The sequence below is a fragment of the Eumetopias jubatus genome, unplaced genomic scaffold (genome assembly GCF_037043125.1).
Source record: "Eumetopias jubatus isolate StellerSeaLion01/CBP00866 unplaced genomic scaffold, mEumJub1_p1.0 scaffold_60, whole genome shotgun sequence".
Classification (NCBI taxonomy): Eukaryota; Metazoa; Chordata; class Mammalia; order Carnivora; family Otariidae; genus Eumetopias; species Eumetopias jubatus.
The window spans coordinates 1,073,356-1,144,908 of record NW_028274866.1 but is presented as its reverse complement, the minus strand read 5'-3'; the positions used below and the strand labels follow the sequence as shown (position 1 = coordinate 1,144,908).

The following is a 71,553-nucleotide window of genomic DNA, read 5'->3' as shown; positions in this document are numbered from 1 at the left end:
GCAGAAATCGAGTCGGACGCTTAGCCGACTGAGCCACCCAGGCACCCCTCACAGTTAGATCTTTAAACCATTTTGAGTTTATTTTTGTCAGTGCTATAAGAAAGTGGTCCAATTTCGTTCATGTGCATGCAGCTGTCCAGTTTTCCAAGCACCATTTGTTGAAGAGAACGTCTTTTCCTCATTGGGTATTCCTACCTCCTTTGTCATAGATGAATTGACCGTAATTTCGTGGGTTTTTTCCTGAGCACTCTGTTCTGTTCTATTGATCTACGTGTCTATTCTTATATCAGTCCCATACAGTTTTGATCACTACATCTTTGTAGTATATCTTAAAATCTGGGATTGTGATAGCTCCAGGTTTGTTCTTCTTTTTCAAGATTGCTTTGGCTCCTCGGAGTCTTATTGTATAGTTCCATAAGATTTTAGGATTATTTGTTCAGTTATGTGAGAAGTGCAATGCTATTTTGACAGGGATTGCATTAAATCTGTAGGTTGTTTGGGGGTAGTATGGACATTTTAACAATACTGGTTCTCCCACTCCATGAGCATGGAATAGCTTTCCATTTGTTTGTGTCATCTTCAATTCCTTTCATCAGTGTTTTATAGTTTTCAGAGTACGAGTCTTTCACCTCCTCGGCTAAGTTTATCCCTAGGTATTCTATTCTTTCTGGTGCAATCGTAAATGGGATTGTCTTCTTAATTTCTCTTTCTGCTACTTCATCATTAGTCTATAGAAATGCAAGAGATTTCTGCATATTAATTTTATATACTATGACTTTACTGAATTCCTTTATCCGTTTTAGTTTTTTGGTGGAGGCTTTATGATGTGGAGGTATGTTCCCTCTCAACCCTTGTGGAGGGTTTTTATTGTGACCGAATGCTGTAGTTTGTCAAATGCTTTTCCTGCATCTATGAAAATGATCATATGGTTTTTATCCTTTCTCTTGCTAATGTGATGTACCGTATTGATTGATTTATGAATAGTGAATCATCCTTGCACCCTGGGAATAAATCCACCAAAAGCAAGATTGAACTACTGGGACTACACCAAGATAAAACGCTTTTGCATAGCGAAGGAAACCATCAACAAAACAAAAAGACAACCTACAAATGGAGAGAAGGTATTTGCCACTGATGTGTCCAATAAGGAGTTACTACTCAAAATGTAAAAAGAAGTTATACAACTCAACACCAAAATAATAAATAATCCAGTTTTTACGAATGGGCAGATGACATGAATAGACATATTTGCAGAGAAGATATACAGATGGCCAAGAGACAAATGAAAAGATGTTCAACATCACTCAGCATCAGGGAAATGCCAATCAAAACAAAGAGGTATCGCCTCACACCTGTCAGAATGTCTAAAAGCAAAAACACAAGGAATAACAAGTGTTGGCGAGGATGTAGACAAAAAGGAAACTTTGCGCGCCCTGGGTGGGATTGCTAGCCGGGGCGGCTGCCGTGGAAAACAGTAAGAAGGTTAATCAAGGGAGGTAGTCACGTGCCAGTGGCCTCACGAGAAGGCCCTGTGGGGGGCGGGGGGGGGGATGGTGCCTGCTGGCTAGGGAGCCCAAGTGACGTCAAGCACCGAGAGGCGGAGCTTCCCGAACTAGGCTCCACCTCCTCAAGGTCGGCTGGATCCGGAAATCTCCGCCACCACAGCGAGCCCGCGTTGGCGGGAAGCAGCCCCGTGTGGGGCTGTCTGCGCAGGCGCCGTGGGCACTCCCAGCTGCCTTGGGCGCGAAGGGGCGGAGCTTCGCGAAGGCTCTCAGAGTCGGAGCCCTTAGCTGAGAGTGCGGGCGGCTTTGTGGCGGGCTCTGGGGAGCCGGGCGCGGTGGCTATGCAGGCCCCAGACGGCGGCGACGACGGCGGCGGCGGCGGCGGCGGCGGCGGCGGCGGCGAGGCCGGTGCGGCGGGCGGAGCGGGCGGAGCCGGGGGCCAGGACCGCCAGCCTAGCCCCGGAGCTCCTGGTTGCCAGGGGCGCTCCGGCAGCCCTGAGGGCGATGGTGGCCCCGGCGGCGGCGGCGGCGGCGAGAGAGCAGAGGACGAGGAGGCCGGTGATCCTCCTCAGGCCCGGCAGGCACCGCAGGCCCTGTGGCCTGGTGCGGATGCGGCGCCTGTAGCTGTGGCAGCGGCAGGCCGACTGCTGGAGTTGTATCCTTTCCACGGAGCGTCCCTGGGCGGGGGCCGTGGTGGGGTGGCCCGGGAGCGCGGTGGCAGCGGGGGCGAGGGGGCCGGTGGGAGGCGGGGCGGGGGGGGGGGTTGCCCAGGGGGCAGCAGGGGCGGGGCGGTCGGTGCGCAAGGGCCTGCAGGGTACGGGGGGTGGGGGGGTGGGGGAGGAGGCGGCTCGGGGTGCTCGGAGGGGGCACGAGGGAGCGCGGGCGTCCTGGGGTAGAAGCGGGCCTCCGAGGGCTAAGGAGGCCTCGGGCACCGGGAGATTGAGGAGCGGATGGCGCCTTAACCGTGTCTCCTCCAGCACGCTCACCGTGCCTTTCCGGTCGCCCCTGGAGGCAGAGATGGCCCGCAGGTCCCTGGCCCCATACGCCGAACGCCACCGAGGGGTGGTTCAGAAGGAGCTTACAGTGAACGGCAGCACCCTGGTCGTGTCAGTTCTAGCAGAGTAGGCGGTGGGGAGGGGTGGGGGGCGGGGGCGGCAGGTGCTGGGGTCGCGTCTCTGTCTTCGAGTGCCGTCGTGGAGGCACTGACGCGTTTAGTGTGTGTATGAGGAGGGGGCTGGTGCTCTGCACCTCCACCGCAGTTCTCACCCGTAACCTCGTTTTCCTTTTTGCTCACTTTCAGTAGATGGACTGCTGAAGACCCCGTCTTCTTCCGAGCTTCGATCAACTCGTTCCTCGACCAGCTTTCCCTGGGGCTCTGGGTCCCCTCCTCCTGGAAGCCTAGGCCCAGGAAAGGGAGCTGAGGCCTAGTCTTGTGCCCCCTACTAGGCAAGGCACAGGGAGTTGGTACTTGGAGTCAATTGCCACTTTGTTACCAGGGTTTACTTTTTGGCCCGTAGGGGCCCTTGGGCCACTTGATTTCTTTCCCTGTTGCTAGAGGAGCGGGCGCTTCAAATGTTTGTTACTGCAGAAAATAAAAGTGAGCTACCATTTCTGTGTCTGAGTTTCTTTTCAGCTACTGTGCCTCCAGATTTTCTTGCCTTTTTTCTTTCTCGCGTTGGAAGGGAGGTTCTGGGAGACAGATTCCAATAGCACAAGGCTCTTGAAGACAACTTAGGGAAAGGAAAATCGAGTCCCACATTCAGCACGAAAACCTGCCAACATTTTGGAGTATCTCCTTGGTTGTATTTACTCGTTAAACGTATACCAACATATCATGTGTAAGTTTTCAAGTTTGCCATTAACTTTTTTCCTGGGTATTTTGTTTTTGGGGTTTTTTTTCCCATTAAACCTACTAGCTTTTCCAATCTCTAAAACCTCTTCAAAAAATGTTACTGAATAGATACATAAAATGCATGAGGTAATGTTGAACAGTTAAATCGTTCCCAGTTTTTCCCCAGTTATGGGTAGTGATTCAGTGGAATTCTTGGGCATAAGTCTTTTTTTTTTTTTTTTTTTTTTGATTTTATGTATTCATTTGTCAGACAGCCAGAGAGGGAACACAAGCAGGGGGAGTGGGAGAGGGAGGAGCAGGCTCCCTGCTGAGCGGGGAGCCTGACGGGGGCTCGATCCCAGGACCCCGGGATCACGACCTGACGTGAGCCGAAGGCAGACGCTTCGCCGACTGAGCCACCCAGGCGCCCCGGGGCGTAAGTCTTTGCATGAATGGTCATTTCCTTAAGGTCGATTCCAAGAGGTAGAATTACCGAGTTTTTACTTTTCGTGTTCTTCGGCTTCTCAACCTGCAGTACACAATCGCTCTCCAGAAAATACGCCCTCCCTCCAGAATTCTCGTCTCCCCACGTCACCACTACGGTGGCTTGCTGCCAGAATAAAAACTTACTTTGAACGAGGGAAATAAACACAGAAACCGCCCAATAGGAATTTGGTGGCTTACTGGCCTTGTTTCAGATGAGCAAAGTAGCGCGGCAACAACTGGCTAGGTGTTTGCCTGGTGGGGGCGGGGGGGGCGGTGTTGGTTGGCTAGCTCTCTGTAAATGCTTGTGTCTTGGAACCTCGTTAAACTACTAGTAACATGTAGGTTCCATTGGACTTTCTACCCACATGTTCATGGGATATCCGCAAGCAAAAGCAGTTTTAGATCTTCCTTTACAGTCGGCATGCCTTTTACTGGAAAATAAGTATGTGATGGCGTGATTACTCTCCTCATGGGGTTGTATTTCCATGCCTCTTTGCATGCCTCGTAATTTTAGATTGGATGCCAGGCGTTGTGTATTTGACCTTTGGTGCGGTGTCTTTTTTTTCCTTTTTATTCCGAAACATAAGCTTTGTTCTGGCATGCTGTTATTTGGAAACAGATTGGTTCTTTGGAGTCTTGCTTTTAAGAATTAGTGGGACCGGGGGCGCCTGGGTGGCTCAGCCGGTTACGCGTCCGACTCTTGGTTTCGGCTCAGGTCAGGATCTCGGGGTCCTGGGATTGAGCCCCGCATTGGGCTCCATGATCAGTGGGGAGTCGGCTTGAGGATTCTCTCTCTCTCTGTCTCTCTCTCCGTCTGCCCCTCCCCCCCTCAAATGAATAAATAAATCTTAAGGGGGGGGGAGAAGAAAAGAATTCGCGGGACCAGAGCAGCTATTGGTGTAGAATCTGTTTTTTTCCGCACTACCGAGGCAAGACCTTTCTGAGTACCCTACCTGATGCCTCCCGAATTGTGAGGTTTCCCACTGTGGCTACTAGTCCCTGCCTTGGGTAAGCGCCGGGCATAGTTACCTTTCATCCTTGCGAGTGGCCCTTTCCCCGGCCTCAGCTAGTTTCCTCACACGCTTGTGCTGACCAGGGGTCTGCTGCTTACTCCAGTGGGACCCTCTGCGGATATGCAGCATTCTGTCCCTCTGCGGCCCTCTGGTCTCTGGTCCTCTGCCCTGCCAGCTCCATCTCCTGCGCTCTCCCCGTCCTGCCTCCTCAAGTCAGGGCTTCCGCTGGGCTGCATTTGGAGACACTCTCTCCAGACAGTTGTCTGCGGCAATTCAGGGTTCATCTCGTGTCTTTTCCTTCGCCCAGGGTCATCGCCCTTGATTACCTGATAGAACTTTTGTGTCCTGTATTTCATGTGTGTTTCTTGGGGGCTGTTTCAAGTTTTTTTACTTCCTACGCCTCTGCCTTTGCAGAACTTGAAGAGCTCTGATGTGGGCTGAGAGGGGAGAAATGATGCTCAGCGTGATGGTGGCGGTCATGATGGTGATGACGATGGAATTAATGAAAATGATGGAGAACCTCACCTGACTAGATGCGGCAGCTGTAGCGCCTACAGCGAGGATCTGTTTCTCTCTTTCCGTCTGTGTCTCTCTGACTTTCTCTCATTCTCTCCCTCCTTTTTTTTCCTTTCATTCCCTTCTTTCTTTCTTTCACCATTTTTAGACATTCCTTATCGATGGAGAGATGAAAACTTAGCTCCCGTACTCCACTCCTTGCTACACTTCGTTTTTTTTTTTGTTTTTTTTTTTTTTAAGATTTTATTTATTTGACAGAGAGAGACACAGCGAGAGAGGGAACACAAGCACGGGGAGCAGGAGAGGGAGAAGCAGGCTTCCCGTGGAGCAGGGAGCCCGACATGGGGCTCGATCCCAGGACCCCAGGATCACGACCCGAGCCGAAGGCAGACACCCAACGACTGAGCCACCCAGGCGCCCCTACACTTCTTCACCTTACGCTCTCAAAATGGTTCTATTACCTTCTACTCATTTTGGTTGTCTTTTTTTTAAACATTTTATTTATTTGGGAGAGAGAGGGAGAGAGCGCACAAGGGAAGGCGTGGGGCGGGGGAGGGGTAGAGGGACAAGTAGACTCCGGGCTGAGCGCAGAGCTCCATGCGGGCCTCGATCCCCAGACCCCAGGATCATGACCTGAACCGAAGGCAGACGCTTCACGCTTCACCGACTGAGCCACCCAGGCGCCCCCTCATTCTACTCATTTTAGGTATTTTGCCCCCTGAGGTTAAAAATCACCTTGGTGACAATGGTAAATTTACAAACCATTTCCCTAAATGTCTTCTGTCTTTACAAACCATTTCCCTAAATGTCTTCTCTCTTCTTTCTGTCTAGACTGGTTTCTCTCTAGGCTGGCTGACTGACTGCACAGCTGTCATCCTGGACATCTCCTCACCTTTTCCTGGGCTGCAATTCCTACCCTGGAACATAATATGTCTTTCTCCTTTTACTGTGTCTTACCGTTTTACCCCTTTAGATCCTGTTTGTTTAAGTCAGATTGATTGAGGCATAATTTATATACTACAGAGTTCACCCCTTTCAGGTGTATGTTTGTCCCATTTTTGTTGCTGAGTAGTATGCATCCATCGACGGATATTTTTGTTGTTTTGAGGTTTTATGCATTATTAATAAAGTAAAGAACATAGAAAACATGGCAATTGATACTAGCAACTCATTGGTAGAGAAAGTACTGATGCCCAACATTACCGATAACAAAATGAAGTGTGTGTGTGTGTGTGTGTGTGTGTGTGTCTGTGTGTCTGTGTGTGTGTGTGTATACATTCACTTGATGAAGTTTAAAACACTGACAGTCTCCAATGTCAATGTTTGGTTAGGGTTAGTTGCAAGCAGTCTCTTACACGCTCTCAGTTGGAGTGTTTGTAAAACGTATTCAGAAACTTACTTGACATTATTTGTTAAAATTAAAGATGTGAATATACCTTGACCCAACTTTGGGCATCTAGCATAGAGAAACTCTTGCACATGTGACAAGGCAATATGGAGCGTGATATTAATCCTAGCATCATTTGTCATAGTGAAAAATTGGAAAGAGGGCAAATGCACATTAACCGAGAAAGGTTCAGTAAGTCAAGGTACAAGTGTCCTGGTGGAACATCACGCAGCAGTTAAAGAGCAAAGGAGATACCTGGGTACTAACATAGAAAGAGATTAAGACAAGCCGAGGAGGGGCGCCTGGGTGGCTCGGTCATTAGGCGTCTTGCCTTCGGCTCAGGTCATGATCCCAGGGTCCTGGGACCGAGCCCCGCGTAGGGCTCCCTGCTCCGCGGGAAGCCTGCTTCTCCCTCTCCAGCTTCCCCCCTGCTTGTGTTCCCTCTCTCGCTGTGTCTCATGACACATTCCTTTTTCTGTAATATGCTCCCACCATGTGAACATGTGGGGAAACGCATAGCAACGGCCCGCAACAAGCCACCTCCACTCCAAGAATGTTCACCGCTAACAATCACATTATGGAAAGAAACGTTCACCTTTTAAATTTCAGACTTGCATGTTATTTAAATATATCCCTCGAGTACATGTTACATCAGAAAGAAATGTTTTCGGGGCGCCTGGGTGGCTCAGTCGGTTAAGTGTCCAACTCTTGATTTCGGCTCAGGTCATGATCTCCGGGTCCTGGGATCGAGCCCCGCGCTGAGCTCCGCGCTCAGCCCAGGGTCTGCTTGTCCCTCTCCCTCCCCCCCCTCCTCCTCCTTCTCTCTCTCTGTGTCTCTCTCTCAAAGAGGTGAATAAAATCTCAAAAAGTAAAGGAAAAGTATTTTCCTTCTGCACAATAGTCCTGTGTCCTATTAAGTTAAGGAATAATCTTTCCCAGACTCATTCTTTTAAAATACTGGGGAAAGACTTTGAGTTTGATGAAATATCTGTCACCACCGTAGAGGACATCCGTTGGTTTTGTCACCCAGCATCCATTCCCCTTCTCCCGGTACCAGTATCCTTATTTTACCCCTAGAAGACCCCCATTTTCCTTCCCCTCAGCCGTTATGATTCTGGGAGAATTGACTTCACTTCTGATTCCAGGGGTGGGCGTGTGGCTCAGGCCTGGCCCGTCAGAGCGCTGCTTTCCTATGGCCATGGTGACCCCATCCAAGGCAGTGACACTTTGGGGCCTGCGGGGGGGTGGGGGGGTGGCGGGAGAGGGGGCAGGCTGACACTGGACAGAGCGGAAGTAGGAGCAGGGAGGCACATCTGAGAGAACCAAATCCTGGATCCAGCCATGCCTGAAGATAGGAACGTTCAGTTACACACATCAGAAATTCTCCCTTTGGCTTAAGCCGTCGTCAATACTTTCTATTGTGTTTCTTTGTTTCTTTCTTCGCTCGCAGTAGAAAAGGCTTGACCATTATTGAATTGAGGAATCATAGTTTTACTTCTTATTTAACCTGAGAATGTGGCTCTCCTTTAACAGAGAAACGGGCCTATTTTATTTTACTAAGGCATTGGCTCTTTGCTGATAAGTCATCGAGCCATATTATGGTAGAAAAGGAGACAAATGAGTCTTCTGTAAGCATCCAGAGTGGGAGGGGAAGCACAGCAAAGGGCAGCTGGAGGAAAGGGCCAAGAAGAAGGGGCACTGGGACCCACCCTTTCCAGATAGGGCTCCCAAGACTGGCCCAGAATTGTGGGGCTGGATCATCAAGAGACCAGAACATAGTCTGAGCCTCCCTCCCTCACCCAGCAAAGCCCAGAGTTAGTCCACCGCCTTGGCCCCACAGCGGGACTGCTGAAGCTGCTGGGTGGCGCTAACACCCAAGTCAGGGCACAAAACCCCTCTATCCCAAACCAAGCAGGGAGCCCGACACGGGGCTGAATCCCAGGACCCTAGGATCATGACCTGAGCCAAAGGCAGTTGCTTAATTGACTGAGCCACCTAGGCACCCCACTCTTGGGATTTTTTTTTTTTTTTAAGGAGAAGAAATACTGGGCTTAAAAGTAGCACTGGGAGGGAGGAAAGGTCACTGACTCTACCTCCTAACCCTGAGATATATAAGGTGTGAGAAGAAAAGATAGTCTAGCTTGGAGAGAGCTGCAAGAAAGTAGCATCCTCAGGTATGGATCCAAGTCTCCTTTAAGGCAGAGAGTAGAGGGAATGTTTTGAGAAGACATTGATTATAAATTATGAGTTCCTGCGGGCCCAGTGAAAGTTGGAGTCTGAAGGGAGAGCTTTGGGCGAGGCAGCTGGGTTGAAGGAAAGGACATTCAGACTCTGGTGCTTTGAGATGAGGCTTTCATTCCAGACCCACTAAGGGTTGTAAAAATCAAGAAAAATTGTGAGGTTTTCCAAGTGCCATTTTAGGATCCATTAAGTTTATAATGTAGTTTTTTTCCTTCCATCAATTCATATGATTATTTGCATTAGTAGATGTCATAATATCAATCATTCTTATATTCCTATTTGATGCCTTATCCCTCCAATGTACTTCTAGACTGCATTTGCATGTATTGAAGATATTTGCCTCATTATTCTTTTGTGCATATTCTTGTTGTTGCCAGGTTTTGATTTCAGTATTATGCTGGCTTGAGGCCATGGTAATTCAGTGGTGAAGCAGACAGATGTCATTCTTTCCCTTGTAAACTTTTAATATTTGAAGAGGGGATTAGTGAGCTGAAAATCTGATGAATTAAAATGATTCTTTCCTAAATGCACCTGGATTAAAAGCATGTGGTTTATTTTTAGGTGGAGATCCATGAAATATTTTTCAGTTTCTTCCGTGGATATTTGTTTATTTATCATCTGCCTGTTTTTGAGTCAGTATTTTAAAATCAGATTTTAATAAGTTTTCCATTTTATTTGATTTTCAGATTTATGAATGTAGATCTGTCTATCTAGTGGGATTACATCACATGAGCATTTAGCCTTTGTGGATTCCATAACATGAACTTGAAAGGAGAGACAAAGATACAAAAACATAACTTCTTAGATAGGCCCTTATGTAAGACAAGGCTTCATGAGCCCTGAGTCCCTAATTGTGCTTGTGCTTCAAACTTAGTCCATCACAGAAACCTTTTGAAAGACATATTAACATTCATGGAGCATAGTTTAGAAAATGGATATGTGTTTATTGTTGAAAAAAGATGCAAGTTAAAATCTCATACCCTAGAGATAACTACTATTAGCATTTTGGTGAATATGCTTTCATGAAATTTTCTGTGAATACATACGTATGAATATATATGTCCGTGTATGTGTTTATAAAGTATATACATCTGTGTCTAAGTATACACACACACACGATCACAGAATTTTGCTTTATGGTCATCACCCAAACCCCTACATCGGTAAAATAAAGAGGCCTACAAGGATCCAACCAAAGCACCCACTGTGACAACTCAACTGCTCTACCCTCTCTCCCCAAACCAGGCCTTACTTTCAGTTCTGTCTTCTTCTCTGCCTGGTCCTTCTTTCCTTCTTGAGAAAAAAGAGGAGCTCCTGACTGAGGTAAGTCTCAAGAAGGGCCTCAGCTCACCTGCCCTGCATTCTCTGATGACCAGACAGCCCCACACCTTCTTGCCCTTACCACCGCAGGTTAGAGTTCCTTCCCAAAGTGTCACAAAGTATGATTTCAGCCAATGATGAAGGTTGCGGTGCATGCTTTCCCAGATTGCCTCTGCTCTTGTTGACAGATGTATTCTCAATGCATGTTTATAGAAACCAGGAGGCATGGCAAGAGGCAACCTAACCATTATCTCAGAATTCTTCCTCCTCGGACTGTCAGAGGTGCCTGAGCATCAACCCCTCCTCTTCAGTCTGTTCCTATCCATGTACCTGGTTGCTGTGGTGGGGAACCTGCTCATCATCCTGGCCGTTGGCTCCACCTCCAATCTCCACACCCCCATGTACTTCTTCAGAGCCAGCCTGTCGTGCGTTGACATCTGCTTCACCTCTGTCACTATTACCAAAGATGCTGCTCAATATCCAAACCCAGAGCCAGTCCATTCCCTACGTTGGATGCTTCACTCAGATGTATTTTCTAATCTTGTTTCTAGAACTGGACAATTTCCTCTTGGCAGTGATGGCATATGGCAGATTGTAGCCATATGTCACCCTCTTCATTATACCATAACCATGAGCCCCAAATTCTGTATCACGTTGATGTCTGTGGCTCTGATTATCACAAATATATATCCTTTGATCCACACTCTCTTGATAGATACACTGTCATTCTGTGCAAGTGTCAGAATTCACCATGTTTTCTGTGAACTTCACTCATTGCTAAAGCTTTCCTGTTCAAATATCCACATCAACAAGCTGGTTGTTTACACCCTGGGGAGATTTCTTTTTGTTGCTCCTTTCCTCTTTATTTCTCTTTCCTGCATGCACATTTTCTCAGCCATCCTAAGACTTCATTCTTTTTTTTATTTTTTTTTTAAAGATTTTATTTATTTATTTATTTATTCATGAGAGACAGAGGAGGAGAGAGAGAGAGGGAGAGAGAGAGAGAGGGAGAAGCAGAGGGAGAAGCAGGCTCCCAAGGAGCAGGGAGCCCGATGCGGGACTCGATCCCAGGACCCTGGGATCATGACCTGAGCCGAAGGCAGACGCTTAACCGACTGAGCCGCCCAGGCGCCCTAAGACTTCATTCTTCTCAGAGCAAACTGAAAGCCTTTTCTTTCTTTCTTTTTTAAAGATTTTATTTATTTGACAGAGAGAGACACAGCGAGAGAGGGAACACAAGCAGGGGGAGTGGGAGAGGGAGAAGCAGGCTTCCCGCGGAGCAGGGAGCCCGACGCGGGGCTCCATCCCAGGACCCCGGGATCATGACCTGAGCTGAAGGCAGACGCTTAACGACTGAGCCACCCAGGCGCCCCCTGAAAGCCTTTTCTACTTGCAGTTCCCACTTTGCTGTGGTGTCATTGTTCTATGGAACTTTATTTGGGGTGTATCTGCGACCCTCTTCTTCCTACACAACTGAGGACTCAGTGGCCACTGTGCTATATGCGGTGGGGGCTCCCATGCTCAACCCCTTCATTTATAGCCTTAGGAATAAGGACATGAAAGGGGCCTTAAGGAACCTCCTCAGTTGGAGAAAGGTCTGGTCTTGGTGACAACATCTCCTGCTTCTGAGCTATGATGTTGTCTTGTCTTCTCCTCCCTTTGATGTGGGAAGGGACTGTCCATATGATGGGTCTGACAGGTGTCCAGCTTAGCCCAAATTCCTGCTGTCATCATGTTTCACTCACTCCTTCAACCAACCCTCCCTGAGTGACTCTCGTGTCAGGCTCCAGGTGGACAGCTTGTTTGTGTGAGGATTTAATTTTCAATTCATTCTATTTGTCCTTCATGGCCTCTCCTCAAACCTTGTGTGCCTCATGAGTTTTGACTACAGGCCCCCGTTAATGGAGTGAATCATAATAAGCAATGGAGCTTCTTTTGTGCTGGGCACCGTTTTGAGTGAGTGCATGTCTTTACTCACTTAATCACCAAACAATCTTGTGATGGAGAGGCTGTTTTTATCCACATTTTCTAGGTGAGGGATGCCATCAGAGAAGCAATGGAATTCTCACCTTTTGCTTATGTAGGAATAATTTGTTGGATGGAACTAAAGAGGTTCCTTTCATTTCTCGAAAGAGCAAAATCTGCAATGGAGGCCCTCGTCCCTAGATGGCAGTAGATGCATGGATTGTGACTTCATGACACATTCACAAAGTTTGTGAGCTAAGTGGAGAAAGAGATGGGTACCCCTTTGAACTCCTGCATAGATAGTGGTATGTAAACACACTTCCCAAGCCATAGACTTACTTGCTGACCTCACAAAGAACATTCCTAGATGAAGTGAAAAGAGTAGAGTTACCACATTTCTCAACATGTGCATATAACAATAATCACAACGGTGTGGCTGAATGTCTTTTCCAGTGATGGATGTCACAATAGTCCCTCCCACTGTGCTCTGCTTTGCAGCCTCCTCTTGAGAGGTGGGGTCTGTGTCCTCAGCCCTTGAATCTGGACTGGCTTGTGACTGTTTGTACCAATGGAGTACAGTGTAAGTGATGCTGTGTGACTTCCGAGGCTAAGTCATGGAAGGTGGGGCAGCTTCTGGATTGTTCCTTGGACCATGTCCTCTGGGATCCCTGAGCTGCCTGTAAGAAGATGGACTGCCTTGAGGCTGCCATGCTGTGAGAAAGCTAAGCTGCATGGAGGGGCCATATGGAGGTGCTCCGGTCCACAGAGCCCAGCCTTCCAGTCATCCCAGACAGACGGGAGACATGAGAGTAAGTGAACCCCTCAGAGGATTCTGGTCCCCACCTGCCTGAGTTTTCCCAGCAGAAGCTGCAGACGTCATAGAGCAGAGACAACACGTTCCTACTGTGTCCTGTCCCAATTCCCAATTCCCACAGAATTTGTGTGCACAGTGAATTAATTGGTAGTTCAATTAAGATACAAAGATAAAATGCAAGTAGATAAGATTAGGAAAGACAGAGAGGATGAAAAATAAAATTTTAAAATGCAAAGAAATTTTGAATCCAGATAAAATGGGCAATTTTCTAGGACTATGTTAATTTCCAAAACTGACTAAGAGAAAATAGGAAATCTGTTTACATTGAAACCAAAGGGGAAATTCAAATGGTGGCCAAAGATTTACTCCAAAGAGAAGGAGAAATCAGGTCCAGATTATTTCATGAAAACTTGAAGAAACAGAATATTGCCATGTTATTTAAAAAGTTAAAGAGCACGGAAAAAGATGGCAAGTGTACCAATTCATTCTTTAAAATCAATATGGCTGGCATCAACTTGGAAAAGACCAGTTCACATGAGCGTGCACACACATACACATACAGAAAGAAAACAAAGAAACAAAGACACAAAACACCTCTTAAAAGAATATCACAAGGTGACTTACCACTCACTGTGCCTTTTTTTCCCTTAGCACTTATCACTACTTGAAATTATGTATAGTTCATTTTTCCCCCGTCTCCGTGAGGCCAGAGATTTTGTCTGTCTTATTCATGTGACATTAGTAGGTGCTCGGTAAATATGGGTTGAATGAAAGACTGAAAAATGTTATTCACCACATTATAATTCACTCCATTGGTAGATTGATAAATAAGTATGTGAGGGGTGTATATATCTATTTTAACTGTTTTTTCATTGTTAATGTAACCAATGTTTCTTGTAAATTATCAACAACAATGGAATAGAAAAATGAACCAAGGAAGTGAACAGAAATTCACAGAAAGAGAACTACAAGTGGTTTTTAAACATAAGAAGAGACCATCAATTTCACTCATAACTTGAGAAATACAAATTAAACTCACATTGAAATTCCTTTTTTCAACTCTCAGATACCCAAGTCCAAGAATTTATAAAAAATAATTTCCTGTAGAAACTCCAGACATGCTGTGTTTTATGGACAGGTTTATTTTTTAATGTTCATGGAATATACAAGTACCATAATGTGACGTATTCTGATGATGGAAAATAACTAATTTTTAAGAAGCTACCACGATCCTGATATCACATCACTAAACAGAGAAGAAATCTATGAGATGTGGCCAAAGTCATAGTCATAGGATAAATTGCAACCTTAAAAGATTTAATTAATTAATAAAAAAGGGTTCAGTATAAATTGATTAAGCATTCAAGTCCAAGAGCTATATAAAGGACAACAGAAACACAAAAACAAAACAGAAGGGGAAAACTAATAAAGATTAATGCTGTAGCATGAAAAACCCAGGTAGAATAGGGCAAGGAAACCAAGATCTGGTTCTTTGAAAGGACCAACAATATAGACAAAGAAGAAAAATTCAGGTAGACAACATTATGACTGAGAAGAAAATCTAACAACAGATATAAAAGTATGGAGGGTATTTTTAAAATTCACAATAATATTTTATATGGCTTTATGACAATGGGGTGGGCAATTTTCTAGGAGAGTATGGAAAATAATACATGCAACTCAAGAGGACGTATAATAATGAAAATGATCGATCAATAAACAAAAAAGAAATAGAATCAAAGATCTGCTTTACCAATAGACACTAGTCCTACTCATTCTGTTAAACTTTTAAGCAGAGATGTCCCAAGTGTTATTTATTTATTTTAAGATTTTATTTATTTATTTGTCAGAGAGAGAGAGAGAGAGAGCACAAGCAGGGGGAGTGGCAGGCAGAGGGAGAGGGAGAAGCAGGCTCCCCGCGGAGCAGGAAGCCTGACACAGGGCTGGATCCCAGGGCCCCAGGATCATGACCCCAGCCGAAGGCAGCCGCTTTACTGACTGAGCCACCCAGGCATCCAGTTCCAGTGTTATTTAATCTGTTGCAGAGCATCAAAAAGAAAACTTCCCAACTTACTCCATAGGGCATTATTCCTGACATACCTAAACCTGACATCAAGCTAGGAAACAAAGTGAAAACTTTCTTAAAGTGATAAAATATATATATATATATATAACCTGTCTTCGAACAATTTGGCCAACTTAGTACTTAGTGTTGAAACACTATTCCCATTAAGATCAGGGCAACAACAGGGATTGCCCCTACCATGACTATCATTTAACATTTTGGTCAAAATTCTAGCTTAGCGGTAAATCAGAAGATAGATATATTAGGTATTAATATCAGAAAAGAAGGGGAGAAAGTTATGATCATATGTAAATATGAGTATTTTTCTGGAAAACTCAAGACAAACTGAAAAACTACTAGAGCTAAGGGGAACAAATTTACAAAGTGTAAAATAAATAGTGCAAAAATCAATAAAACTCTTCCAATCCAGGGAGAAAAAACTACTTAAAAGTGGCATTGGAGGGCGCCTGGGTGACTCAGTCATTAAGCGGCTGCCTTCGGCTCAGGTCATGATCCCGGGGTCCTGGGATCGAGCCCCACATCGGGCTCCCTGCTCCGCGGGAAGCCTGCTTCTCCCTCTCCCGCTCCCCCTGCTTGTGTCCCCTCTCTCGCTGTGTCTCCTGCTTATGTTTCCTCTCTCTCGCTGTGTCTCTCTCTGTCAAATAAATAAATAAATAAGTAAAATCTTTAAAAAAAAAGTGGCATTGGAAAAATATCCCAAACACAATAGCAACAGGGATAAAATCCTGCCTTAACAAGAAATGAAAGGAGCCTATATGAGGAGACTGCAGAGATTCTCTCAAGAGAACCTGGTCAAAGGAAAAGATATAACACCTTTTTGAATGGGAAGACTCAGATTAATCTATAGATTTCAGGCATTTAGAACCTGAACAAAATCTTTTTTTTTTATTTGATAAAAGGCTTTTACTGCTCATTTGGAAGAATAAATGGCAAAAAAAACCCAATAAAAACAAACAAAAAACCCCAAAAATGTGATCAGTGAGGATTTTCTTCTACCAGACATTGAAAGGTAAAATAATTTAAACAGAGTGCTATTGGCAGATGAACCAACATACAGATCATGTGAATATATAGCTAGTCTTATGCTACTCTTGGAGCACAAAAGCAGTGGAAGAGATCCCAAAGGAAAATGGATAGATTTATCCACATGAAAAACAAATTAAGTAGGGAAAATAGTTGCCATTTATATGACAAACACTAATATCTTTTGTAATATAATACAAACATGTATTTGGTTTTTGTCCCCAGGTCCTGACATAGAGCTCCTAAAACCCTTGGAATTTCCTGGGTGATAAGAGCATCTTTGTTCTAATATGGTGACTCTTGTTGAGCCCCTAGATAGCTCCAGAATGGGGCTCGTCACTAGAAGACCAAGACTTTATTAGGAGCCTGGAACTTCCACCCTTACCCCATTCCCCAACCTCTTGAGAGAGGCTGGAGACTGAGTTAATTGATCATGCCTACATGATGAAACCTCCATTAAAAACCCCTAAACAATGGGCTCAGAGAGCTTCCAGGTTGGTGAGCACATCAACGTGCTGAGAGGGTGGAGTACCCACAGTCATGGGACAGAAGCTCCTGTGCTTGGGACTCTTTTAGACCTTGCCCTATGTACATGGCTTTTCATCTATATCCTTTATAACAAAGCAGTAAACATAAGTAAAGTGTTCCTGAGTTCGGTGAACCATTCTAGAAAATTTTTGAGCCTGAGGAGGGGGTGTGGGAACTTCCGATTTATAGCCAGTTGGTCGAAGTATAGGAGGCCCCTGGGACTTGCAAGTGGCATCCTAAGTAGGGGACAGTCTTGTGGGACTGAGCCCTTAACTTGTGGGTACTGTGCTACCTCCAGTAATTGGTGTCAGAGTTGAATCAAATTGTTGAACGCTCAGTTGGTGTTCAGAGAATAAGAGAATTTGTTGTTGGTGTTGGAAAACACCCCATTTTTCTAATTAAAAATCTTATATAAATAATTTTCTTAAAGATTATTTATTTATTTATTTGACAGAGAGAGACACAGCGAGAGAGGGGACACAAGCAGGGGGAGTGGAAGAGGGAGAAGCAGGCTTCCCGCGGAGCAGGGAGCCCGACGCGGGGCTCGATCCCAGGACCCTGGGATCATGACCTGAGCCAAAGGCAGACGCTTAATGACTGAGCCACCCAGGCGCCCCGTAAAAATCTTTTATAAATAATGAAAAATACAATCCATTAGGACATAAAAACAAAATGAATGGAGAACATGAAAAGGCAATTGACATCAAAAGAAATGAAATGAATGATACAAATATGGGGAAAATCAGCCTAATTAAGAATCAAAGAAATGTGGATTTAGAACAGTCAAGTTACCGTTTTCACTGAGCCAAAGAGAGATGTGATAAAGTGGATATTCCTATACTGTGGGGTAAAGTATAACCTACAACCTTTCTGCGTGCAAGTTGCCTAAATGAACAAAGAAACTTAAAAATACTGAATGCCTTGTGATAAACTCTCTCGGATAAATTCCTACAAGTGGTATATGGGGTCAAATGACAAATATATGTAAATTTGGATAGATCATGTCAAATTCCTCTGCCTATAGGTATATACAAAAAGAGATTTCTACCCATTTACCTGCCCATCAGCATTTTGTGAGCCCGATTGTTTCTCTCCTCACCCTCTCCATCTGCACCGTCCAATATGATAGCCACAAACCACTTGCAGCTCCTGAGTATATGAAATGTCCTAATTGAGCTATAAAGTGTAAGGGTAACATACAATGAAACTCAAAGACTTAGGATGAATAAAGAATGCAAAATATCTCATTAATATTTTTTATATTGATTACATGTTGAACTGATAATGTTTTGGACCCCATTGGGTTCAATAAAATATATTATTGAAATTATTTTGTCCAAGTCTTATTTTTGTCTCTTTTAACAAGTTCCTGAAGTTTTTCTCTTTGCCCATTTCATGTTAAGCTTATTCTTGGGTATTTCACAGTTTTTATTGTCATTGTAAATGGAGTTTTATTTACTAGTTATTGCTTTTGTTAATGAAGACCCCTGGTTTTTGTATATCAGTTGGTGTACTGGGCCACCTTACTAAATTCTCTTATTTGTAATAGTTTTTCACTTGGATTCTGTTGTTTTCCAGGTAAATAGTTGTATCATCCTCAAATAATGATAAATTTGCCTTCTCCTTTAAGTTTTTATACTTATATCTTTTTCTTGTCTGATTTTATTGTCTATCTTCAGAATAATGTTAAATTACTGTGGTGCAAGAGGATATCTTAGTTTTTTCCCATGTCTTATTGGGAACACTTCTAGTATTTTTTTTCACTAAACACGGTGTTGAATTTTTGGTTGATAGAGAAATGTCATGTCAAGGAAGTATCCCCTTAATCTGATTTTACTGAGAAATTTTTGCAAAGCAAGAATGGATATTAAAAAAAAAGAACGGATATTAAATTTTGTCAAATACCTCTTCAACATCTGTAGGGATGATCATATGATTTTTTTACTGTTGGTCTATGAAAATTTGGAATACATTCATAGCTTTTCTAATATTGAACCATCTTTACATCCCTAAAAATAAATCCCACTTGGTTGGTTATGTTTTGATTTCTAAATGAGTTACTAGATTGTGTTTGGCTATATTTTATTTAGTATTTTTGTAATGTTTTTCTTAAGTGAGATTCATCTGTGATCGCATATTCTTTGTGCTTTGTTGGTATCAATCTTTCATAACAAAAATTTGCAATTTTTTTTTTTTTTTTTATGCCTTGAAATGGTTTACATAGAATTGAAGTCACCTGCACCTTAAAGGTTTGGTTGAATTTTCCTTTGAATTCAGTTGACTTGCTGCTTTTCATAGGGGTTGCTTTTTTAAAACCTTTTTAAGAAATTAATTTATTTGAGCTCAGTGGGGGTTGCTTTTGAACAATATTCCCTATTTCTTTTCTAGGAATAGTTTTTATAAATTTTATTTTATAGAGATTCTCTTCTCTAGAGTGAGTTTTGGTTATTCATATATTATTCCTAGAGAATCAAACATTTCCTCTAGGTCCCTAAACTTACTTGCATAGAGTTGAAAAATATTGTTTTAAATTTCCTATTATTTGCTCTAAATCTGTGGTTATCTACCCATTTTCTTTTCTTGTTTTGTGTATTTGTGATTTCTCCTCCTTATTGATTATGGCAATTAACATATCTATTTTATTCTTTGGAAGAGCCTCATCTTGGATTTATTAGATCTATTATTTTCTAGTTAATTGACTTCTGCTTTTATCTTTCCTTTTTCCTTTTTTTCTGATTTTCCTAGGTTTATTTTTGGTTTGTTTTCTAACCCTTTGAGTTGGATACTTTAATCCTTTATTTTCATTTTTTTTAAAGATTTATTTATTTATTTGACAGAGAGGGACACAGCGAGAGGGAACACAAGCAGGGGGAGTGGGAGAGGGAGAAGCAGGCTTCCCGCGGAGCAGGGAGCCCGATGTGGGGCTCGATCCCAGGACTCCGGGATCATGACCTGAGCCAAAGGCAGATGCTTAATGACTGAGCCCCCCAGGAGCCCCTATTTTCATGTTTATTAACACAAGTATTTTCTCTTAGCACTGCTTAAACCCTGCTTACAGGAGTCTGAATACCAAGTGCTTTCATTGTTGTTATTTTATAGATAACCTTCAATTTGGGTTTGGCTATCTTCTTTGGATCAAGAGTTGTTTAAGGCAGCATTTAAAATTTTCCAGATGTTAAGAGAGTTATTACTTTTAAAATTATTTTTTACTTTATGTATATATTTTTACTTCTGGGGATATATTAAGGTTGTCACTGTAGTTTTAAATAGGTTGATACCAATTCCAATGTGTGTGTGTGTGGGGGGGTATTCCCCGCCACCACCAACAAGCAATTCTTGGGACACCAGTTGGGTGTCCCACAATTCAACTCAATCCTGATGCTATCTACCCAGAGATAGCATCAGATTCCACAGGTTAACGTTTCAGTCCTCTAAGACTGCCCCTCATCCCTGACTTTAGACTCCAGATGGGAACCCAGGTTGTTACCTGTGTGCTGCAGACTGGAGGTTCCCACTACCTCCTCCTTGCACTTTAGATGCCGGTCTTAAAAGTCCAGATTGTTACCTGTTCTTCTGACCAACTGGTTTTAAGTCAGAGGTTCCCAAATTCCCTTCCTCAGGATTGATTAATTTTACTAGAGTGACTCACAGGACTCAGAGAAACATTTTACTTACTAGATTACTGGTTTATTATAAAAGGATATGTCACCAGCTAGACCTCAAGATCTGACCTTTACTGTCCACCTGCTTGTACTCACTAACCTTTGTCTCACATTTTTCTTTCAGCTCTTGTTTCTGGCTTACATCTTAACTCAGGCAAATGAAACCCCCAAAACACCCCTCAGGTGATGGCTGACTGCCCTGACAAGACCTCCCGCTGGCCCAGACCACCCAGACTGTCGGAGTGGGGACACCCCCCACTTGCGCTTGCGCAGATGGACCATGGAGTGACCCCTGGGATGACCAGCAATTACCTTTACCTCATTATAATCCTAAAATCTCTCCCCAAGGAGAGAGCCTCAGCCTCATTTACATAACATAAAATGTATGCATAGGCATGTTTCCTTAAGGCACTTGCGGGACCTTGTGCCCATCTCTACATACCATGACAAGGCTTCCCTGTCTAAATATTCATCCTAACCCTGAACAAAAGGTACTCATTCGCCCTCTTAGGGAGTCACAGCTCGGGAAGCTATTCCCTGTGATCTCTTTCTTTGCTGCCAATAAAGTTTACTTTGTGCAACAACTCCACCTGGTGTATCTGTGACTCCCCAAGGAGTGAACTCACATTCCTTTAGTTACAGATATAAATGAGGAACAGCCAGATGGAAGAGATGCATAGGGCAAAGTATGGGGAAAGAATGCGGAGCTTCCATGCTCTCTGAGCAGCGTGCCACTCTGCTTTGTGTTCACCAACCCAGAAGGTCTCCAAGCTCCCACACCCCCCCATCATTTGGGGGTTTTATGGCAGCTTCATTACAATGACACGATTGATTCAGTCATGGGCCTTTGGCGATTGATTCAACCTCCAGCCCCTCTTCCCTCTCCAGAGGTGGGTGGCAGCATAGTGAAGGTTCCAGCCCTCTAATCACTTAGTTGGTTCCCCTGGAAACCAGCCCCCATCCTTAGATTACCTAAAGGCTTTCCAAACGTTCCTCCTTTAGCATTATAAAAGACATTCATCACAGGAAATTCCAAGGATTTTAGGGGCTCTGTGCCAGGAACTGGTTGAAGACAAATTATATATTTCTTATTATAAATATTGTGATATCACAAGTCTAATATATAGTCAGTTTTTATGAATGTTCCATGGACAGTTGAAAAAAGAAATTGCATTCATTGTTTCAAGGTAGAGATTTAGATACATTAATTTGATATGCCTCATCCATTGTTATTTACTTCTGTATTCTCACTTTGCCCTGTTTATGCTTGAGTTTATTCATTGGTACAAAGGAATAATGATAGACCATATGTCAAAGGACCACATAAATTAATCCAGGAAAGGTGCCCAGAAGAGTGCTTCTGGGCCTGTGTGTTCAATAAATGCCGCCAGTTTGGGGATTAACTCGTCCATTTGACCTGTCACAGGCTGAGATAAGAGAATACAAATTTACTTCTGTGTATATTTTCTGCCTTAGTTTTCTTGAATTTCCGGTCTTTTCTCCCCCCCCCTTTTTTTCTTCTTTTTTTACCTTTGAATGTTGAAACTCTTTATTTTGCATGTACTACATTCAAAACCATTAGCTCTTCATTGAGGATTGCACCTTTTGTTCTTTTAAGGTGTTTTTTCCACCTCCTCATGTAATGCCTTTTGGGTGAATTCAGCTTTGCATGCTAGTAAGTTTTTATAGACTTAATTTTTTTAAATTTATTTTTTTAAAGATTTTTTATTTTTTGTCAGAGAGAGAGACAGAGCATGAGCAGGGGAGCAGCAGGTAGAGGGAGAAGCAAGCTCCTTGATGAGTCCCCAATTTTAGTCTTTAAAGAGCCAATTAGGTCAGCGTTGATCCTCTCTAATTTTGTTATTTTGTTCATTTCTGTTCTTGCCTTTATTCATTTTCCTTTTGTGGGGTTAATTTTTTAAAATTTATTATTATGAAAATATCCTAATAATCAGCCAAATTGCAGAAAATATACTTTGAACGCCCATATCCCCACCATTTACATTCTACCACTAACATCTGACTACACTAAATTGCTCATGAGTCTTCAGACTGTCTGAGGACTGGTATCTTTCATGCATTGTGAGAAACTCCGCCATTATCCCTTTACATATTGTTTCTCTATCTTTTTTATTATCTCCTTCTAGAACTCTGACTAGACAAATGTTTGACCTTCTCATACTATCTTCCATGTCTCAAATTTCTCTACGCTTTTATCTCCTTGTCCTGAATTACTAGTAACTTCTTCACAACGATCTTCCAGTTCACTAAATCCTTCTTCGGGTTTAATCTGCTCAACCCATCCATTGAGTTTCTAATTTTTTTTCTTAAGATTTTATTTATTTACTGAGAGAGAGAGAGAGAGAGAGAAAATGAGCAGGGGGGAGGGGCAGAGGGAGAAGCAGGCTCCCCGCCGAGCAGGGAGCCGGATGCGGGGCTAGATACCAGGACCCTGAAATCATGACCTGAGCCAAAGGCAGATGCTTAACAGACTGAGCCACCCAGGTGCCCCCATTGAGTTTCTAATTTCATCCCAATTTTTATTTCTAGAAGTTCTAAATGGTCTTTTCTAATCTGTCTGGTCATTTTTTAAAAAAGATTTTATTTATTTATTTGACAGAGAGAGAGAGAGTGAGAGAGAGGAAACATAAGCAGGAGGAGTGGGAGAGGGAGGAGCAGGCTCCCCGCTGAGCAGGGAGCCCGACATGGGACTCAACCCCAGGACCCCGGCCAAGATCACAACCTGAGCTGAAGGCAGATGCTTAATTGACTGACCCGCCTAGGCGCCCCTATGCTGTTAAGCTTTTGATTCATTTATTCGCCTTCCCTCAAAAAGACCTTCCTTCTAACACCTCCACTCCTAAAGGCATTCCCTTCCCTCATAAATGCCCTCACCACCTCTCCTCAGCACAAACTACTAATCTCTCCCACCTCCCTCACAGAGAACTTCCCTCCATCACCTCCCCTCACAAAAAGGCCTTTCATCCCTACCTCCCCTCACAAAACACTTCCCTTCCTAACCTCCTTCACAAAGGATTTTACTGCTTCACCTCCCATGACAATGAACTTTCCTCCACCATCCATCCTCAGGAAGACCTTTTCTTCCCTCACTTTCCCTCACAAAGGACTTTCCTTCCTTACCTCACTTCTAGAAGTACTAACTTCCTTCACTTCCTCTCACAAAGTCCTTCCCTCTCTCACTTTCACTCACAACCCTCACTAAAGCACTCCCTCTGTTGCTTCCTCAAAGACCTAACTTCCTTCACTTCCCCTCTAAAAGTGCTAAAATCTTCAAATCCTGTGTCAAAGGCCTTCTCTCCTTCAGCTGCCCCCATAAAGTGTTAACTTCCTTTACCTCTCTTCACAGGACTTGTTCCTTTCCTCACTAATGCTTTCACTGCTAGACTTGCTCTCAGAATCGGTTTACCTCCATCACCTGCCTTCACAAAGGTCTTCCCTCCCTTCTCTACCCTCTCAATCCCTCCCTCTCTCAAAGTGTTACTCTTCCCCATCTCTCCTCAAAAAGACCTTCTTTCGATCACCTTCTCTCACAAAGTTCCAGTCTCCCTTGCTTTCAGTCACAAAGTCCTTCCTCCCTCAGCTTCCTGACTCATGTCCCCATACAGTCTTTCCCTTTCACATCTTCCTTGAAAAGGCCTGCTGTCCCTCACCTCCTCTCTCCTAGGCTTCCCTCTGGAATGCACAAAAACTCCTTCTCTTCCTCTTTCCCCTACATCAAGGCCTTCCCTTCCTTCCCTAAAGCCTTCTTTGCCTTACCTCCCATTATGAAGTCATTCCCTCTCTCACCTCCCCTAACAAAGTACACACCTCTCACAAGTTCCCTCACAAAGACATTCCCTCCCTTACCCTGCTTCAAAAAGGCTTCCACTCCCTCACCTTCCTTCACAAAATACTAATTTTGCATCTCCCTCAAAAAAGGTTTTTCTTTCCTTACACCCATCACTAATGCATTTTCTGCCTCACCTTCCTTACAAGGTCTTTGCTCCCTTCCCTACACTCACAAGGTATTAACCTCCCTCATCGCCCCTCACAAAAGCTTTCCCTCCCTCATCTCCTTTCACAAGGTGCCAACATCCTTCATGCTCCCTCACAGAAGATTTTCTTTCTCTCAGTAAGGTCTTCCCTCACTCACTTCCTCTCACAAAGGTTTTCTTTCCCTCAACTCCCCTTAGAAAGGACTAGCATTCCTCACCTCTGCAGACAAAGTACTAACCTTCCTCACCTCATCTCACAAAGCCCTTTCCACTCTTATCTCCACTCACTAAGGCCTTCCTTTCCTCATCTCTCCTCAAAATGACATTCCCTTCCCTCATAAATGCCACTCAACTTGTCTCCCACTTGCTCTCACAAAGGCCTTCTCTTCCCTCAACTGTGCATCCCTGCCTCACTTACTCTCACAGTTGACTTCACTCCATCACATTCCCTCACAAAGGTTTTCCCTCACTCATCTCCTCTCTCAAAGGTCCCCTTCCTCAAGGCTTTTCACAAAGTACTAACCTCCCTCATCTCCACTTAAAAAGGCCTTCCCTCTTTCATGTCCCCTCAGAAAGTACTAATTTCTCTCACCTTCCCCTACAAAGCACTTTGCTCCCTCATCTCACCTAAAAAATACCTTCTATTTCTCACCTTCCTTCAAAACCACCTCCCCGCCGTCACTTCCCCTCACAAAACCATTTTGCCCTTTACGATTTAAAAATATTATGTGTAAATTGCCTGTTTCAGAAATAATTTAATCTAAATTAAAGTGGGCAATTGATTAAGTATACAGAGATTTGATGCATTGATGTTATAAACAAAGAACCTGTGTTTTATTTAGGTTATCTATCTTCTTCTCATAATCCTGTTTGATTTTCATTATCTTGAATTCTTTGTCACAGCTGAAAAGTGGATTCTTTCTACTTTTTCCTATGCAGGGAAATATATTCATAAATTTAAAAGAAACAAACAAACAAAAAATCTGATTTAAACCAATTTCCAGAAGGAAAGTGTACAGTTTAGCGTTTATTAGGAGCAAGGAGATAGTGTCTCATAGAAAATAAAAGTATTAACAGGGATTAGGGGATGCTACATCCATGAAACAAAATAGGTTGGTATTGGAAAGAACAAGTCCAAATCTGAACTTAATAATATTACAGTTGAAATAAAAAAACAAATATTCAAGTGGAATAAGTGGCAAAGTATTTATCTGACACATACTCAATTGAACCAAAGAATGAAACCATGTGATTTTCCAAACATGCAATACAAAAGCGTGAATGAATGGGAAGGATGTGAGGAAAATGGAAACATTTATGACAGATCCAGAATTGTCAGCATCTATCCTTTAGTGATCACCATAAAGGAAAGACAAGGGAAGACATTAACAAAAAAGTCAGAGAACTGAATAAAGACATGAATCTTGAGAGAAACAGCGGACCCAATTCCAACAGGATGAGTGAGGATTTTAACAGAGTGAGATGGAGACATTTCCATCATTTCTGTAGACTCTAAAATAATGTACAAAACGTAGAAATTCAGATTCCTCCTCTATAGAACCATGTTTATATTAGTACCTTTGTCTCAAGCTATAGTGTAGATTAAATGTATCGATATGTGGAAATCCCTTAGGAAATTTACAGGCACAGAGTAAAAGCAATGGCATTTGTCAAATAAAAGAACCACCTGGCATGTTATTACCCCTTTCTAGCAAATGGGAAATGATCTGTAAGGGCACTTAGCATTGGCTGCAAGTTTTAAGTAGGAGGTTACCAATTCTGCCACTGAAAGGATTTGGGGCATGAGGGAGACCCAAGTTGGGGCCCTCTGTGTTATTAACCCTGAGCTGCATTGAGCAAAATATTTGTCCCATATATTCACTGGAGAGTCAGAGCCTCAGCCATGCTTGTCCCTAAATCATCACACTGTTTAACTGATATCTTTGTCATGTTTTCTAGAAGCAGGAACTTCTAGCAGGTGTCCTTGTTTGCCCTGCCTGCAAAAGGAAGAGTTTTTGCCTGAGCTGTATCTAAGCCACCTTAGCCTGTCCTTTGATGCTCAGTTCAGAATCACTCTCTCTGACTGATAATATCTTTGAGGCCTACTTCCTGGAAAGGTAGTTTAAACCTTTCAATGACACAAGGCCAAAGTGAGCCATGATGTACAAGGCAATTTGGCTATGAGCATTCCCAAGTGTGTTCAAGGCAAAAGCATTTCTGAGAGTGGTAATTAATAACCAACATAACTATCATTTGCTGACTTCTGACTATATGCCAGTCACTGTATCTAACTTAATTCTCCTGAAAGTTTTGTGATGTTGACATTATCAGCTTTTCACAAATGTGGAAACATAGGCTCACATAAATTGAGTAACTTTCTTGAGACAACAGGTAGATAGGACGTTTCAGAGCTGGGTTTGAATCCAGACCAATGTTTCTTTCTGTTTATTTTATAGCTCTGTTGTAAAATTTCTCCTTAATAATACAGCACACATTTATTAGCAAAGCCCTATGCACGCTCATCTGTGATGACCCCTCAGGTTTCACTCATTTGTTTCCATTCTGCCCCTCCCCCACTGTGCTCGAGTTACACTGGCCTTCTTGCTGTTCCACATGCTGCTTTGTTCTTGCCTCATGATATTGCTACTTGCTGTTTCTTCTTCCTAAAATACTCTTCTTTGAAATCTCCATACTACCCACTCCATCTTATTGTTCAGGTCTCAACTCAAATGTCAACTCCTCGGAGGTTTCCCCACAGCCCACAGCTATAGCAACTGTCTCCCCAGCTCCTCTCCTCTCTCCACACTTTCAACTACCTGCTGACCCATGAAAATATCAACTCCTGATGGCAGGAACTTTGGACTTCTTGTTCTTCACTGTAAGCCCAGGGCCTACAACTATATCTGACACTAACTAGGCACTGAAGACATATTTCCTGAAATACTGGTATCTTTGGTAAACTGCCAAATATATTCCATAATTAAGCTTCTGTGAAGTGTGTGAGTTTGTTGTAGTCACCCCACAGGAGTAAGATAGACTCACCCACACATCCCAAATTGGGTTTGGATGCTGCATCTGATGCTGATGTAGGAGCACCAATAGGGAATGAATGGTTTGCTACTCACATAATGAGGCTTTCTGGGGAGACCTGGGCTGGCTCCCAAGCAAGACCAAGACTGGTTTGAGAGAGCTGGGAAAGGAGACTGTCTTGGGATTTTATGGTAGTTAGGGACTGGGCCTGGGGTAAGTGTTCCTGTACATGGGCTAGGGCTTGTGTGGCTCAAATTTCAGAGTTACTTCTCAGCTTGCTTAAATGTGGGGCAGAAGAAGGGGGAAGAGTGGAGCTTGAAAACTGTCAGCAGTCAAACATCAAAAAACAGCATCGGACTTTTTATCACATACTTCCGCCCTCTCCCTCACATCACATGTTTCCCCATCTGGGTTCTGGCAATCTAAACTTTTATGTCATCCCCCTCTCTCTTTCCCATCCTGCCCTACTCCCCCCTTCCCCCACACATAAACACCAAGTTTTTTTTCTTCCTTGCCTGTAGGTTAAAGTACCAAGGAGGGAAATCTGTCTTCAGTGCTCAGCCATGACCCAGTCTTTGTACCCAATGACTGTGTAACTGTCCATCTGCCAGTCTGACCCCCAGGCCTCCTGGACTTTATATACCTCTCTCCTCACAACGTGCCTCTTCCCTATCTTCCAACCTCCCTACCACCAGAGAACTCACAAAGACACATACATCATTTTCAAAATGTGTTGCTTTTATTAATTGTCACCATTGGTGTACATTTTGGTGTAAGGTTTATTCCTTATGGGTTGGCTGTTTTTCAGAACTTCCACTGGGGATGCCAAGAAGAGTTGTTGGTCTTGGGCTCTACTATGCATGAGACATTACTCGCAGAGGCAGAGTTGCCCAGGTTCTTTTGTTCTTGGACTGCTTTATTTAGATTCTTCGTTTTATGTGCCCTCTGGTAACAGGCTAGCTAATACTTTCTGCTTTTTTGTTGTCTTTGGATTTCTTGAACTCTGTTGAAGGGCTAATTTTACCCTCTTGATGATCTGCTCCAACTGGTAGGGAAAGAGAGGACATTAGTTTGGAAACAGTGGTTGGGGGGTGCATGAGAAGCGTGGATTTATAAAAGGGGTGTGGGCTGGGGAGGGGGTTCGTCCCAGACAAGTAGGAGTCCTAGATGAGGATGTAGAGAAGGACCATGGGTTGTGTGATCTGACCTTTTCAATGTCTTCAATTTTGGGTTGACAGGGGTTCTTCTGAGTCATCCTCTGTCTATTGCTTGTAGTTGGCTGGTTAATGCTTGAGATTGGTGGTTCTGAATCTGTGCTGGGCTCTTGTGGTTCCCCATTCACCTCTGCTATGTCTAAGTCAACAGTGGCTTGACCAACAGTTCTCCTGATCTCCCTATATATAGTTTCTCTAGGACAATGAAGAGGCATAGTCTTCAGCTTTGTTTAGTCAGCAAGAAACTCCTCCTAGCCAGTGGTAGTCCTGGAGTGACTCAGACAGACATCACAATGCACCAGCCCAACCCATCTGGGGGCAGGGAGAGGGGAGTAAAATGTGAGGGAGGCCCAAATTATCTTGTTAGAATAAGGGGAAGTTATCTTAACTCCCCCTGAAGAGCCTTCCTAAAGTGACCTTTTGCCTTTGCCCATCTCCCTTGGTTCATTTGTGGTGGATCACATGGCAGAGAGAGGGTGTTTCCTCCCAGTTCTTCCCCATGACCACCCTACTGAGTGGTTTGTTCTGTTCTCCCCCACCTTCCATCACTACTTTGTTTTTGTCTTACCTAAACTTCCTCCTTACCTTGTTATGTCTTACCTAAAATTTCTCCAAGCAAATGAGGTTCTATATAAGTCTCAGCAGAGATGTTTATCATCCCACTTCCCAACAATGGCCTTAAGACCATTCACTACTTGGCAACCATCAGGCAACTTTCCCAGGGTGTGTGTGGATATACTTTGGGGAGGCCTATATACCCTGCTCATATTTGTAAGTTTCTTCTTCCAGGAAGCCTCAGATTAGTACCATTAGTGTTACAGGACTTTCCCACGGCCATGGTTGAATTAATCCCTTGGCTGTGCCATAGGGGAGCCCTACAAATGAGGATTAGGATCATTTCTGGTCAAAGAGGCAGCAGCAGCAGCATTTTGTAAGTGTCCTAGTGTATTAATCAGGGTTCTCCAGAGAAACAGAAACAATGAATGTGGAAACAGAAAAAAGAGAGACAGAAACAATGTTTCTGGAATTAGCTCAGGTGACTATGGAAGCTGAGAAGCCCCACGATATGCCATTTGCATCCTGGAAGCCCAGGAAAGCCAGTGGTATGATTCAGTTCAAGTCTGAAGGCCTGAGAACCAGGAGAGCCGATGATGTAAGTCCAGGTCCAAAGGCAGGAGAATGTGTGTTGAGAGGTCTCAGCTCCAGCAGTGAGACAGAAAAAAGGCGTGTAAGTTTCTCTTCTTTCTGCCTTTTGTCCTGTTCAGGCTCTCAGATTGGATAATGCCCACCCACGCTGGGGAGGGCAAACTACTTTACTGAGTCCACCAATTCAGATGCTACTCTCATCTGAAAATACCCTCACAGACACACCCAGAAATAATGTTTTATCTGGACACCCCATTGCCGGTCAAGTTGATACAAAATTAACCATCACAAGATGGGTCACACATCACACATCACAAGGGTCATCACAAGTTGATGTCAAATTGACACCCATACACATATCCTTAAACCATACTTAATCTAAGTAAAGACAATAACAAGGTCATAATTCCCACTAACGTGATACAACTATTCTCGATAAAGTAAAAAATGCACTAACCCCTTCCCCAGAAGAGGAGTTAAAGTCCTTGAGTGATGATATTTGTTTTTCTTCTTGATACCCCCTAACTTAAGTACTATGATTTAAAAGTAACCAAACTTGGGGCGCCTGGCTAGCTGAGTTGGTCAAGCATCTGTCTTTGGCTCAGGTCATGATCCTGGAGTCCCGGATTGAGCTCCGCTCAGTGGGGAGCCTGCTTCTTCCTCTCCCTCTGCCCCTCCCCCTGTTGAGTCTCTCTCTCTCTCTCAAATAAATAATCTTTTAAAAAATAAAATAAAAGTAACGAAACTTAAATACTATGATATAAAATCAATATATCTTATGTTACATAATAAGGATACAAGAGAGGAAATAAAACACATGCACAAACTTATTCCTAAGGAGGAAATACTCATGACAATTACAGTCCTTGTTTCTGTAACTGGTAACATGGTTGTAGCTGGTATTTATATGTACCTTCTTTCACTACCCATTTTGTATTTTCTTTGCCTGTAGGAACCACCTCGGGTTTTTACCTGGTGGGGTGATCCCAACCCTCATTCCTGAAGGCTCTGGGCCATTAGTAGTTCTGCCTGGATTGGGTTGTTGTAGTTTTCCATTGACCTTAATCACAGGGCATAATGCTAAGAGACTTAATATTAAGAGACACCCTTATATCTCCTGCACTCCAGACAGTCTTTCTTACCTCCTTTGTGGAGTAGCAGTCCAGTTTCCCCTTGGTAATCAGGATCAATCATCCCAGACAGCACAGGAACCCCCTTGTTTGCCTATTGATTCACAGGCATGAGGAGTCCAACGTGGCCAGGTGGCAGCCTTCACTTTCAGTTCAATGGAATCAGTAGTGTGCTTCCTGTTGGAAAGAACACTTACCTTCCTCTGGAAGTAAGGCCTCTAGGACAGCAGAGCGTAAGGTCACAGGAACAAGAAGCAGAAATGTTGCTGGTGGGTCACTAGGGGTCATAGGGAGTTGGTGCCATTTCCACCCCTTGATTCCTGAACCCATGGATCCCGGCTATGGGAGAAAGAGCACCATTTACTGGATGTTGATTCAGAGCATATACAGCTTTCTGGAGAACCTTGCTCCAGCCCTGCAAGGTATCGCCACCTAGCCAGCACTGTAACTGAGTCTTCAGAATTCATTCCACACCATTCCATGGTTCTATCAAGGCAGCTGCTTCAGGATGGTGGGGAACAAACATGGTAAGACCAGTGAATTCTATGAGCGTGGGCCCACTGACACACTTCTTTTGCTGTGAAGTGAGTTCCTTGATCAGAAGCAATGCTGTGTGGAACACCATGAGGGTGGATAAGGCGCTCTGTAAGTCCACAGATGGTGGTTTGGAAGGAAGCATTGTGGTGCAGGGAAGGCAAACCCATATCCTGAGTAAGTGTGTAATCCCATAAGGACAAAATGTTGCCCTTTCACAGTAGAAGTGGTCCAATGTCATCAAATGTCATCAGCCTGCCACTAGGTAGCTGGCTGATCACTCTGAAGATTGGTGCCATTTCAGGAGTTCAGTGTTGGTCTCTGTTGCTGGCAGATTGGGTGCTCAATGGCTGTAGCCAGGTCAGCTTTGGTGGGTGGAAGTCCATGTTGCTGAGTCCATGCATCACCTCCATCCCTGTTACCATGGCCACTTTTTCACAAGGCCGCTGCACAAACACAGGACTGGCTCAGGGAAGAGGCTAACTGGAATCCACAGAATGGGTCATCCTACCCATTTGATTATGAAAATCCTCCTCTGCTGAGGTTGCTCTTTGGTGAGCATTCACATGGGACAAGATACCTTCATGCTTTTTGCCCATTTGGAAAGTTCTCTCCAAAGCTTCTTTGTCACCAATTCTCCAATCATGCTCTTTCCAAATCCTGCACCATCTAGCCAAACCATTGGCCAGAGCTCATTGGTTGGTATATAATTGCATGTCTGGCTGTTTTTCCTTCCAAGAACAGTGAACAACTAGGTGCACTGCTGGGATCTCTGCCCATCCCCTTCACCACTGTCTCAGAGGACGTCCCAGAGTGGAGCTGTAGTGTTATCGCTGTCCACTTCGGGGTGGTGCCTGCATGTTGTGCAGAACCATCTGTAAGCCAGGCTCAAGTCTTCTCCTCCTCTGTCAGTTGATCATAGGAAACTCCTCATGAGGCCATAGGTGCAGGCTGGGAGAGGGGAGCATTGTAGCAGGGGTGGGGACCATGGCCATTTGGGCCACTTTTTCACCGAAAAAAATGTTTTTTAAGTTTATTTATTTTATTTAAGTGATCTCTACACCCCTCATAGGGCTGGAACTCACAACCCCGAGGTCAAGAGTCTCATGCTCTTCCGACTGAGCCAGCCAGGTACTCCGGGCCACTTTTTTTCTTTTCACTTCCTCATGACTTCAAGGTCTGCTCAAGCCTGGTTACATATATAACACTTCCATTTGATGATGTCCATGCCCAACTTTATGGCTTGGTGGGTCAGCTAACACCCAATTTATGACGGGCAGCTCTAATCGCATGGTAACTCAGTGGCCTGGTGTCAGGTGTTCAGCCTCTATTAAGGCCCAGTAGCAGGCCAAGAGTTGTTTCTCCAAAGGAGAACAGATGGTGCAGGGCCTTGCTCCAAAATCCTAAAGGCCTATGCTGTGATTCACTTCTAGGGTCCTGCCAAAGGCTCCAAACAGCATCCTTACCTGCCACGGATACCTCAAGCACCACTGGACCTGCTGGATCACGTGGCAGAGTAGACTGCACAGCAACCTGGACCTGTTGCAGAGCCTTCTCTTGTTCTGGGCCCCACTCAAAACTAGCAGCTTTTCAGGTCACTCAGTAAAAGGGTTGGAGTATGTAGGAGGAATGAGGAATATGTTGCCTCCAAAATCCAAAGAGGCCCAGTAGATGTTGTGACTCTTTTTTTGGTATAAGAGGGGCCAGACGCAACAATGTATTCTTCACCTTAGAAGGGATATCTGGATGTGCCCCACACCACTGGACTTGCAGGAATTTCACTAAGAAGGCCCCCAAATTCTTGTTGGATTTATTTCCCAAACTCTGACATACAGTGTATACATACACTTACTGGTAAGTGTAGAGCAGTTGCTACTTCTTGGTCACTAGGTCCAGTCAGCACGTCATCAACGTAATGGGCTGTGTGAAATCTTGTGGAGGGGAAAGATACTCAAGATTCCTGCAAACTAACTTATGACACAGGGCTGGAGAGTTGATATACCCCTGAGGTAGAACAGTGAAGGTATATTACTGGCCTTGCGAGGTGAAAACAAACTGATTCTGGTGGGTCTTACAACAGGGATGGAGAAAAAGACATTTGCCAGATTAATACCAGGGCACCTGGGTAGCTCAGTCAGTTAAGCGTCTGCCTTTGGCTTGGGTCATAGTCTTGGGGTCCTGGAATCGAGCCCCATGTTGGGCTCCCTGCTCAGTGGGGAGTCTGCTTATACCTCTCCCTCTGAGCCCCCTCCCCTGCTTGTGCTCTCACTCTGTCTCTCTCAAATAAATAAAGTCTTTTAAAAAAAATAGCTGCATACCAGGTACCAAGGGAGGTGTTTATTTGCTCAAGCAATGAAACTACATCTGGTACAGCAGCCGCAGTTGGAGTCACCACCTGGTTGAGTTTATGATAATGTACTGTCATTGTCTAAGATTCATCTGTCTTCTGCATAGGCCAAATAGGAGACTTGAATGGGGATGTGGCGGGAATCCCCACCCCTGAATCTTTCAAGTCTTTGATGGTGGCACTAAATTCTGCAATCCCTCCATGAATGTGGTATTGCTTTTGGCTTACTATTTTCCTAGGTAGAAGCAGTCCTAGTGGCTTCCACTTGACCCTCACTCCACAGGTCACAGAAACCACGTGTAGCTGCAAAGATTGTCTATTTCAGTAATGCATTCTGGAGCTGGGGACATAACCACAGGATACATTTAGGAACCCACTGGGCCCACTGTGAATCAGAGGGAAGCTAGAACTCCATGGATCACCTGACCTCCATAAGCTCCTACACTGACTGGCAGGCCAGAGTGACGTTTTGGGTCCTCCTGGAATTAGCATCAGTTCAGAGCCAGTGTCCAGTAGTCCCTGAAAAGATGGATTATTTCTCAAAATACTATTACCTTCGTAAAAGGCCATAGGTCCCTTTGGGGAAGGCTGGGAGAAAGAAAGATGAAGAGTTATAAATTTTCAGCAGTGTGCCAGGATCCTTCCTGAAGGGGACCTGGCCTCCCCTTCTTTCACGTGGATCTGGGTCTGTAAACTGGCTCAAGTCTGGAAATTGATTGAGGGGCCATGACTTTCTCTTTTCCATGATTCAGGTTAGACTTTAGACTTCCGTTCACTTGATCTAGATGTTTCTGCTTCTACAGATCAATTAGGAATTTACTAGGCTTCCTATTTCACTTCTAGTCACTTCATGCTCAGTTAGGCAATACCACAGTGTTTGCATGAGTCAGGCCATTCTGATTGCTGCTTTACCTCTGCTGTCCATTATAGAAACCTTAGTCACACCCTGCCTTTGGTGATTAAGTGCCACCCACTGGCCCCTGCCACACTGGGACCCAATTACTACCAATGCATTTAGGTTTCTCAATTCAGTGACTGCAGTTCCCACTATGAGGTCTGACCTACAGAGAAGAGCAATCACAGAACTCTTCAAGGATGCTGGTGCTCCCTTCACAAATTTATTCCTCACACTATTGGTGAAAGATATCTTCTGGACCCCCCCCCCCCCAGGGTGAGAGAGCAGGTCTTAAATGACAAATCCACTCTAACATTCCAGCCCTGCTACGCCTATTGATCCCTTCGTCTATATTAAACCAAGGTAGGTTCAGCATTTCTAATTTGTTCATGGTGAGCCACTTTTAAGTCCAAACAATCAAACCATTTGAGACCTTTCTAATTCCTGGAGATGCAGTATTAAATGCAGGATCTCTGCTTAGTGAGCCCATGTCAATAAATTTGGCCTGATCCAACTTTATGTCCCTTCCACCATTATCCCATACCCTCGGTATCCATTCCCACACATGTTCCCTGAATTTCTGTCTGGATAAATTGGAAAACTCGAGTCATTCTTTTGGAGTGGAACATACCTCCTCACAGGTCACACTTTGTACCTTGCCTGTAGGGGCCTGCTGGGATTTGAGTGTACTTATAGGTCTAGAAGCAAAAAAGGGTGGTGGGGGTAGGTTCTGAAGAGAATCAGCACTATGTTGCATGACAACTGCCTCAGAGGAGGCCATTATGGTTTCCTTGGGCAATGTGTAGTGAATCCCCTCACAGGGAGGTGGGGAGGCCACTTCCATTGGGAAAGGCTCATCACAATTTAGGGGCTCAATGCCCCCAGCTTCAGTAGCGTATTCCCACACGTCCTCTCCATCTTAATTTATAGATCCCATTCTTTCCCAATTAATGGCCTCTGTTTAAGAGTAAACACCCTTCAAGTCTGGAGGTTCAACTTGCACTGTAATTCAGGTAGTTGCACATGAGGTTCTGCATTTGAATTTTCAGCAGTTTTGGCTCTGTGGCTATAGAACGCAAGGGTTTCTTTCAGAGCACACATAGAAGCTCCTAAGCCAGTTATGTGGTGTTTGAGCTGGGAAGTCAAATCCCTGAGTTCATCCTTTCCTTTCACCACATTGTCCAGCCACATTAGGAGCTACCAACCAATGTCACTGTATTTGTTAGTTTTCAAAAAAATGTTCAAAAGTATCATATACAGAGTCACCTAACTCCTTGTTTCTTATAAGTGGTTGATTAGGAGTATCCAATGCAGATATTTTGCTTATCTCTATCAGCTCATGCCATGGGCTATCAGTGTTCTCTTTACTACTAGAAACAGACACGAGCATCTTTAAATCTAATCAGATTTGAAAGCCAATTCCAGAAACCCGAGAATAGATTCAGAGAACTCATCTCTAAAATTCTGTTCCTCTAGGGGCGCCTGGGTGGCTCAGTCATTAAGTGTCTGCCTTCGGCTCGGGTCATGGTCCCAGGGTCCTGGGATCGAGCCCCGCATCGGGCTCCCTGCTCGGCGGGAAGCCTGCTTCTCCCTCTGCCCTTGCTTGTGTTCCCTCTCTTGCTGTCTCTCTCTCTCTGTCAAAAAATAAATAAAATCTTAAAAAAATAAATAAAAATAAAATAAAATTTTGTTCCTCTAGAACCACTCCCGGTATCAAATATGTTTTGTTAGTGTTCTCCAGGGAAGTAGGACCAAGAGAACCAACAGCCAATTCATTCATTCATAGATAGATAGATTATGGAAGCTGTGGGGTCCAATAGATAGGTAGATAGGTAGATGGATAGATAGATGATAGATAGATAGATTGATTATGGAAGCTGAGGGGTCCCATGACCTGCTGACTGCAAGTTGGAGACCCAGGAAAGCTGGTGGTATAATTGAGCCTGAGTCCGAAGGTCTCAGAACCAAGGGAGGGGGAAGTGGTGTAAATCCCAGTCCAAGGGGGCAGGAGAGGATGAGATGAGACTTCCCAGCTCAACAGCAAGGCAGAAGAAAGTGGGGTGGGAGGGCAAATTCCTCCTTCCTCCACCTTTTGTTTTATTCAGCTTTCAATGATTGGATGATGCCCGCCCAACATTGGGGGTCTACTTTACCGAATCCACAGATTCAAATGCTAATCCCATATGGAAACACCCTCACAAACACACCCAGAAATAATGTGTATCCTGTGACCAGGCAAGCTGATACATAGAATTAGCTATCACACCTAGTGAGCCATCCGCTCTTGGGAGTGTGACCTCAGCATGCACGTAGTGATTGCTCTTCCACACGAGTGACTGCCCAAGGCGACTGTATATTGCAGAGTATCAGTCTTTCTCTGTACAGAATGGGGGCCAAAAATATAAGTGACAAAGAAATGAGTATAATTGACTACATCAAAATTAAAAACTTTTGTTCTGCAAACAAAACCAATCAAGAAAATGAGACGACAACCTACAAAATGGACGAATACATTTTAAAAATCATGTTTGATAAGAGACTTGTAACAGTCCAGAACATATAAATAGCTTTTACAACTTAGAAATGTTGCTATTCTTAGAATCTTACAAGTTTGAGACTGACAGAGACTTTTTAATATGATCCACTGTCCCCCAGCTTGCCACCCTCCCCTCGCAACTTACTGATGGGGCAACTTAGATACACCGAGAGGCCACAGGGACATCGACAGTCTCTTTCCCTCAGTGCACACCTCTCCAAGTCCTAACCATGGTGTCGAGTGTCCCCACAAGGCTAAATCAGCCACATCTTGACCCCCTATTCCCCCTGCCACATTTGCCCCTTTGTCTAGACTCACTCCACCTTCCCCCAACCACAGGCTTCCACTCCAACCTCTCCATCCAGGAGAGGAGAAGCCTGTTTGCACAGGCGCACTAGGGAAACCCGAGTTGCATCGTGTACTAGGGGCGGGGCTTCGTGAGTGAGCCCGCTCTCCCGCGCCAACGGGGTCTCCCTGACGACCTGTGGGCCACAGGGCTGACCTGGCGGGAACCAATCACATGCCAGGAGCCATACCTGAGGTCTGTCTGCACAGGCGCCCTGGGCATCCCCAGCAGCGTTGCGCGCGGAGGGGCGGAGCTTCTTGAGGGAGCCTCAGTGTCGCCGGGGTGGGCTCTAAGGAGGCAGGCTCGCCAGCCATGCAGGCCCCAGACGACGGCGCGGGGGGTGCAGAGGCTGGTGCTGGAGCGCCCACTGGCCCTGGAAGCCCCAGAGAACCTGGAGGCTGGGGTGGCACCGCAGCCGAGGGCACAGTGGCTGGAGGAGCTCCCCAGGTCGAGGGGGCATCGTTTTCCCCAAGGCAGGGTGAAGAGGTTTCAGCCTTGGCTTTGGCCTCGGGCGAAGCCTCAGGAAACCAAGTGTTGGAGTTGTATCCTTTCCAAGGCAAGCCCAGGATGGGGAGGGTGGGGGAGGGATAGGCAGGAGGGGGAGGGGGGCAGGAGGAGGGGGGCAGGAGGATGGGTAAGGGAGGTTTCGGGGAGTGTGAGCGGGGGACTTGCAGGGGCACAGAAGGGTAGTGCGGGGAGGGCCGGTGGCTGGAGGCAACAGTCGGGGTGGTCTGAGGGACATGAGGGGGGTTGTGATGCAGATTTCCTGAAGCAGTGGCCAAGGTGGTCTTGGGGGGCCCGGAGGGGCGGTCTGGGGGAAAGCTGGCCTCCGGTGGGCAGGGGAGCCTCAGCCATAAAGTCCGCATAGATGGTGCCTTAACCGAATCTCCACCAGCACCCTTACGGTGCCTTTCCTGTGCTACATGGATGCGGAGGTGGCCCGCCAGTACCTGACCTCAGGTGCCGAACCCTTCCACCGGGCCGTTCAGACGGAGCTCACAGTGACTGGCAGTGACCTGCTGATGTAAGTTCTAGAAGGGGCTTGTGGGAGCAGGTGGGAACCTGGGCCAATCCCTGCCTGAGGGACGCTCTTGGAGATGTGCAGACAGCCAAGGCCTGGTCTAAGGAGGCATATGGGGCACAGGGTCTGTCACAGCCTCAGGGGTTGCTCTGAGGGAGACATGAAGGAGTAACCTTGGGGCGGGGGTTGGACTGAGGAGGGCTGGGACTTAATAAAATCTAAAGTGATTTCCTTTCCCCCTCACTTTTAGCAAAGTATCTGCCGAAGACTCTGCCCTCCTGCAAACTTCCACTGCCTCCTTGCTCAACCAGCTTTCCATGGTAGTGCAGACCATGCAGCTTTTTGTGCCCCCCTTTTTTTGCTAAGCCTCGGCCTGGAACAGGGGGCTGAGTCCACAAGAGAGTCCCATTTTAGGCAGTGTGTCCTTCCCCAGGGGCATGATTTTGGCAGTAGTTGCTACTTTGTTTGGGGGGCATAATTGTTTGCCTGTACTGGCCCTGGGGTTACTCGCTGCTCACCTGTTTTCATTGGTGCTTAAATATTGGTTACCACCGATAATAAAACTGAGCCAGTGTTACGGGTCTGAGTTTCTTTTCAGCATCCAGATTTTCTCCCCTTTGTCCTCAGGTTGGTGGGGAGGTTCTGGGATTCAGATATTCAGCTTCTACAAGGCAGTTGAAGACAATGGAAAAATGGAAAAAAATGAAAATTGCTTGGGTCCTGTCGTTCAGCATTGACTAATGTCAGCATTTTGGAATACTTTTGTAGTTTTAGGTTTGTAGGAATAATACAATAAATGTAGAACAATCATATGAATGAGTAAGGTTTTTCAAGTTTAGCGTTAGTGCTTTTCCTGAAATATTTTTCATCTGAAGTTTGGGCTTTACCTCTGTCTAAAACCTCCAAAACATCCTATCAAATGGATACATACATGATGCGTTATAATGCATTGGTTCAACACTTACATTTTTCTCAAATTTTTTCCTATTATACATAAAGTTTCAGTGGGATTCTTGTAAGTCTCTGAACGGTTGTTTTCTTAAGATAGATTCCAAGAGGTAGATCTACAATACAAAATTGCTCTCCAGAAAATGTGCCCGCCCCCACCAGAATGCTGGTTTCCCCACATCCCTGTCACAGCTGGATCTGTTTCCTGCCACAAAAAACAAAAAACAAACCCTCAGTTTGCATGAGCAAAGAATTTGGAACCACTAGAATAAGAATTTTTGTGCTTTACTGGCCTTGTTTCAGATCCCAGAAGAAAAGTGCTGGGACAGTTTGTTGGTTGGGGCGGGTGAGGGGCGGATGGAGGGAGGCAGTGTAGCGTAGTCTTGGGAAGATATTTCTTTCTTACGTAAACTGCTCACATTTATTAGCACCGATACTGCAACATAACAGTTTCCTGTATGGAGATGGCAGAACAGGCAGGGCTCAGATGGGTGAATGGCGGGCTCCTCTTTCTTCCATTTGTTTTTGTCGTAGTCACACTTGGCTGAGAAGCCCTGGATCGGGCTGACCTTCATATCAAGCATCCTCTTGGTCTGCTTGGCCACCCACTCCTCCTCAGAGGTGTGCGGCATGGGGTGGTACACATAGTGTTTCTCCCAGATCAGAATGAGAGTGGTGAAGCTGATGGAGAACGTGGCGGCGCCCACAAGCATCTTCCACTTGTTCATGTGCTCCTGTTTGTTTCAGGAGAGCTCTCGTTGAACTGAATGTGGTATAGTTCAACTTTTTCATCAATGGAGAGGCTGCTCCAGGGAGGCCTTCTTCTCTCTGAAGGACTTCTGGCTGGCAGAAGTTCTTGCCATGGGCCACATCAGGCAGTGGAGGGTCACGCCGTCCGACAGAACTCAGGAGAGCATAGTCTTCACTCCTCACGACACTTGCACGTGCTCTTACAGACACTGAGTTGGAAGTTGCTTGCTTGCCAATCAGGCTAAACACTCTGTAGCCAACATTCGGCCGCTGCTGCCTGCTGCGACCTCCATGACCACTCGGGGAAAATATAATTAAAACCAAAATCTGCTGTGTGCATGTACTATGCTATGCTCTTGACCCACATTACCGTATGTAATTCTCACGACAACCTGGTGGTCTCGGTACTATTGTTATTATACTTTTTGTAGGGGAAGAATTGAGGCTCAGAGAGGCCTGGGTGTATTCGATTCAAGCACCTACTCTCTTAGCCAAGCTATCACGCCAGCCTCAGCGCTGGGAGGCTGGGATTGTGCTTTTCCTTCTGCTGGCTCCAGGGACCATCCATGTGACTAACGAAAAATGCAGAAATGGATAAATACAGGAAAAGTAGATGAGAATTGAGGAGGAGACAAGGTTGATAAGAATCACAATCCTGGCTTTCCGGTGGCTTCCCTATACTCCCAGGCCCTTTTGTATCTTGAAACCTTCCTTTGACCCTCTTTGAAATAGAGGGTACAGTGGCGGTACCTGTTTTCCCGCCCCCTTTGCCCCCTCTCCTCAACTATGAAGAGGGCTCTTTTCAGGTACTTTCAGTAGCTGAGAAAAAATAGAACCGAATCTTCTGCCAATCCAGAAAATGTCTCCACAAAGGTAGAAGAAAAACAGTTCTATCACTGAATAAGCATTGTACCAGAATGTGATGCACATCACAGGCAATCTGCTAAGAGATTCCAAAGACAGAAATTTCACCCTTTTGTGTAGCTCAGCAGATACAGCTCATTACGTGTTCTCACGATTGACCATAACTAGACCTCAAGTAAGAGGACTTGATGCCACCAGGTCCCACACATAGTTCATCCCGAATTTACCTGGTAGCTGGGGTGACCATATGTATTAGTTAGTTGGTGTTTTGGACTGCATGTCTGTGTTCCCTTCCCCCAAATTAATATATTGAAGCCCTAAACCCCAGTGTGGCTGTATTTGGAGATGGGACCTTAAAGGAAGGAAGGAAGCAAGGTTAAATGAGGTCATAAGAATGGGGCTCTGGTCTGATAAGATTAGTGTCCTAATAAGAGACACCTCAGCGAGCGCTCCTGCCCGCCCTCCCCTCCCCCCCCCCACCCTCTCCAACTGCACAAGGTAAGGCCACGTGAGGATGCCGGAGAAGGTGGCCCTCTACAAGCAAGGGAGAGAATTCTCACCAAAAGCCCAATTTGCTGGCACCTTGATCGTGGACTTCTAGCCTTCAGAACTGTGAGAAAATGAATTTCTGTTGTTTAAGCCACCCAGTGTGAGGTATTTTGCTAGAGCAGATTGAGCAGACTAATGCAATTGGCTTTGCCTAAGGGAAAGATAAGCTTTTCATGTTTTCAGGACAGGAGCTAGTTTTGCAACTTGGAGCCAGGTGCCCACTGAAGTTAGGCTTCTACCCTCCCACAGAAACTGGACATAGGGACACAATCTTGCTTGATGTTTACATTCCAAAGAGATGTTTCCTAGGTCCTTGAAAAAGACATTCCTGGGTCATAAACCTGGCAAGGGGCTTTTGTAGTCTTTAAAAATATCTACATACTTTCAAAGAGACAGAGAAAGAATTTCTAAGTTTTCTAAAGTAAATGCTTTAAGAAAGGGGCCATCTCTTCCCATATCTTCAACAGGGAGAATTAAGCCTCTTATTTTATTTTTTTAAAATACTCTCTATGCCCAGTGTGGGGCTCCAACTCACAACCAAGATCAAGAGTCCTATGTTCTACTGACTGAGCCAGCCAGGTGCCCCTAAGCCTTTTTTTTTTTTTTTTTTTAAGATTTTATATATTTATTTGAGAGAGAGCACGAGGGTGAGAATGAGGGTGAGTGGAGGGCAGGGTGAGCATGGTGGCGGGGGGAGGTGAGCACGAGGGGGAGGGGGGACAGGGAGCAAGAGGGATTAGCAGACTCCCCGCGGAGCAGGGAGCCCTATGCAGCTGGATGCAGGGCTCGATCCCAGGACCCTCAGATCAGGACCTGAGCTGAAGGCAGACGCTTAACCGACTGAGCCACCCAGGTGCTCCGCCCCTAAGCCTCTTATTTTTAATTTGTACTTGTTCTTCAAGTAGCTCTCTCTAAAATATGCTGTATCTTGAAAACTTGCTAAGCTCCCTAATTAGTCTAGTAGCTCTTTTGTGGACTCCATTAGATTTTCTTTACAGGTGATCATATCTGCAAATAAAGGCAATTTTTCTTCTTTCTTTCCAGTCTGAATGCCATTTATTGCTTGATTCTCTCCTCATTATGGGTTGGATTTTCCTGCTTCTCTGCATGCCTGGTAATTTTGGATTGGATACCAGACATTATGACTTTTCCTTAGGTTCTGGATATCTTTGTATTCCTAAACACATTCATGAGCTTTGTTCAGGGATGCTGTTAAGTGAATGGAAACAGTTGGGGCCCCTGGGTGGCTCAGTCGGTTAAGCATCTGCCTTTGGCTCAGGTCATGATCCCAGGGTCCTGGGATCGAGCCCCCCCCCCCCCCCCCCCCCCGCCAGGACTCCCTGCCTGCCACTCCCCTCCATTCACATGCGCTCTCTCTCAAAATAAACAAAATCTTTAAAAAAAAGTGAATGGAAACAGTTTGTTCCTTGGGTCTTCTTTGAAGATCTGCTACATGGGACCAGAGGAGCTCATTGTAGGATTCATTTTTTCCCCCCACACTACTGAGGCAAGACCTTTCTGAGTGTCCTGCCCAATGCCTCCTGACTTTTTTTTTTTTAAGATTTTATTTATTTATTTATTTGACAGAGAGCGAGACAGCGAGAGAGGGAACACAAGCAGGGAGAGTGGCAGAGGGAGAAGCAGGCTTCCCTCAGAGCAGGGAGCCTGATGTGGGGCTCGATCCCAGGACCCTGGGATCATGACCTGAGCCGAAGGCAGATGCTTAACGACTGAGCCACCCAGGCGCCCCGGCCTCCTGACTTATGAGGTTTGCCCTCCTGGTTGGTGGAGTTAGACACTATTTCCTGTCTGGCTTGAGTGTTGGGCATAGTTACCTTTCATTCTTGCAGATGGTCCTTTCCCTGGCCTTGGGTAGTTTCTTCACCTACTTGTGCTGATCAGTGGTCTGCGGCTTACTCAGTGGGACCCTCTGGGGTTGTTCAGGCTTCTCTCCAGTGAGCCCTCCTCCCCCCATTTAGTCAGAGCTGCATTTTGCCACTTACAAACAAAATGCTCCAACTCACAGATAAGAATAGTCAGTAGGTTCAAGCAACAAACTCAGGAAATGCAGGGGGATTTGGGTGATTTGCAATTACTTACTGGGTGAAGTTGGGGAAGGCCATGAGACTCCCATTCACATCATGGGAGAGGGAAGTAGAGAACCCAGCTGTCCCCTACAGGCAACTGGGACCAGGCGTTTTCTGAAGGCAAACTCTAGGGTTTGGGTATATGCTGCTGTGAAACCATTTTTAAAAGTGACTGCGGGGGGGGGGGGGGGCGCGTGGGTGGCTCAGTCATTAAGCGTCTGCCTTCGGCTCAGGTCATGATCCCAGGTCCTGGGATCGAGCCCCACATCGGGCTCCCTGCTCCGCGGGAAGCCTGCTTCCCCCTCTCCCACTCCCCCTGCTTGTGTTCCCTCTCTCGCTGTCTCTCTCTCTCTCAAATAAATAAATAAAATCTTTAAAATGAAATAAAATAAAATAAAAGTAACTGCAGGGTAGACAGTCACTTCTGATGGTCTCAGGTAATCTAGAGCCTGGGAACCACTACTCCAGTCTTGACATCATTGCCTCCAGACCCAGAAGGAACCTTCTGGCCTCTCTCCGACCTTGCTGGTGGGGTCCCTTAGTGCATGGAGCCAAAGTGTGCAGATGTCAAGAAAACTGAACTCAGAAAAGGATTCTGAGAGTTATTACATTGCAATGGCAGCTGGATCTCCAACCTCACTGGGTCTCTGTCCTTAATGCAAGAGCACCAAAGAGTGGTGCCCTCACAGTTGTCACGAGAATATCTGAGATTGTGTGGAAGACTTGGAGAACCATTGATCCCTCCGACACGTCACCCGGCTGACACTTCTGTGAGCTTTCCTCCTGGCATTCCAAAAGGGTTCTCCGGTAAGAGCGTCTCTGTCTCTCGTTCTCACCCTGTTCCCCACCTTCCCTACTGTATTCTTCAAATAATTTTCTCAGAGAGGCCATCCTGGAATCACCGAACCTATATTAGCCATTTGAACATATGCACAAGAAAAAACCCAGATGAAGATTTAGAATTTAGTGAAGATGATGTTTCAACTCAGGGGGCAAATAAGAATTATTCAATAAATGGTTCGGGGACACTCGACTAAGACTTTGGAGAGAAAACAAAGTTGGAATCCAATCTCCATTCTCACCAAAATTAATTACAATTAGATAAAAATTTTAAAGTACTAGAAGATGTTCTAAGTGACCATTTTTGTAATTTTATACAGAGGAGGGCTTTTCATAGGAAACAAGACCTGGAAATTATAATGAAAACAATCACGTAAACACATGAAAAATTTTAAACCACTATATAAAAAAGGACCATGAACAAAGATAAACTGAAAAATTTAGGAAGAAGAGTATTTTCCAGTTATGACAAAAAATTGATATTCTAAACATGTAAAAACGGGGAAGTATTTATTAAAAACACTTTACCAATGCATATTTAAGTTTTCTTCCTAGGTTTCTGTAGCTTGCCTTAGGCTATTTCTCTCAATACTATTATTGTTATGGCTAAACATTGCAAGAGCAGATATTATTTTTCACATGTTAAATTTGAGTTATCTATTTCAAATCCAAAAAGAGATTTGGCAGGTGGATATAGGAGTCTGGAGTGTGGGGAATGTCTGGGGTGGAGATACCAATCTGTGAGCCAGGACACGGCCCTGAAAGCCCCGAGCCTGCACGAGCTCACCAAGGGCGGCCGAGAGCGGCGGCCCACGCACCGAGCCCTGGGGCCCTGGGACACTCGGAGGTGGCAGAGAAGAGAGGGAGCCGGCAGCGGAGACTGAGGAGGGGCGGCCAGGGGTCTGGGAGGGAACCCCAAGAGTGCAGGTGCAGCGTGACCTCCTGGTACGGGAATGAGCCGTGCCCACGCGCGCGCACACACCCGGGGAGGGGTGGTCAGGGAGGAGGGAGTGATGCGCTCCGCCGGGGGCTGCTGACGGTCAACGGTCAAGGGAGGGCAGGTCCCAGCAGGCTCGCCGTGCTTGGCAACGAGCTCCTGGAGACCCGCACGAGAGGGGTTCGGGGTGGGTGCGGGTGGCGGGGGTTCAGAGGGGATGGGGAACTCGGGGACAGCCAGTCCGGGCCGCTCTCGGGAGGGGCTTCCCTCTGGCGCCGGAGAGGAGGGAGTGAAGTTCTGCAGCGGGAGGGGTTCAGGGTGGAGGAGAGGCTGCCCCCCCGCCCCCCCCCCCGTTCCCAGGGGAGGGTTTGCGGCTCCTCCCCGCACGTGCCCGGGGGTGGGGGGGCGGCCAGAGAGGAAGGGGTGCGCTGAGGCGCGAGGGAGGGAAGAGCTCAAGCTGAGGTGGGGGGCTTTGCCTGGAGGGCCCAGCTCCGGGGGGGACCCTCCTCCCCCAGGTTCTCAGCGCCCTGGAGCGAGATGCCGCTTGTCGGAAGCATAAGTTGCGACAGAAACTGGAACAGATCATCAGCCTCGTGTCCAGCAACCCCTAAGGGTGGCGGAACCGGTGAGGAGGGGGTGGGGGGCGTCTCAGTCCTGAGCTGTCCTCTGGGCTGAGCCCCGGATCCGGGGGGCAGGGGAGCGGGGGCCGGGGGGGGGGTCACCGGGCCGATATGCCCCCGGCACACCTGGGCCCCTTCATTAGTGCCTTCCTCTGGGCCCCGCGTTGGGCCAGAGGTGACAGGACCAAGCCCCTGGCCCCGGCAGCAGCAATACCCTTGCCCTCCTGCCCTCCCTCCTGCCCCCCCTGCCCCCCTGCCCCCCGCCCCCCTGCCCTCCTACCCCCCCCGCCCCCCCGTGCCCAGGCGTGGTGGCAGCCCCTGCCCTCCTTGCTATTTATACCCCCGAGCACCTATTTATTTAATTTCTCTCCACCTCGCCATCTCCATCTGTAACTGTGTGTCCCTTCTCCGGGATGCTGTCGACCTCGCGCACCTTCTCTCCTTGAGTCCTCCTGGCTCCTCTGTGACACCGGCAGCCTTGGCCTAGCCTCTGACACACCGCCCCCCGCCCCCCCTCGCCATGGCTGGCCCCGCCGCTTCCGAGCAGGCGGGTGTCGGCACCAGCAGCACTTGGGGGTGGGGGGGGAGGAGTGGAGGGAGGGCGACACCCCTGAAACTGCCCTCGGACTGTGGCTGCGCCCAGGGGTCTCCCCGCAGCTGGGCCTCGGCATCCCCTCCGACCGTCTGGGGAGTCGGACTGTACCTTCTCCCAGGGTCCTGGCCTGAGCACCTGGACGCCTATAGCCAGGCTTGGGCCGGGGCCTGAGCTGGGCCTGGGGACCCTGGAACTCTCCTTCTCCCGGCCCTACTGCCAAACTTCCTCAGTGTTGCCTGCACTTGGCCCCGGACCCCTCGCCCCTCAGCTGCGCTGCCCTGCGCCTGCCCCGAGTGGCGTGGCCGAGGCGGCGAGGCGGCCGTGCCTTACTCCTTGGTTCTTCTTCTTCCTCCTCTGAGGGATCTGGCTCCGCCTCGGGGTCCCGAAAACCCAAGTCTCTCCCCTTCTTGGGCATGAGCTTTTTGTTGTTGTTGTTGTTGATGATGATGCCTTTTTTTTCTCATTAAATGTTGGGAAAGTGGAGGCGGGGTGTGGCTTTGTCCTTGGGGCAGGTGGGTGGTCGGCCAACAGGGAAGCAGGTGGGGAGGCTGTGGGATGCAATTTCACATAGAGTGGCCAGGAATGATATTTGAGGGAGCCAGCTGGAACGCCGGGGGACGAGAGTTCCAGACCGGAAAGAGCCAGTGCAAGGGCCCTGAGGCAGGTGTGGGCCTGGCCTGTTTCAGAGAAGGGAGGAGGCCAGGGTGGCTGGATCAGAAGGAGCAAGGTGGAGAGGAGAGGGGAGGAGGCCAGAGAAGATGGCGGGGGGAGCGGGGGTGCCCGAGTCACATCCGACTTTGTAGGCCCCTGTAAAGGGCTCTGTCTTTGTCTCTGAGTGAGAGGGGAGCCCAGGGAGGGTTTGGGATAGAGGGGTTTTGTGCCCTGACTTGGGTGTTAGCGCCACCCAGCAGCTTCAGCAGTCCCGCTGTGGGGCCAAGGCGGTGGACTAACTCTGGGCTTTGCTGGGTGAGGGAGGGAGGCTCAGACTATGTTCTGGTCTCTTGATGATCCAGCCCCACAATTCTGGGCCAGTCTTGGGAGCCCTATCTGGAAAGGGTGGGTCCCAGTGCCCCTTCTTCTTGGCCCTTTCCTCCAGCTGCCCTTTGCTGTGCTTCCCCTCCCACTCTGGATGCTTACAGAAGACTCATTTGTCTCCTTTTCTACCATAATATGGCTCGATGACTTATCAGCAAAGAGCCAATGCCTTAGTAAAATAAAATAGGCCCGTTTCTCTGTTAAAGGAGAGCCACATTCTCAGGTTAAATAAGAAGTAAAACTATGATTCCTCAATTCAATAATGGTCAAGCCTTTTCTACTGCGAGCGAAGAAAGAAACAAAGAAACACAATAGAAAGTATTGACGACGGCTTAAGCCAAAGGGAGAATTTCTGATGTGTGTAACTGAACGTTCCTATCTTCAGGCATGGCTGGATCCAGGATTTGGTTCTCTCAGATGTGCCTCCCTGCTCCTACTTCCGCTCTGTCCAGTGTCAGCCTGCCCCCTCTCCCGCCACCCCCCCACCCCCCCGCAGGCCCCAAAGTGTCACTGCCTTGGATGGGGTCACCATGGCCATAGGAAAGCAGCGCTCTGACGGGCCAGGCCTGAGCCACACGCCCACCCCTGGAATCAGAAGTGAAGTCAATTCTCCCAGAATCATAACGGCTGAGGGGAAGGAAAATGGGGGTCTTCTAGGGGTAAAATAAGGATACTGGTACCGGGAGAAGGGGAATGGATGCTGGGTGACAAAACCAACGGATGTCCTCTACGGTGGTGACAGATATTTCATCAAACTCAAAGTCTTTCCCCAGTATTTTAAAAGAATGAGTCTGGGAAAGATTATTCCTTAACTTAATAGGACACAGGACTATTGTGCAGAAGGAAAATACTTTTCCTTTACTTTTTGAGATTTTATTCACCTCTTTGAGAGAGAGACACAGAGAGAGAGAAGGAGGAGGAGGGGGGGAGGGAGAGGGACAAGCAGACCCTGGGCTGAGCGCGGAGCTCAGCGCGGGGCTCGATCCCAGGACCCGGAGATCATGACCTGAGCCGAAATCAAGAGTTGGACACTTAACCGACTGAGCCACCCAGGCGCCCCGAAAACATTTCTTTCTGATGTAACATGTACTCGAGGGATATATTTAAATAACATGCAAGTCTGAAATTTAAAAGGTGAACGTTTCTTTCCATAATGTGATTGTTAGCGGTGAACATTCTTGGAGTGGAGGTGGCTTGTTGCGGGCCGTTGCTATGCGTTTCCCCACATGTTCACATGGTGGGAGCATATTACAGAAAAAGGAATGTGTCATGAGACACAGCGAGAGAGGGAACACAAGCAGGGGGGAAGCTGGAGAGGGAGAAGCAGGCTTCCCGCGGAGCAGGGAGCCCTACGCGGGGCTCGGTCCCAGGACCCTGGGATCATGACCTGAGCCGAAGGCAAGACGCCTAATGACCGAGCCACCCAGGCGCCCCTCCTCGGCTTGTCTTAATCTCTTTCTATGTTAGTACCCAGGTATCTCCTTTGCTCTTTAACTGCTGCGTGATGTTCCACCAGGACACTTGTACCTTGACTTACTGAACCTTTCTCGGTTAATGTGCATTTGCCCTCTTTCCAATTTTTCACTATGACAAATGATGCTAGGATTAATATCACGCTCCATATTGCCTTGTCACATGTGCAAGAGTTTCTCTATGCTAGATGCCCAAAGTTGGGTCAAGGTATATTCACATCTTTAATTTTAACAAATAATGTCAAGTAAGTTTCTGAATACGTTTTACAAACACTCCAACTGAGAGCGTGTAAGAGACTGCTTGCAACTAACCCTAACCAAACATTGACATTGGAGACTGTCAGTGTTTTAAACTTCATCAAGTGAATGTATACACACACACACACAGACACACAGACACACACACACACACACACACACACACACTTCATTTTGTTATCGGTAATGTTGGGCATCAGTACTTTCTCTACCAATGAGTTGCTAGTATCAATTGCCATGTTTTCTATGTTCTTTACTTTATTAATAATGCATAAAACCTCAAAACAACAAAAATATCCGTCGATGGATGCATACTACTCAGCAACAAAAATGGGACAAACATACACCTGAAAGGGGTGAACTCTGTAGTATATAAATTATGCCTCAATCAATCTGACTTAAACAAACAGGATCTAAAGGGGTAAAACGGTAAGACACAGTAAAAGGAGAAAGACATATTATGTTCCAGGGTAGGAATTGCAGCCCAGGAAAAGGTGAGGAGATGTCCAGGATGACAGCTGTGCAGTCAGTCAGCCAGCCTAGAGAGAAACCAGTCTAGACAGAAAGAAGAGAGAAGACATTTAGGGAAATGGTTTGTAAAGACAGAAGACATTTAGGGAAATGGTTTGTAAATTTACCATTGTCACCAAGGTGATTTTTAACCTCAGGGGGCAAAATACCTAAAATGAGTAGAATGAGGGGGCGCCTGGGTGGCTCAGTCGGTGAAGCGTGAAGCGTCTGCCTTCGGTTCAGGTCATGATCCTGGGGTCTGGGGATCGAGGCCCGCATGGAGCTCTGCGCTCAGCCCGGAGTCTACTTGTCCCTCTACCCCTCCCCCGCCCCACGCCTTCCCTTGTGCGCTCTCTCCCTCTCTCTCCCAAATAAATAAAATGTTTAAAAAAAAGACAACCAAAATGAGTAGAAGGTAATAGAACCATTTTGAGAGCGTAAGGTGAAGAAGTGTAGGGGCGCCTGGGTGGCTCAGTCGTTGGGTGTCTGCCTTCGGCTCGGGTCGTGATCCTGGGGTCCTGGGATCGAGCCCCATGTCGGGCTCCCTGCTCCACGGGAAGCCTGCTTCTCCCTCTCCTGCTCCCCGTGCTTGTGTTCCCTCTCTCGCTGTGTCTCTCTCTGTCAAATAAATAAAATCTTAAAAAAAAAAAAAACAAAAAAAAAAACGAAGTGTAGCAAGGAGTGGAGTACGGGAGCTAAGTTTTCATCTCTCCATCGATAAGGAATGTCTAAAAATGGTGAAAGAAAGAAAGAAGGGAATGAAAGGAAAAAAAAGGAGGGAGAGAATGAGAGAAAGTCAGAGAGACACAGACGGAAAGAGAGAAACAGATCCTCGCTGTAGGCGCTACAGCTGCCGCATCTAGTCAGGTGAGGTTCTCCATCATTTTCATTAATTCCATCGTCATCACCATCATGACCGCCACCATCACGCTGAGCATCATTTCTCCCCTCTCAGCCCACATCAGAGCTCTTCAAGTTCTGCAAAGGCAGAGGCGTAGGAAGTAAAAAAACTTGAAACAGCCCCCAAGAAACACACATGAAATACAGGACACAAAAGTTCTATCAGGTAATCAAGGGCGATGACCCTGGGCGAAGGAAAAGACACGAGATGAACCCTGAATTGCCGCAGACAACTGTCTGGAGAGAGTGTCTCCAAATGCAGCCCAGCGGAAGCCCTGACTTGAGGAGGCAGGACGGGGAGAGCGCAGGAGATGGAGCTGGCAGGGCAGAGGACCAGAGACCAGAGGGCCGCAGAGGGACAGAATGCTGCATATCCGCAGAGGGTCCCACTGGAGTAAGCAGCAGACCCCTGGTCAGCACAAGCGTGTGAGGAAACTAGCTGAGGCCGGGGAAAGGGCCACTCGCAAGGATGAAAGGTAACTATGCCCGGCGCTTACCCAAGGCAGGGACTAGTAGCCACAGTGGGAAACCTCACAATTCGGGAGGCATCAGGTAGGGTACTCAGAAAGGTCTTGCCTCGGTAGTGCGGAAAAAAACAGATTCTACACCAATAGCTGCTCTGGTCCCGCGAATTCTTTTCTTCTCCCCCCCCCTTAAGATTTATTTATTCATTTGAGGGGGGGAGGGGCAGACGGAGAGAGAGACAGAGAGAGAGAGAATCCTCAAGCCGACTCCCCACTGATCATGGAGCCCAATGCGGGGCTCAATCCCAGGACCCCGAGATCCTGACCTGAGCCGAAACCAAGAGTCGGACGCGTAACCGGCTGAGCCACCCAGGCGCCCCCGGTCCCACTAATTCTTAAAAGCAAGACTCCAAAGAACCAATCTGTTTCCAAATAACAGCATGCCAGAACAAAGCTTATGTTTCGGAATAAAAAGGAAAAAAAAGACACCGCACCAAAGGTCAAATACACAACGCCTGGCATCCAATCTAAAATTACGAGGCATGCAAAGAGGCATGGAAATACAACCCCATGAGGAGAGTAATCACGCCATCACATACTTATTTTCCAGTAAAAGGCATGCCGACTGTAAAGGAAGATCTAAAACTGCTTTTGCTTGCGGATATCCCATGAACATGTGGGTAGAAAGTCCAATGGAACCTACATGTTACTAGTAGTTTAACGAGGTTCCAAGACACAAGCATTTACAGAGAGCTAGCCAACCAACACCGCCCCCCCCGCCCCCACCAGGCAAACACCTAGCCAGTTGTTGCCGCGCTACTTTGCTCATCTGAAACAAGGCCAGTAAGCCACCAAATTCCTATTGGGCGGTTTCTGTGTTTATTTCCCTCGTTCAAAGTAAGTTTTTATTCTGGCAGCAAGCCACCGTAGTGGTGACGTGGGGAGACGAGAATTCTGGAGGGAGGGCGTATTTTCTGGAGAGCGATTGTGTACTGCAGGTTGAGAAGCCGAAGAACACGAAAAGTAAAAACTCGGTAATTCTACCTCTTGGAATCGACCTTAAGGAAATGACCATTCATGCAAAGACTTACGCCCCGGGGCGCCTGGGTGGCTCAGTCGGCGAAGCGTCTGCCTTCGGCTCACGTCAGGTCGTGATCCCGGGGTCCTGGGATCGAGCCCCCGTCAGGCTCCCCGCTCAGCAGGGAGCCTGCTCCTCCCTCTCCCACTCCCCCTGCTTGTGTTCCCTCTCTGGCTGTCTGACAAATGAATACATAAAATCAAAAAAAAAAAAAAAAAAAAAAGACTTATGCCCAAGAATTCCACTGAATCACTACCCATAACTGGGGAAAAACTGGGAACGATTTAACTGTTCAACATTACCTCATGCATTTTATGTATCTATTCAGTAACATTTTTTGAAGAGGTTTTAGAGATTGGAAAAGCTAGTAGGTTTAATGGGAAAAAAAACCCCAAAAACAAAATACCCAGGAAAAAAGTTAATGGCAAACTTGAAAACTTACACATGATATGTTGGTATACGTTTAACGAGTAAATACAACCAAGGAGATACTCCAAAATGTTGGCAGGTTTTCGTGCTGAATGTGGGACTCGATTTTCCTTTCCCTAAGTTGTCTTCAAGAGCCTTGTGCTATTGGAATCTGTCTCCCAGAACCTCCCTTCCAACGCGAGAAAGAAAAAAGGCAAGAAAATCTGGAGGCACAGTAGCTGAAAAGAAACTCAGACACAGAAATGGTAGCTCACTTTTATTTTCTGCAGTAACAAACATTTGAAGCGCCCGCTCCTCTAGCAACAGGGAAAGAAATCAAGTGGCCCAAGGGCCCCTACGGGCCAAAAAGTAAACCCTGGTAACAAAGTGGCAATTGACTCCAAGTACCAACTCCCTGTGCCTTGCCTAGTAGGGGGCACAAGACTAGGCCTCAGCTCCCTTTCCTGGGCCTAGGCTTCCAGGAGGAGGGGACCCAGAGCCCCAGGGAAAGCTGGTCGAGGAACGAGTTGATCGAAGCTCGGAAGAAGACGGGGTCTTCAGCAGTCCATCTACTGAAAGTGAGCAAAAAGGAAAACGAGGTTACGGGTGAGAACTGCGGTGGAGGTGCAGAGCACCAGCCCCCTCCTCATACACACACTAAACGCGTCAGTGCCTCCACGACGGCACTCGAAGACAGAGACGCGACCCCAGCACCTGCCGCCCCCGCCCCCCACCCCTCCCCACCGCCTACTCTGCTAGAACTGACACGACCAGGGTGCTGCCGTTCACTGTAAGCTCCTTCTGAACCACCCCTCGGTGGCGTTCGGCGTATGGGGCCAGGGACCTGCGGGCCATCTCTGCCTCCAGGGGCGACCGGAAAGGCACGGTGAGCGTGCTGGAGGAGACACGGTTAAGGCGCCATCCGCTCCTCAATCTCCCGGTGCCCGAGGCCTCCTTAGCCCTCGGAGGCCCGCTTCTACCCCAGGACGCCCGCGCTCCCTCGTGCCCCCTCCGAGCACCCCGAGCCGCCTCCTCCCCCACCCCCCCACCCCCCGTACCCTGCAGGCCCTTGCGCACCGACCGCCCCGCCCCTGCTGCCCCCTGGGCAACCCCCCCCCCCGCCCCGCCTCCCACCGGCCCCCTCGCCCCCGCTGCCACCGCGCTCCCGGGCCACCCCACCACGGCCCCCGCCCAGGGACGCTCCGTGGAAAGGATACAACTCCAGCAGTCGGCCTGCCGCTGCCACAGCTACAGGCGCCGCATCCGCACCAGGCCACAGGGCCTGCGGTGCCTGCCGGGCCTGAGGAGGATCACCGGCCTCCTCGTCCTCTGCTCTCTCGCCGCCGCCGCCGCCGCCGGGGCCACCATCGCCCTCAGGGCTGCCGGAGCGCCCCTGGCAACCAGGAGCTCCGGGGCTAGGCTGGCGGTCCTGGCCCCCGGCTCCGCCCGCTCCGCCCGCCGCACCGGCCTCGCCGCCGCCGCCGCCGCCGCCGCCGCCGCCGCCGTCGTCGCCGCCGTCTGGGGCCTGCATAGCCACCGCGCCCGGCTCCCCAGAGCCCGCCACAAAGCCGCCCGCACTCTCAGCTAAGGGCTCCGACTCTGAGAGCCTTCGCGAAGCTCCGCCCCTTCGCGCCCAAGGCAGCTGGGAGTGCCCACGGCGCCTGCGCAGACAGCCCCACACGGGGCTGCTTCCCGCCAACGCGGGCTCGCTGTGGTGGCGGAGATTTCCGGATCCAGCCGACCTTGAGGAGGTGGAGCCTAGTTCGGGAAGCTCCGCCTCTCGGTGCTTGACGTCACTTGGGCTCCCTAGCCAGCAGGCACCATCCCCCCCCCCGCCCCCCACAGGGCCTTCTCGTGAGGCCACTGGCACGTGACTACCTCCCTTGATTAACCTTCTTACTGTTTTCCACGGCAGCCGCCCCGGCTAGCAATCCCACCCAGGGCGCGCAAAGTTTCCTTTTTGTCTACATCCTCGCCAACACTTGTTATTCCTTGTGTTTTTGCTTTTAGACATTCTGACAGGTGTGAGGCGATACCTCTTTGTTTTGATTGGCATTTCCCTGATGCTGAGTGATGTTGAACATCTTTTCATTTGTCTCTTGGCCATCTGTATATCTTCTCTGCAAATATGTCTATTCATGTCATCTGCCCATTCGTAAAAACTGGATTATTTATTATTTTGGTGTTGAGTTGTATAACTTCTTTTTACATTTTGAGTAGTAACTCCTTATTGGACACATCAGTGGCAAATACCTTCTCTCCATTTGTAGGTTGTCTTTTTGTTTTGTTGATGGTTTCCTTCGCTATGCAAAAGCGTTTTATCTTGGTGTAGTCCCAGTAGTTCAATCTTGCTTTTGGTGGATTTATTCCCAGGGTGCAAGGATGATTCACTATTCATAAATCAATCAATACGGTACATCACATTAGCAAGAGAAAGGATAAAAACCATATGATCATTTTCATAGATGCAGGAAAAGCATTTGACAAACTACAGCATTCGGTCACAATAAAAACCCTCCACAAGGGTTGAGAGGGAACATACCTCCACATCATAAAGCCTCCACCAAAAAACTAAAACGGATAAAGGAATTCAGTAAAGTCATAGTATATAAAATTAATATGCAGAAATCTCTTGCATTTCTATAGACTAATGATGAAGTAGCAGAAAGAGAAATTAAGAAGACAATCCCATTTACGATTGCACCAGAAAGAATAGAATACCTAGGGATAAACTTAGCCGAGGAGGTGAAAGACTCGTACTCTGAAAACTATAAAACACTGATGAAAGGAATTGAAGATGACACAAACAAATGGAAAGCTATTCCATGCTCATGGAGTGGGAGAACCAGTATTGTTAAAATGTCCATACTACCCCCAAACAACCTACAGATTTAATGCAATCCCTGTCAAAATAGCATTGCACTTCTCACATAACTGAACAAATAATCCTAAAATCTTATGGAACTATACAATAAGACTCCGAGGAGCCAAAGCAATCTTGAAAAAGAAGAACAAACCTGGAGCTATCACAATCCCAGATTTTAAGATATACTACAAAGATGTAGTGATCAAAACTGTATGGGACTGATATAAGAATAGACACGTAGATCAATAGAACAGAACAGAGTGCTCAGGAAAAAACCCACGAAATTACGGTCAATTCATCTATGACAAAGGAGGTAGGAATACCCAATGAGGAAAAGACGTTCTCTTCAACAAATGGTGCTTGGAAAACTGGACAGCTGCATGCACATGAACGAAATTGGACCACTTTCTTATAGCACTGACAAAAATAAACTCAAAATGGTTTAAAGATCTAACTGTGAGGGGTGCCTGGGTGGCTCAGTCGGCTAAGCGTCCGACTCGATTTCTGCTCGGGTCATGAGCTCAGGGTTGTGAGATTGAGCCCCGTGTCGGGCTCCATGCTAGGTGTGGAGCCTGCTTAAGAGCCTCTCTCTCTCAAGGAAAGCGGAAGCCCAGAAGACTGCATCTTCTCGCGTATCTGTGCGAGCTAATTTTGAGCAGCCTCTCTTTGTAGTCTTAAAGAGACCAGAGAGCCTGTTGTCTGACTATTACCCCTTACGTTTCTGTAGACAAGCCTTGTGTGTGCTCCTAGCCGTGGCTCAGCTCCAGACACGCTTCTTCACTGACAACAAGAAATATGCAGTAGATGATGTTCCCTTCTCAATTCCTGCAGCCTCTGAACTTGCTGACCTTAGTGACATCATCAATAAATTGCTGGAGGCCAAAAATGAGTTCCACAAACATGTGGAGTTCGACTTCCTTATCAAGGGCCAGTTTCTGCGAATGCCCTTGCTCAAACACATGGAACTGGAAAACATCTCATCAGAAGAGGTTGTGGAATTGGAACATGTGGAGAAGTAGCCTGCCCCTCAGCCAGAGCGATGCATGTTCCATGATGACTGGATCAGTTCTGTCCGAGGGGCAGAGGAATGGATCTTGACTGGTTCTTATGATAAGACTTCTCGGAGATATCTGGTCCTTGGAAGGAAAGTCAATAATGACAATTGTGGGACATACAGACGTTGTAAAAGATGTGGCCTGGGTGAAAAAAGATAGTTTGTCTTGCCTACTGCTGAGTGCTTCTGTGGATCAGACGATTCTCTTATGGGAGTGGAATGTGGAGAGAAACAAAGTGAAAGCCCTGCACTGCTGCAGAGGCCATGCCGGAAGTGCGGATTCTATAGCTGTTGATAGCACGGGAACTAAATTTTGCAGTGGCTCCTGGGAGAAGATGCTAAAGATCCGGTCCACAGTTCCTACAGATGAAGAAGATGAAATGGAGGAATCCACACACCGACCAAGAAAGAAACAGAAAACAGAGCAGTTGGGACTAACAGGGACTCCCAATAGTGACCCTCTCTGGCCGCAAGGAAGCCATTTCTTCGGTTCTACGGTCAGATGCCGAAGAAATCTGCAGTGCATCTTGGGACCACACAATTAGGATGTGGGATGTAGAGTCTGGCAGTCTTACGTCAACTTTGACGGGAAATAAGGTGTTTAATTGTATCTCCTATTCTCCACTTTGTAAACGTTTAGCATCTGGAAGCACAGATAGGCATATCAGACTGTGGGATCCCCGAACTAAAGATGGTTCTTTGGTGTCGCTGTCCCTAACCTCACATACAGGCTGGGTCACATCATTAAAGTGGTCTCCTACCCATGAGCAGCAGCTGATTTCAGGTTCTTTAGATAATATCGTCAAACTGTGGGATACAAGAAGTTGTAAAGCTCCTCTCTATGATCGATCTGGCTGCTCATGAAGACAAAGTTCTGAGTGTAGACTGGACAGACACTGGGTTACTTCTGAGTGGAGGAGCAGACAATAAATTGTATTCCTACAGATATTCACCTACTACTGCTCACGTGGGGGCATGAAAGTGAATGATAAATTTGACCGCAGAGATTGTTTCTGTAAATGAAATCGATAAAGAAGCCTCAGATTACATCAGTGACGTTTCAGAAAGCGGCCTCTTTAAGTGTATATAATGTTTTCACCCTCGATAATAGCTACCACTGTCTATTTCTTTATTTTATATTTATTATACAATCGTTTATGTTGTTAAAATTTAAATGTGACCTGCTCTCTCTGCCATATGCAAACTCTTGAAAGTAAACTGAGTTTTTTTTATTTCCTTTTATAGGTGTTGGTTTGAATTAAGATTTGCTTTTGAAATGCTGTAAAAGCATATATTAAAAATATAGTAATTATCCAGATTTTTATTTCTGATGGGCAAACAAGTTTTCCAATGTTAGCTGTTTAAAAAAAGTATCTTGAGGAAACTAATAAATTCTAATACAGAAAAAATTAGAAATACAATTTGCTTTAGGTAAAACAGTGATGTCTAACTATAATAAGACTTTGTGGGTATTCAGAGCATTAAAACATGTAGATGCTGCCAATTAAGAGTTTGTTGAAATATTCTAAGTGAAGTACTTTGTATTAAAGCTATGTTAGAATCCTTTAGAAATTGCATACAGATTTCATGGCAACCAGGAATCTTTTTCCCCAACCTACCCATGTATAGAATAGAATCTTTAGACAAAACCTTTCAGTCAGTATTAGATAATAAACATTCTATAAATTAAAAAAAAAAAGAGCCTCTCTCTCCCTCTCCTTCTGTTCCTCCTGCCTACCCTCTAGCTCTCTTAAAAAAAAAAAAATCTAAATGTGAGACCTGAAATCATAAAATTCCCAGAGTGATTTTTTGTAAAGGAGGAAGGAATATGGGACAGGAGAACAGCCCTGGGGGAGGCACACTGTCTACATCCTACCCCGAGGTGTATGGGGTTGAGAAGAAAGGAAAGCCTCCTGAGGAGAGGGCAGTGAGAAAACAGTGTCCTCCAGGATGGAGCCAAGCCTCCTTGAGGGCTGAGGGTAGATGAGTGCCTTGAGTAGAGATTGAGCACAATTATGCGTTCCAGAGAGACAGGGTGGGAGGGGAGACGTGTGGGTGAGGTGGCTTGCGCAGGGGAAGGACATCCAGACTCTGCTGTTTGAGATTAGGCTTCAATTCCAGTCCCACCAAGGGTTTCCAGTGTCAGGTGGGGACACTGGATTTTACAAGTGCTATTTTAGCATCCTTTAAGTGTATAGAATAGCGTCTCTCCTTTCACCAGCTAATGTTATGAATTTTCATTAGTAGGTGTCCCAACATCATTCTCATATTCCTATTCTCCCCAGCTGGAGAAAGGCCTGGCTTGGTCACAGCAACTTCACTTCTGAGCAAAGATGCCTTGTCTTCGCCACCCCTTCAAGTGGGAGGAGATGGCAGGTGTCCAGTTCAGCCTCAGCCCAGAATTTCTGCCGTAATCACTTTCATTTTCTCATTCAACCAACACTCCCTGAGTGACTCCCGTGTGCCAGACATTTGTCAAGTTAAATCCAGGCTGCACTCCTTCACAGGGAAGCTGGCACATGCCTGATGCTTTGGGGTGAATCCAGTCACTTAGGAGTTTGAAATTTAGCGTAGACGGCGGAGTGGGGGAGCACCTGGCTGGCTCAGTCAGTGGAGCATGCGGCTTTTATTTTGTCTTCATAGGTTCCATGCCCAATATGGGGCTTGAACTCATGACCCAAGATCAAGAGTCACATGCTCCAAAGACTGAGCCGTCCAGGGGCCCCAAGCATGCGACTCGATCTTGGGTGTTCAAGCCCCATGTTGTGTGTAGTGCTTACTTTAAAAAAAAAAAAAGAAATTTAGTGTAGATGGTCCATTTGGTGTGCCAGATTTTTCCCCATTCCAGCAAAGATAAAATATTTCGGTTGCATTTTTGGTTATGAAATGTTGTGGTGGTTTTTTTTTTTGTTTTTTGTTTTGGATTTTAGTTTGAGTTTATGGAAGCAAAACATGGTCATTGGACATAGTTGCAGAATTACAGAAACTTATCGAATGACCAAAAAATACTCTCCACTCTCTCACCACCTAGACAGAACCACTGTGAACACTGTAATGGTTTCCCTCAGGTTTCTTTATGAATTTCACATGTATGTGCATGCATATGTAAAGCAGGGAAACAAACCTGGAATCATAATGTATGTACAATTCTGTATCTATCTACACTTTTAACCTTTCTTACCAGTGTAGTATATGCTTAATATAAAAGACATACAGCGGGGGCGCCTGGGTGGCTCAGTCGTTAAGCGTCTGCCCTCGGCTCAGGTCATGATCCCGGGGTCCTGGGATCGAGCCCTGCACCGGGCTCCCTGCTCAGCGGGAAGCCCGCTTCTCCCTCTCCCACTCCCCCTGCTTGTGTTCCCTCTCTCGCTGTGTCTCTGTCTGTCAGATAAATACATCCAATCTTAAAAAAAAAAAAAAAAAGACATACGGCCTTTACACCAATGTGTAAGTTAGAGGCAAGTATTTCTAGTGGTCTCAGTTCCTGCACTAGCCACCATGACCATGTGTCAGTGTATTCTTCCAGATTTTTCCTTAGGATGTGTTAACTTGCTTTTCTATATTTTTATTAACATAAAAGGGTCATACCATGTATCTAAGTCACTGTTTAAAATTCTTATTGCATAAATGCCATTTTCCCGTCATTTGTACAATTTTCCACTGGGTTGTTGTCTTTTGTGTATTGATTTCTAAGAGTTATTTGCATTGTAGTGATATTAGCCTTAGTTTAGTATTTGGGTTACAAATCCTTTCGTAATTGGTTATTTGTAGTTTCATCTTATTTTTGGTATTTTATTCCATAATAGAATCCAACATTTTTTACACAACTAGGGATTGATTTTTTGGGGGGGGGGATTCTGGATTTTTTATCGTGCTTTGTTAACTATTTGACATACAAATAATTTTCCCAGTTGTTCTCATTGTGATGTTTTTAGTGATATTTTCTGCCATAATAAATAAATTTAACATTTCTTTATAATCAGATATTGAACAATTTTTACTCATTCATGGCTTCTGGGTTTTGTATGGTACGTTAAAATCCTTCATCAGTGTTTTCTCCTTCCATTTTCATGGTTTCATATTTTCCATTTAATTGTATGCTTTCATCTCCCCCCATTTAAACTTTGATTCTTTCGGAAATTTAGTTTTCTGTAATGAGAGAGCATAAGGTGAAGAAGTGTAGTAAGTAGTGGAGTACGGGAGCTAAGTTTTCATCTCTCCATCGATAAGGAATGTCTAAAAATGATGAAAGAAAGAAAGGAAAGAAGGGAATGAAAGAAAAAAAAAAGGAGGGAGAGAATGAGACAAAGTCAGAGAGACACAGACGGAAAGAGAGAAACAGATCCTCGCTGTAGGCGCTACAGCTGCTGCATCTAGTCAGGTGAGGTTCTCCATCATTTTCATTAACTCCATCGTCATCACCATCATGACCGCCACCATCACGCTGAGCATCATTTCTCCCCTCTCAGCCCACATCAGAGCTCTTCAAGTTCTGCAAAGGCAGAGGCGTAGGAAGTAAAAAACTTGAAACAGCCCCCAAGAAACACACATGAAATACAGGACACAAAAGTTCTATCAAGTAATCAAGGGCGATGACCTGGGCAAAGGAAAAGACACGAGATGAACCCTGAATTGCCGCAGCCCACTGTCTGGAGAGAGTGTCTCCAAATGCAGCCCAGCGGAAGCCCTGACTTGAGGAGGCAGGACGGGGAGAGTGCAGGAGATGGAGCTGGCAGGGCAGAGGACCAGAGACCAGAGGGCCGCAGAGGGACAGAATGCTGCATATCCGCAGAGGGTCCCACTGGAGTAAGCAGCAGACCCCTGGTCAGCACAAGCGTGTGAGGAAACTAGCTGAGGCCGGGGAAAGGGCCACTCGCAAGGATGAAAGGTAACTATGCCCGGCGCTTACGCAAGGCAGGGACTAGTAGCCACAGTGGCAAACCTCACAATTCGGGAGGCATCAGGTAGGGTACTCAGAAAGGTCTTGCCTCGGTAGTGTGGAAAAAAACAGATTCTACACCAATAGCTGCTCTGGTCCCGCGAATTCTTTTCTTCTCCCCCCCCCCCCTTAAGATTTATTTATTCATTTGAGGGGGGAGGGGCAGACGGAGAGAGAGACAGAGAGAGAGAGAATCCTCAAGCCGACTCCCCACTGATCATGGAGCCCAATGCGGGGCTCAATCCCAGGACCCCGAGATCCTGACCTGAGCGGAAACCAAGAGTCGGACGCGTAACCGGCTGAGCCACCCAGGCGCCCCCGGTCCCACTAATTCTTAAAAGCAAGACTCCAAAGAACCAATCTGTTTCCAAATAACAGCATGCCAGAACAAAGCTTATGTTTCGGAATAAAAAGGAAAAAAAAGACACCGCACCAAAGGTCAAATACACAACGCCTGGCATCCAATCTAAAATTACGAGGCATGCAAAGAGGCATGGAAATACAACCCCACGAGGAGGAGTAATCACGCCATCACATACTTATTTATTTTCCAGTAAAAGGCATGCCGACTGTAAAGGAAGATCTAAAACTGCTTTTGCTTGCGGATATCCCATGAACATGTGGGTAGAAAGTCCAATGGAACCTACATGTTACTAGTAGTTTAACGAGGTTCCAAGACACAAGCATTTACAGAGAGCTAGCCAACCAACACCGCCCCCCCCGCCCCCACCAGGCAAACACCTAGCCAGTTGTTGCCGCGCTACTTTGCTCATCTGAAACAAGGCCAGTAAGCCACCAAATTCCTATTGGGCGGTTTCTGTGTTTATTTCCCTCGTTCAAAGTAAGTTTTTATTCTGGCAGCAAGCCACCGTAGTGGTGACGTGGGGAGACGAGAATTCTGGAGGGAGGGCGTATTTTCTGGAGAGCGATTGTGTACTGCAGGTTGAGAAGCCGAAGAACACGAAAAGTAAAAACTCGGTAATTCTACCACTTGGAATCGACCTTAAGGAAATGACCATTCATGCAAAGACTTACGCCGCGGGGCGCCTGGGTGGCTCAGTCGGCGAAGCGTCTGCCTTCGGCTCAGGTCGTGATCCCGGGGTCCTGGGATCGAGCCCCCGTCAGGCTCCCCGCTCAGCAGGGAGCCTGCTCCTCCCTCTCCCACTCCCCCTGCTTGTGTTCCCTCTCTGGGCTCCCAGCTCAGCGGGGAACCTGCTTCTCCCTCTCCACTGCCCCTGCTTGTGTGGGTTGTTGCCACTCCTGTATCGTCGCAAAGGATGCCGCAGCGAACGTCCCTGTGCATCACTTTGTGGGTATCTCTGGGTCGGATTCTTAGAAGCCGCACCACTGAGCAGCTGCAGACGGGTTAGATGGGCCAGTGCGTTGTCCCTGCTTCCTCGGAGCCTTGCCCACAGGACGGGTGTCCAGCCTGTGGGCTTTGCCCTCTGTCAGGCATGTGTTTCTCTATTCCGAGTGAGCCCGAAGGGCCTTTTCCAATTCTGCTTAATGGCTTGTTTGTATTTTCTGCCCGTTTTTCTGTTGGGCTGTTAGTCTTTTGTTCCTCAGTGTGTTTGAGCTCTTCGGTCATTGGTGGGATCGGCTCTTGTGTACGATAGAAATTGCAAGTATCTTCTTTCACTCTGACTTGGACTTGAAGTTGGTCATCTAGGCACGGCCACGCTTCTCCACCTTTCCTTCACTGCTTTGGGTTTACCGTGGTTGTGACCGGCTCGTGGCTTGACGGGGAGATGCTTCCCCCACGTACGCTTTCCCTTTCCTTCTCCCAACACCACAGCGTGCTGCTGTCCTCCCTGAGCGCGTTGCTGCCCAGCGTGAGCGGTGGTGGCCGTGTTTCCATCACATCCCAGAAGCTTGTGATGCTGTTCCCCGCACCAGCCCCGTATGCTCCGGCCTTTGGAAGGGAAGCCACTTGGTGATGATTGGAAGGTTATGAACACTAGAGGGCTCCTTACTGTTGTTTTGCAAGATTCTGGACGTTTCCTTGATGTCAAAGCCAAGGGCATTAAGCCTGTGGTTGTCAGGAAGGGATGTTGGAAGTGGAGGAAGAATGCCCCAGCCTCGCCTGGCCCTCCCCCACCTTCCCCTGGTTGGGAATGGGGTGTCGCTGAAGACAGCCCGGCTGGCAGCCTGCTGCGAAGACGAGCCTGGGCCGGGGGCTTGCCTGGTGTGTATAGGAGCGGGAGCCCCTTCTCCATTTCCTGGAGCCCAGATGTCTAATCACAGACGATCGTCCTTTGGGAAGATGTTAAAGGCACAAACAGGCTCCCCACTTCCGGGTGCTGCGTCCCAATCCTGATCCGGTAGTTTTTCTGCAAAACTAAAGAGCACCTTTAGTTTTGGGGGGATGTACGAATTTCCCATGGCCACTGTAACAAATGACCGACTTGGGGGCGTAAAACGACGGGAATTCATTCTCTCATGGTTCTGAAATCAGGGCGGCAGGGTTGGTTTCTTCTGGAGGCACTGAGGGAAAATCAGTTCCGGGCCTTTCTCCCAGCCTCTGGGGGTGGCCCTTGGTGTTCTTGGCTCCATTCTCTGCCACCCCACTCTCTGCCTCCGTGGTTACATGGCCTCTTCTTCTTCCTGACCGAGTCTTCTCTTCTTGTCTCTTATAAGAACACCAGGCCCTGGATTTAGGGCCCACCTACATCGTCCCGGATGAGCTCATTCTGAGAGCTTTATCTTCCTTGCATCCACAAAGACTCTTTTTCCAACTCAGGTCATTTTTTTTTCCTTATTTACTTGGCAGAGAGAGAGAGAGAGAGAGAGAGAGAGAGCGCGCACAAGCAGGCGGAGAAGCAGGGAGCCCGCAGGGAGCCCGATGCGGGGCTCGATCCTATGACCCTGGGATCATGACCTGAGCCGAAGGCAGTTGCTTAACCAACTGATGAGCCACTCGGGTGCCCCTCCAACCCAGGTCATAGCCACAAATTCTGGGCATTAGGACGTGCCTCTATCCTCTGGGCCACCATTCAGCCCAGCACGGGGCTATCTTCCGGAGCGCACAGACTAGGAGAGATGCGGGTGAGGACCGGTGTCTCCGGGCCCGGCGGCTCCGTCGGAGGGGCTTGTTTCCTGGGGTGATGGTGGCCACTGGGCTGTGGAGACACTGGGCGCTCTGTGGGAAGGACAGCTGGTTTGGTGCGGGGCGGGCCCTCGCAGGCGTGGGGACTGCTGCTCCTGGGGCCATCCCGACTCCAGCTGGCCACCGCCGCCAGGGCCAGCAGCCACGGGCAGGAGGAGGAGAAGGAAGGCTGCGGGCTGCGGTGGGACAGAACCGTTGGACCGACCGGTGCCCTGGGTGACAGCCACCAGCTGCGTAGGCATGGGCTTCGTGCTTTACTAGGAGAGTGGACAAAGGCCCGGGGGAGCCCTCCTCTGACTGGCTTCCTCTTCGGAAAGGATGTTGGGAGGGAGAAGATGAGCCCCAGGAGTGGTGAGAGAGGCAGCCGTTCCCTTCCTGGGGTGCTTTCCTCAGGTTCTGGCTTTTACTGATGTTCGTGCCTGGGCCCCGGGCCAGCTGAGTCAGGGTCTGGGTGCAGGACCAGGCATTGGCTGGGAACCGCTGCCCTTTCGAAGCTTCCCTTCCTGGGGTGCCCTTGCTCCCTACCTCCTCAGAGCACCCTGTGGGACCAGCTGTACACTGGACACCCAGGACTTCAAACCAGGCCATTCACTTAGAAGGGAGGGATTCTGCTTTTCTCCCCTTCTGGCTTTACCTAGATCGGGCTTCCAGAACAAGTGGTTGGATCCCTTCTGTGAGGGAAGCAGCCTGCCTACCCAATGAGCAGTGGCCCCTTGACCTTCACAAGCCCGGGTTTGGGAGGCAGAGACAGAGAGCTGGAAGCGCATCCCGCTGAAACCTATGTCATTTCTTGTTGCTCATACGACGTTTCTTGTTGCTCATACAACTGTATTTCTTGTTGCTTGTACAACAAGAGTTCTTTTAAAAAAATTTTTTTTTTTTTTTTTTTTTTTTTAAGATTTCATTCATTCATTTGACAGAGAGAGACACAGCGAGAGAGGGAACACCAGCAGGGGGAGTGGGAGAGGGAGAAGCAGGCTCCCCCGCGGGGCAGGGAGCCCGATGCGGGGCTCGATCCCAGGACCCCGGGACCACGACCTGAGCCGAAGGCAGACGCTCAGCGACTGAGCCACCCAGGCGCCCCTTAAAACTTTTTCTTTTTTCATTAACGTATAATGTCTTACTTGTTTCAGGGGCACGGTTCTGTGATTCATCAGTCTTACACAATTCACAGCGCTCACCATAGCACATACCCTCCCCAGTGCCCTATCCCCCGGCCCGCCCAGCCCGCCCACCCCCCACCCCCCACCCCTCCAGCAACCCTCAGTTTGTTTCCTGAGGTTGAGAGTCTCTTAACGGTTTGTCTCCCTCTCTGGTTTCGTCTTGTTTCATTTTTCCCTCCCTTCCCCTATGGTCCTCTTGTCTTGTTTCTCAAATTCCGCCTATCAGTGAGATCATATGATACTTGTCTTTCTCTGACTGACGTATTTCGGGTAGCGTAACACCCTCTAGGTCCATCCACGTCAGTGCAAATTACAACAGTATTTCTTGTTGCTCATACAACAATGCGTGCCCTCTGTTACCCGCTGGCCAACGCTTAAGAGGAATCCAGGTGACCAACAAAACAAGCACAATAAGAAAGCATTTCTCCCTCGCTAGTGACTAAAACGCAGACTCCAGCTAGACGAAAAGTGATGTGAAACAAGGAACAGATGGAGGCTGGCGCCCTGCCGGCAAGGTGCAGGGGGGACGGGCCTGAGCTGCACCCCCGCATGGGGGCCGGTGTGGCAGGGCGGAGCAGGCGTGTGCAGGAAGCCTCCTCAGCGTGCTTGGCTGGGAGAGGCAGCCAGGTGCACATGGTGGCTGTGGCGTCGGAGACGACACCGCTCTGTCGCATGTTGATGTGAAAAAAGCCAGCAGACGACGATGTATGAGGTGTGACCACAATAAAAAAGTAAAAGCAGCCTGTGCGCACCCTGCTACCGTTTGGATGGATGTGGGTGGTGGGATTGCCGGCGATTAAGGTTTCCTTTTGTATTGATGTCGTTCCTAAATGGCTGTAATTTGCGTGTGTTCCTTTGGGCCGCAGAGCACGCATGTAACTTCGGAGTCGGCTGAGGAAAGAGCGCACCGGTACGGGACCGTGTGTCAGGGGTCGACTTGGCGCTCCTGGGGCCTCTCGGCTGGGGCTGCTATGGCACGGTCCCACAGGCCGGGCGGCGCAACCCCCCGGAGCGCCCCGTGCCCCCGTTCCGGAGGCCGGAAGGGCAGGAGCCGGGAGTGGGCAGGGTCGGTCCCTTCCGCGAGGGAAGGAGCCGTTCCAGGCCCGTGTCCTCGGCCCGTGGACGGCAGTCATCTGTCTGTGTCTGCCCGAGGCCTTCCCTCTGTGCGTGTCTGTTCCCAGTTCTCCCCTTCACACAAGGACACGCAGGCCCGCTGGATTCCAGGGGCCCAGCCTCGGGACCTCGTGACTAACTGTCCCCTCCGTAAAGCCCATGCCTCCCGATAAGGTCACGTCCTGAGGTCCTAGGGCCCGGGATGCCCACGTTGCTTCTTGGGGTGGGGGCACACCTCTCACCCCATCACACGGTGGGTAGCCCAGCCGTTGTATAGGGGCCCCGAAACAGTCCCGGGGAGGCGGCCCGCCGTCTCCTCCCTGAGCCTGCAGCCCCAGCCTGCCCTACGCGTCGGAGGCCTTCCACTGCCCGCTGACCGTTGACATGTTAGAAAGGTGACAGGGCCGGGCGGGCTGCGCTGGCTGAGGCCTGGGTCCCGCAGCGGGCCCTCGGGGGTCCGCACGGAGCGGCCCGTTCCGGCGCCGGCGCGGCGCTGAGGCGGGGGGCGCGGCGGGCTGCGCCTCGGGGCCGAGACGGTGGGCGGCCTCCCCGGGACTGAGGCCCTGCTGCCGGCTCATGGCCGCCGGCCGACCGGGCCTGTCGGAGCCTCCCCGCCTCCACGTCTGTAAAGTGACATCACAGCTCTGGCCTCCGTGTGAGCAGCTACTGAGAGCTGGCCGTCCTTGGCGTACTTTTCCACCACAACGGACAGAGAAGAGGAAATCAGACAGGTTTCAGGAGCAGTGCTCTTCGGGACGGGGCTGTGGCTGCCTCCTGGTTTCTGTGGGTTCCCCAAGATTCTCCGCGTACCTCCTCCTCTGAAGCCACTGTTAGTTTGTTCCGTAGCGCATGTCACTTGAGTGCCCGTGATTTTGTAGTGGCTCAATTATTCTTTCATGTAACAGCTGTAAGTAGCGGAGCATTGGGTTCTTTTTTTTTTTTTTTCTCCTTTTTGAGCATTTTTCTTTAAAGTTACTCGGCATTTTCTAGAGCTCTGTTTCATATAGCAGGTACTTTAAGTGGTAAATATTACGTCTGTCAATACACATCAGGGTTCCACCCCCTTTACTTTCTTCTCATTTTCTTCTTTTCCTCTTTCTCTTCATTCTTTCTCTTTCATCGATTGGAGGTCCTTGTTGAAGAAGAAGACAAACTGTCCTGTAGTTCTCGCGGGTAATAAACAGCCCTGAGTATCAGAGCAAGGAGATCCAAATGGCTAAAATAAGTGTGGTGGGATAAGGTCAGAATCTACTGTGAATTCAAGTCAAGGCTCTTCAGAATGCTCCTTTAAAACTAATTCTTGGGGCGCCTGGCTGGCTCAGTTGGTTACGCGACGGCCTTCGGCCCAGGTCAGGATCCTGGAGTCCCGGGATCCGGTCCCGCATCGGGCTCCCTGCTCAGCGGGGAGTCTGCTTCTCCCTCGGACCCTCTCCCCCGTCATGTGCGCGCTCTCTCTCTCTCTCTCTCTCTCTCTCTCTCTCTCTCTCTCACACACACACACACACACACACACACACACATTCTCTCTCTCAAATAAATAAATAAAATCTTTCAAAAAATAAAAATAAAACTAATTCTTGGGGCACATGGCCAGTTCAGTTAGAAGAGCATGTGATTCTTGGTCTGGGGGTTGTAGGTTCGAGCCCCACTTTGGGTGTAGAGATTACTTAAAAATAAAATCTTGGGGCACCTGGTTGGCTCAGTCCGTTGGGCATCTGACTCTTGGTTTTGGCTCAGGTCATGATCTCGTGGGTCATGAGATTGAGCCCCACATCCAGCTCCACACCCAGCCTGGAGCCCACTTAGGATTCTCTCTCTCCCTCTACCCCTCCCCCCCCCCGCCACTCTTTCTCAAAAAATAAACAAACAAATAAATAAATAAATACAATTAGCCCCTAATTCTTTAGTATCTATTATCCTGGTATTTAGGAATGAAGTGATAATTCCATGATCTATTTGACTGAAAGATCAGATTTTACCAGTGAGTTTACATCTGACAGCACTAAATTTTTACTTGTGAGTTTAAAGATGCACTCTCACTGTGTCTCTCTCTGTGAAAGAGATAAATAAAATCTTTAAAGACGCAGTCAACAAATGTATATTTAGCAAGGTGCTACGGGGGACATAAAAAGTATGACAGTCTGTGCTTCTGGATGACCAACTACCGTTTAACATTTAATTGGAGTATATACAAAAGAGGAACGGAAAAGCTAGGAAAATGCTTGAAATCTTTCCCTATCAAATGTTCCCTCCTAAGCTTCAATGTTCCTCTTTCAACAAAGGAAATAATCTTAGGAGAATATCGATGCATGGACCAGGAGTTGGAGGAGTCTGGGAGTTTTTTCTGAAATTGAGTGAAGTGTATTTTCTTCTTCTTCTCCTTCTCCTCCTTCTCCTTCTCCTTTTCTCCTTCTCCTCCTCCTCCTCCTCCTCCTCCTTCTCCTTCTCCTTCTTCTTCTTCGATTTTATTTATTTGAGAGAGAGAGAGAGAGCATGAGCAGGGAGCCCGATGCGGGGCTCGATCCCAGGACCCTGGGATCATGACTTGAGCCGAAGGCGGACGCATCACCGACTGAGCCACCCAGGCGCCCCAAGTGTATTTTCTTCTTAAATGACTTTGTGAATTTCCAAGACTCTTGAAATATCTTTGCATCTCTTTCCAATTTGTTGTCAGTTCACCTGAAATCTAGTTGGAATGCTTATATTTCAGCTTTATCCCATTACTGGTTTTTTAATCAGATATTTCATGGTGACAAAACTTAATTTGAGACATGGTTCCTAGGACATTGGAACCTAATGACGGGAGATGGGAGTCCACGCGCATCTGTTAGGGGCTCACTCTGGGCTATGTGGGGCCACCTGAGTGTGACGCAGATGTTGGAGAATTGAGAAGACACCACTGTAGACTCCAACCCTGTTGCACTTGATAAAGAAAAGCTGTGAGAGGGGTGCCTGGCTGGCTCATTCAGAAGAGCATGTGACTGTTGATCTTGGAGTCATGAGTTTGAGCCCCACATTGGGTGTGGAGATTACTAAAAAAATTAAATTAAGGGGCACCTGGGTGGCTCAGTCGTTAAGCGTCTGCCTTCGGCTCAGGTCATGACACCAGGGTCCTGGGATCGAGCCCCACATCAGCCTCTCTGCTCGGCGGGAAGCCTGCTTCTCCCCTCTCCCACTCCCCCTGCTTGGGTTCCTGCTCTCGCTGTCTCTCTCTGTCAAGTAAATAAATAAAATCTTAAAAAAATTAAAAAAAGAAAAGCTGTGAGAATATTTATTATTGCCCCTACAAAATGCACATCTTTTATTATTGATATCTTCATCCCTCTCTCAAGCCTTTTCTTTCCTTTGAGAATATGCATTTTTCTTTACATCTGGGATGGTATTAAATTGTCATCCTTAAGATAGGTTTATTGGTAAGCTATGACCAATGTGATTATTAGTAAAATTAGCTTGAATTCGCCCGTTAAAAAAGGATCCTGAGAGAATACTACGAATAATTGTATGCCAACAAATTAGGTAACTTGGATGAAATGGACAAATCCCTAGAAACACAGACTACCAAAACTGATTCAAGAAGGAATAGAGAATCTCAACAGACCTATCATGAGTAAAGAGATTGAATCATTGCTGTGATCTGAATGTTTGTGTTCCCCCTAAAATTCATATACTGAAATCCTGACCCCCCCTCCCCCCCGCCAAAGGATGGTATTAGGAGGTAGAGCATTTGGGAAGTGGTTGGGATGGGATCCATGAATGGGGCTAGTGCCTTTATAAAAGAGGCCCCAGTGAGCTTGCTTGCCCCTTCCATCACGTGAGGGTGCCAGGAGAAGTCTGCAGTCAGGAACAGAGCTCTCACCTGACCATGCTGGCACTGTGATCTCAGATTTCTAGCCTCCAGAACAAATGAGAAACAAATTTCTGTTGTTTATAAGCCACCCGTCTGTGGCATTTTGCTAATGGACCAAGGAAATCAGTAATCAAAAGCCTCCCAGAAGAAAAGTCCTGGACCGGATGGCTTCATTTAAGGAAGAACCGACACCAATCCTTCCTAAACTCATTCAGATAATAGAAGAAGAGGAAATACTTCCTAATCCGTTCTATGAGGCTTTCCTTACCTTCATTCCATGAGCATCACCTTGATACCTGAGCAAGACAAAGACATCACAGGAAAACCAGACCAATATCCCTTATGAATGTGGATCCAAAAATTCTTGATGGAAAAAGCATTTGACGAAATCCAACACCTCTTTCAGGAGAGAACACTCAGAAATCTGGGAATAGAAGGGAACTTTCTCAACACAATAAAGGGCATTTGAAACCCATGACTAACATTGCACGCAATGATTTTCTCCCTAAGATGAGGAATAAGATAAGGATGCCCACTTTGACCATTTCTGCTCAACATTGTACCGGAAGTTCTAGCCACAGC

General features: G+C 47.1%; 1 non-coding gene and 4 pseudogenes across 1 annotated transcript; 4 read left to right on the top strand and 1 right to left on the bottom strand.

Annotated features, from left to right (window-relative positions):
• The first annotated feature begins 10,521 nt into the window (after positions 1–10,521).
• Positions 10,522–11,906, top strand: LOC148161797 (olfactory receptor 1D2-like; annotated as a pseudogene).
• Positions 11,907–37,859: 25,953 nt separating this feature from the next.
• LOC114201941 (EKC/KEOPS complex subunit LAGE3-like) lies at positions 37,860–38,958 on the top strand (annotated as a pseudogene).
• Positions 38,959–39,815: 857 nt separating this feature from the next.
• Positions 39,816–41,292, bottom strand: LOC114201940 (cytochrome c oxidase subunit 4 isoform 1, mitochondrial pseudogene; annotated as a pseudogene).
• Positions 41,293–45,954: 4,662 nt separating this feature from the next.
• On the top strand, positions 45,955–47,241 carry LOC114203183 (uncharacterized). The gene is made up of 2 exons (XR_015767354.1): positions 45,955–46,168; positions 46,611–47,241. It is a non-coding gene; the product is annotated as an uncharacterized LOC114203183 (transcript).
• A 9,558-nt stretch (positions 47,242–56,799) lies between these two features.
• LOC148161796 (ribosome biogenesis protein WDR12-like) lies at positions 56,800–57,782 on the top strand (annotated as a pseudogene).
• Positions 57,783–71,553: the final 13,771 nt, after the last annotated feature.